The following is a 59,411-nucleotide window of genomic DNA, read 5'->3' as shown; positions in this document are numbered from 1 at the left end:
TCAACGGTATCAGAATCTAAAAAAAAGAGGCTTAAAAGGAATCTAAAAGATAACTGCTTCGAACAATGAATACCACTAAAGTACTTCGTCCGGTCTTTATCTGTGGTGATTATTTAAAAATAATTAATTTAAAATTTTATAATATAATTAATTAGTAATCTATTAATTTTTCTTTTGATCTTAATAAATATGAATACAAATTAATATAATATTTTTTAAAAAGGTAGTATTAAATTAAAAACCAAAAATAATAAAATTTAATCAAATTCTTAATTTCAACAACCTGAGAGAAAAATATGATAAGTAGAATGAATTATGGCAAAGTATTCTCCCTCTTACTCTAACGAGTCTACGAATTTCAAAGTATTTAAATTTTAGTATGATTCAAATATTTATTTCTAATTTCTCATAGAAATAAAATGTACTACAATAAAAGTGTGGTAGGAGTAGGTTTTTAATACATTAGAAATAGCACTAAAGTGATAATTTCTATAAAACTAAAAACATTATGGAAATTACAGGTAAACAATTTAATTTTTTTATTTTTTCTTACTCAAACAATTGTTACTATGTCATAGTAAAGAGCAATAAGAATGTCAACTCCTTGAGGGCTTGAATACTGAACTTGCCCTTCTATAGAGAAAAAACAAAAATGTTGTACCTCCTTCGTCCGAAATTGTTTGTCATGTTGCGTTTATTGAAAGTCAATTTGACTAATTTTCAAAGGTAAATTAAATTACATTAATTTGATATTTTAAACAAAAAAAAAATTAAATATCCTAAAACTATATGAAAAGTACTATAACTTACAATTTTTTGAATATTAATATGATGAAACAATACATTTTAAAATGTTAGTTAAAGTTTTTATAGTTCGACTCTAAAAATAGAAACCATGACAAACAAAATCGGACGAAGAAAGTATATTGATACTTTCTGTACTTCGCATCGAACATCAATGACTGATACTAATTATGTGAAATTTCTTTTATCGTATTAAATAATAATTTTAAATCTTTCGTTTTGAATTTAGAAATTTTATCTTTTTTGTTAAACAGGTAACGTCAGTTATGTGGATCACATAGTAACAAATTATTTCTTGTTGCTCTTACTTTTAAAAGCCTTTTTAAAAAAATCATTTCTTGAGATAAGTAGGCATGGGTATTACATAATAATAGTATATACATACAAAAAGTAATACAATCTTAACTGTATTTGGTCCCACTTCTCCATTCTCAAAAGTCATAATAATCTAGTCACTAAAAAGTTCATTACCAATAATTATACTTTCTAAATCAACCAATGTCATTTTTCCTTTAAACTTTGAAACCTAATTTTATTTTAACTCTATATAAACCACTAAGTACCCGTTTAGATGGACTTATTTTAGATATTTTAAAATCAAAATAATTTATAAAAAAATGCTCATAAATATTTATTTTAAAATTAAAATAATAAAAATAAGTCAAAAATAAATCCAAACAAGCCCTAAATCAACCTAATCTTATAAGCTGAAGATTTAAAAATTATATATACACATAAAATATATTGGCCAAAAATTTAAAAATTACTAAATTTATTTATCAAAGAGATTTAGATAAACATCTCACGACCTCTAAAATTGATCTTTACAAGTCCAATATAGACAGAGTAAAAAAGGAAAGGAGAGAGTATTATTAAAATATGGGGATTAGTTAACCAACAATTTCTAATGAAGTAACTGAACTTCACTAGAAATATTCTTCGTAAGAAAAAGCAATAAAGTATACTACAATTCGGTATTCGTCACCCTTAGTACTAAGGTAATCTACGAATGGACAAAGAAAATAGCTTGCTTACGACTTCCTATTTTCAAACTTATAAAAAATTAAAATTTTTCGATATTTTTAATTAAAAATAAAATAATCACATGCGAAATTTTCATTGAAAATTTACTCTTTTCACTAATTAATTACTATATATATATATAGTCGAAGCCAGCTAATTCTCTTCTCCTTTAAGACATCGACTTCGCACCAACCACTGAAATTCTTTTTCTTAATTAGCAATACTCACCGCCCAATATATACTCACATAATTTCTCCATTCTTCATCACACTCTTTAACTCACTAACTTCCATTTTTGTTCACATTTTTTGTATTTATAAAAATGGGCTATGGCCGTTTAGGAAAACCGGACCCCGGAGAAACCTCCGGCAGGGTGATAATTCCCAATCCCCGGAGTAATAAGATTAAGATCATGTTGATTTCAGCCACTGTACTTTTAATTGCTTCGGCAATTTCTGTTGCGGTTTTGATCGGAGTTCGGCATAAGGCCGGAAATAGAATTGATAAACCAAGTCAAGCAATGGCGCGTACCTGTAGTCGTACTCTGTATCCATCTCTCTGTCTCAGTTCGCTGATTAATTATCCTGGAGCTAACTCTGCTTCTGACAGTGACCTCGTTCACATTTCAGTCAATTTAACTCTGCAGCGATTTGGTAAAGGACTTTACAAAGCTTCCGATATCAACAACCTACAAATGAATACGCAAGTTAGATCGGCGTACGACGATTGCCTTGAATTGTTGGAAGAATCAGTTGATCTTCTCTCACACTCGTTAGACTCTGTTTTCTCCGGCGATGGAGATTCGCCGACGGGATCTACACAGGACGTCATGACGTGGCTAAGCGCAGCTCTCACGAATCAGGACACGTGTACCGACGGATTCGCCGACGTCACCGGGAATGTGAAGGATCATATGTCGGAGAACCTAAAGGACTTATCTGAATTGGTGAGTAATGCTCTCGCTATTTACACCGCCGCGAATGGCGACGATGACTTCTCCGGGATTCCGATACAGAATCGCCGGCGTAGATTGATGGAATTCGAAACACATCATGATGAATTTCCGAAATGGATGTCACGGAGGGATAGAAAATTGATGAATAAATCAGTGTCGGAAATTCAAGCAGATATAATAGTGGCGAAGGACGGTAGCGGGACGGTGAAGACGATAGCTGAAGCGATAAAAAAGGTGCCGGAAAAGAGTAATCACCGGACCATAATTTACGTGAAGGCGGGAAGGTAAAATGCAAATTATCTTTTTTGGGAAAAAGTAGGTTGGAAAAGTGAAAAACTTTTTGATTCACTTTTTGGTAACGTATCTGATCCCCTTTTCAATCATTTTTTTTTAAAATTTTATTTTCACTTACGTGGCAGAGTAAACTTTTTCTTCATTTTTTTTTGTCGTAGTCATTAAGGAATTTGACTTCATATTGTTTTTAATCATTTTATTATTATTATTATAAAAAATAAATGATAGGTATGAAGAAAATAATTTGAAAGTAGGGAGGAAAAAAATGAACGTGATGTTCATAGGAGATGGAAAGGGGAAGACGGTAATTACGGGAGGAAAAAGTGTATCTCAACACCTAACAACATTCCATACTGCCTCCTTTGGTAAAATTCTCACTCCTCGATGTTTCGTTTAGTTTATTTGTCATGTTTTTTATGTGCAAATTATTTTTTTAGATATTTTTGTGTCTTTTTCGTTAATTTTTAGATATGTACTCCCTTCCAGTAGTTCTTGGGTTAAAATTTTTGACTTCGCTATGGACTTACAGCGGCGGCTAAAAAATCCTAATAAACTCGCATGTTCCATCTAATTTATTGCATTTAACCTTTCAAAGCCTATTAAGGATAGCGATATGACCTAACTAAATTTGGTGGCCACAATTTAAAGAGGGAATATTGCTATTGTAGTAGGAGCAAGTGGAGTCATCACTATTTTCCATGTCCTTTGATTTATCTCTTATGCTCACCTTTGTGTTTAACTTTAAGTTATTTTGTACACTTCTAACATCTCCCATAGAGATAGAATATATGTTTGGTGTCTAACATGAGGTCGAAAAAAGAAAAGAGAGGGATGGAGTTTCTCTTGATTTTGGTATAGTGGGCCCATGGTTAGAGGGCTCTCGCACAATGGCATATTAGCTCAGTGATACAACACGCCCTTGATAATTGTGTTGTTCTGCTTGGGTTGTGAGGGCCCCTTGGGTTTATCCTGTACCGGAAAAAGAATAGAAAATGGAACAAATATGAGTTGTTTATATTGTATTTTGATTATTGCACTATTTTGTTGGTTCATCGTGGTAGTTGCTATGTTTTCTATATTGTTTTCTTTCTTCTTTTTTTTTTGTACTTGGATTTGTTGCACTTGAACTGTGGGTGTTTCGAAAACAGTCTTTCTATCTTCACTAGGTAGTGGTAAAACCTGCACACTTTATCTTCTCTAGACCCACGTGTCGGATTTTACTGGTATGTTGTTGTAGTAATTTCTTAATGAACATGCAGCTGCAACTGGAGCTGGTTTTATTGCAAGGGATGTGACATTTGAGAACTATGCTGGACCAAACAATCATCAAGCAGTAGCCCTCCGTATCGGAGGTGATCACGCCGTGGTCTTCCGGTGCAATGTTATTGGATACCAAGACACCCTCTACGTGCATTCACAGCGTCAATTCTATCGTGAGTGTGATATCTATGGTACAGTAGATTTCATTTTTGGAAATGCAGCAGTGGTCCTCCAAAACTGTAACATCTATGCTCGAAAGCCGATGGCTAATCAAAAGAACACCATCACAGCCCAAAACAGGAAAGACCCTAACCAAAACACTGGGATTTCAATCCATGCTTGCAAAATCATGGCAACACCTGATCTTCAGGCGTCTAAAGGAAGCTTCTCTACATATCTAGGTCGACCATGGAAGATGTATTCGCGAACAGTATACATGTTATCTAACATGGGTGATCATATACACCCACATGGTTGGCTTGAGTGGAATGGTGATTTCGCGCTGAACACATTGTATTATGGTGAATACATGAACTTTGGGCCAGGAGCAGCAGTAGGGCAACGCGTCACTTGGCCAGGGTATCGGGTGATTAAGTCTGTCGAAGAGGCCAGCAAGTTCACTGTATCAAAGTTTATTTATGGATCATCTTGGTTGCCTTCAACTGGGGTGTCTTTCTTGGCAGGGCTAAGTACTTAAAAGAAAGGTATAAATATCAGATTTATGTTTTTTTGCAGTCGGTATATATAAATAATAAGTATGTACCATTGTTATTTAATTCTTAAGTGTAATAATTTATAAGCTGTAAGTTGCAATTTTGCTTTATTGGTGAACTGACTAAAGAGCAAGTTTGCAACATTCTAGAGATACCTCTTCATTAAATGATAAATGTTGTAATTTCTTTTTTGTTGTAATTAGAACATACCAGCAAAAAGTTATTGGTTTAATGGAAAAGTGCCAGTTTCACATTACATTCAATTGATTGAGTTTCAAATTGATAGTGACTTTTGTGGATGTGTATCCCCTTTAATAACCAGGTACGGAATCGTCTTTGATATGGAGTGTTTTACTCAAAGTGAGACTTTTGGATAGTCAGGCCCAAAGCAAGCACAGGAAAAAGGGTGGAAAAACAGAAAAATCATATGCACTTGGACTTGTGCAGAAGTCAGAAGCTTAGCAAAATGGTTTCCTATTAATATAACTTTGATCAAATCCTTTCTTTTCCATTGAAATTGTACTAGATAAGGAATGTGATGCTGACAGAAGAACAAAACCAACTTACATGGTGGTTAGCTTTACTGAAATTTAAAGTAAACACGTAAGAATGTCAAGGGTCCCCCCCAAGGCATAGAATAAAGGTAGAGTTATGGAGATTGATTCGTTTGGTAACTTAGGCAACTAAGGATCAGAAATGGATAATTTGAATCCAGACAACAAAAACATTCCTATAAGTGAAATCTGGAGAGATTTAAGATATACGCATACCTTATCCCTGAAGAAATTGTTCTAATGACTCTCTCAAGTAACTGATCAATACTAGTTGAAGCCCTTCTCTAGTTTCCTGGTCCTTAAATTAGCTTCAAAGCTGAAGTGGACCAGTCATCTGGCTCGGCAATTAGGAGCGTTGGTGCGTTACAATAACTTCCAAACCATGATGTCAAATGAGTGGTGGAGGGGCCTCCAAGTTCAATTCCCTATGTGGATAGTCATGAGGCCAACAAAGCTATTAACAGGTAGGATATATTTATCAAGTCATATTTTTTCCACAATAACAAAAAGCTAAATATTTCAAGTTAAAAGAGCCCCTACAAACACCACATTAACATCCCACCCTTTCCCAGAATTTAGTTTCAACCAGGTAACTATTAATATATGCACAAAATTTACATCTTCATACATACATATTTACTTAATCAGGTCACCAAGGCGTCGATCCATGATAACCGAAACAGACTGCATGAATGCTGCCTCACTTGTTCCTGGGAGCACACTCTCTTCAGCTTCTTCAACAATCTGCTCAATGATAGACTCCTTCTTCAGTGCTTCCCTGCACATGATTCCTCCAATTGCACAAGGGGGGAGACCTCTCTCTGCACCTTTCTTCAGAAGCATAGTAGAGATACGAAATACACGTGCACAAGCAAGGGACATGGTCCAACCATGAAACTTCAGAAGCTCAATGTCTTTCTCAGCATCAAGAGAGTGTATGTATGCAATTGTCTCAGCAGAGTAAGGTTGTTGTGCTTGAGGCCAGTAGAGCCAATCAAAAGTACAATCTTCAAACTGTATTAGAAAAAAGGGAAATTAGAGGATGGGATGGGGTAAAAAATGAGTGGAGAACCATATCTGGAAAAGAAAAATCAGGGCATGGAGAAGTTGCCTTGATTAATGCAATCACATTCCACAAATTAGCAGGTAAGACAAGATCAACACCTAGTGTACTATGATCTAGAGTGAATGAGCAAAAAATGATGCATACCAGGGAATACTCTCTTAACCTATATCATACTCCTCATAAAACATATATTCTTCTAAAACCGATCATAGAAAATATATACATCACCATAGAAGTCATAAAAAGGCCTGAAATAGACCCAGTAAAGGGAATCAGAAGAGAAGTTAATTAATACCCATATCATCTTAGGATATGCCATCTAAGATTACTACATGCTTCTATAGTTCTATTTGGTAAATATTGGATGCTGAGTTGAGACACTTACATTTTCAGGGAAGCAGTAGCCATGATCAATTGGTATAAGCACAACCTGACCATTCATATCATCCTTCTGAACCAAAATGTTTCCAGCATGCCTATCTGCATTAGCCAACCTTATGTCCAGCACAGAAATCCTGTGTACAGCATCAACAGGAAAAGCACGAGGACCAAAATCCTCGCAACTTCCACTGTTCTTCCTGAACATCTGCAGCGACCCAATCTTAATACTCTTGGATGAATATTCAGAGCCTTCAGCATGATTGAAACCAGTATGGAAACACTTGACCATAACTGTTGGAGGAACCCCAGCAAATCCCTTCTCATCACAACAAGCTGAGCGAGGTCCCGACTTGGGATGATCCAAAATATACGCAGCAACCTCCCTAAATGCCCCCTCTCCTACACGTGTGCCCTTCTTCAACCCCTCACCATCTACAGACAATGGAAGCCCCCGGGGATTATTCACAGCCATAGGCTCCTCATCTGTTGGTTTAAAAACAGAGACATAATTCTGAGCATATGAATCTAGCATGAAATAAGCACCCCCTGATCCCTCCGAGGACCTAATTGGTTGGTGACCCCTTGCCATACCATCGAAAGTTCTGCCAATCAGCTGCTTAACAACTGGCGATGGTGTGATCTTAGGATTGACAATCAATGGTTCCAAAATAAAACTTCTTGGCACAGTATTGAGTCCAACAGCCTGAAACCTCTCTTGGAGCTTCTCTACTGCATCAGACCCTTTCTCATTTGATGCCGATGCTACAACTGAAACTTCAAAATCTGTTTTCACGGCTTGAGCCTGTACTTTAGCTGATTTACGCACCAACAAGTGAATTACTGCATCGTTGCTTTTACAAATATCATTTATCAGCCTCTTATCTTCTAGTTCCACACCATCATGTACTAGTTCCTGTTCCCTAAGATCACGAAAGTCTCTTCCCTTCTTTGCAATCTGCTCTTTAACATAACCAACATTTCTATTTCTATCGACATGGAACTCAAACTCCTGACCACACACTGTCCTAACAGTAATTGCTTGTATATCAGACAGACGAAGAACCAAATGCAAAATGTTACCATCAGCAACCCCATAGTCCCCCACACGGGAATTGTTCCGAGCCAACTCCTTTCCATCAAAGACAAGCTTCTGCTTCTTCACAAAGAAACCTTTGAATGTTTGGATTTTAGATTTCACATAGGCAATAGAATCGGACTCCTTAACACGCAAGGGAATTACAGACCCACCCACGGTCAAAAAAATCAAGATTGAATCATTGGACCGGAACCGGTATTGGCCTGCCAAACAGCTTGCTAAGTTCAAATGATCTTCATAGACTGGACTAAGCGCAACAGTAGCAATAGACATTGTTCTCTAAAGGTAAGGACTTCTTTCCCTACAAATCAAATTTACTCATTAGAGTTAGTATATGATAGATAATAATTGTGATGTGTCATACTTGTTTAACCCATCAACAATTACAAAAGCCACAAATTGATATAGCTTAAAATGCTAAGACCTTGGAAACTCACAAGTTGTGGCTAAAATCAACACTACACTCATTTATATTTTCTGTTTTCTGATATGGATGCTGTATTCTATGGTTTTCAGTTCCCCAGTTATGAGTTGTGCTTATGAGAAACTCATTTGGATCAATCAGAAGTATTTCCTTTTCTTCTTCCTTTTTAAAAAATTTATTACAAAGGGTTTAGGGTTTCAATTTTAGGCGTAAACTTGAAGGTTAAAATGGTGAAAGAAGGTCTAGTTGGTACCCTAGAACCATGAAGTTTCTATCAGTTCATCTATCAGATTGCTGCAATTTCAACTTATTTATTGAGAAATGTCATTCTCTAACAATTCAACCGTTTGGTATAGAGTTCACTTTGTAGTCAAACAAATCAAATCTAAAGCTCTGCATTCCCGTATAGGATGGATGTCGAGATACTGATTTTATTCGCCTATGGTTCTTTTCATGATCCCCTTGGCTACTATTTGGCTTCCATTACTCATTGTTACTGGACATTTGCTACATTTCTTTTATATTCAGAAGAACTAGTTAGTATGTTACCACAAATCAAATTTTACTCATCAGATTAAGCACAGGATTAAATATCTCAAACAATCATGTTGATAATCAGTCAACAAAACCACAATAATACATCATTTTGGATAACCAAAACTTTAGTATAAAAATTGTTCCTAAAATTAATAGCAGCAACTATAGATTTCAAACAAATACCATGAATAGCCAAGAATTAGTCACAGCAGTGCAGAGACATGGAACTACAGGTAAATTTTTGGCAAAACCCCAAGTGTAAAGTAGTAAACCAGCAAAATAATTAAGGTTTAATCGAGACAGAATTCGGTCACCATCAGCTCACAAACTCTTAAAGAGATTTCAGAAACCCCACCAAGATAACATCAACTACTCAATTATTACATTTGGTAGCAAAAATCAATTCACTAGATATACCAATATAGACATCAACAAACGTTCTCAACAAACCTATTAATCAAATCAACAACAATAATTCAATCTTATCATTTCAAATATTCAAACATAGAGATGCTTGTATAAACAAATACTTAACATAGAACAATCATTACATATAAGCCAGTAATACCGTATAACCGTATAATCACAAGAAATAATAATGCACACTTACACTCAAAAGGAAAAAACTCAGTATCTTGGAAAGATTTTAATGATAATTCATACATACATCAAATTCAATAACTTGGAAATTTTTCTGAATGAATATTTTTGTGTCATTGTTCAATTAATATATTTTCTATTAATTTTAATCATTACTTCAAAACATTAATAACCAATCATATTAAGCCACTAAAAGAATTGAAATCTAGGCTTAAAGTTGTCCAGGAATCTTCAAAAGGAAAAAAGAAAGAAGCATAAAGTCACTATAAAGTAGCATTGAATAATTACTGAAGATAAGCATAATCTTAATTTCCTCATAAATGACAAAATACAAAAGTAGGAAACACAAGCATGGATATAAAATAGGTACTTCCATGGGTTGGATTTGGGCACTTTCATGGGTTGAAATGGGCTATGTCCAATTAGCCCATCAGAAAATTGTATCGTTGCCCAAACCGTAAGTTAATGGGCGGGTTAGATGGGCTTGGGACATTTTTGACACCCCTAGTTCCAGCAAAGAGGACCAAAGAAAATAAGAGTTTCAGGGGTTTAAGCAAGAAACAAAGATACACTAACTATGGGAACATGAAAGCGAAAAATTTAAATTTCTTGTCAGAAAGAAATAATTAACTCTTTAATCAACAAAATGTTAAGAATCTATAAAAACATTGGGCCTTATGGTTGTTCATTTATATATGTTGTTTTCTGATAAGTAAGGGGGTGCACGTTCCTAAGTGGTGTCATCCAACACGGCTTTGCTAGAAAGTTAAACTAAATGTGTATGATCGATAGAGTGAGAAAACAAATATCACAAGATATAAGAGAAAGTAACACCGCTTAACACATTCCAACTCTTAGTTCACTGGTCCAGCGTTGAGTTTTCTTAATGAATGGCGCGGATCGATTCCCCCAAAATTCACGAATTAGTCTTTGTTTTTTAGCATTTTTATGTTTCTTTAAAAAGAGTTCCTCAAAGGATTCGATACACCGACCTCCCCTTCAATAAACATCAAACAAACCAACAGACCACTGGCTCTTTGAAACTAATGTTTGTTATTGTTTTCCTTTTGAAGTGATAGTGTATGGACAGTGGAACAACATACTCCCTCCAATCATTTTTACTAGTCCAGTTTGGACTTTCACACCCTTTAAAAAAACAATGACTAATATGACCTTGATCCCTTAATTGATGTTAAGTCTTAGGTCTTGAGAAGATTTGGGAATAAGTAACTAATGCTAAGGATTAAATATGAAAAAGCAAAAACTCTCTCTATACACTAAAAGTAACAAGTAAAAGTGAAAATGTATTTTTAGTACATAGGACAAGTAAAAGCAAAAGGAGGGAGTAGATCAACCGTGAAACTTCTTTGAAACGTTTACTTCCCTCAATTAGTACCACGACGATTAACATTTATGCTAGTGTCTATTTTTGAGAACATTTACGATAGAGTGTTTATTTTGACAAAATCTTACGTACGGGCTACGCCACTGCTTATAAGGATGTGATTATTATGCATTATTCATTTCCCCAGCTATAAGTTGTGCTTATAAGAAACTCACTTGGATCCATGATAAGGATTTCCTCTTTCTTTTTCTTTTTAACTTAAGAAATAGAGTTTAGGGTCTCAGTTTTAGGTCTACAATTAGAAGTTCAAATGGTGAAAGTACAATCATGAACTTTGTATCAGTTTGTCAATGACATTGCTGCTATTTCAACTTTTACGTTGAAAAAGCATCATTTTCTAATCAAATCAACTGTTTGTATAGAGTTCACTTTGTAGTCAACAAAAGCAGGTATCAGTTTCAATTCTTCACATTTCATTAACGTATACTTCTAACAATTTACTTCCCATTACTCTTTATTACACTATACATTGGCTACATTTCTTCTATTTTCAGGAAAACTAGCTACCAGATAGCCACAAATCAAAAATTGCTCACAGATCAAGCTCATGACTAATCATCCCAAACAATTATGTTGTTAATCAGTCAACAAAACCAGAATTATACATAATTTTGCAAAACCATCACTCTGTACTACTAAAACTAACAGCAGCAACTACAGATTTCAAACAAATATTCCCTGAATAGACACATCGGCGTAAACCTACACCACGAGCTTAGGTTCAATTAAGACCCGATTCAGTCACCATGAGCTCACCAAACCTAACAATTTTTGCAGAAAAAAGGGGATTTGGGGTTTTAAGCAACAAACACTAACAATACCAAACAAAAAATAGCGAAAAATGTGAATTTCTTACCAGAAAGCGAAGAGAAATCAAAGCAGAACTTGAATCTTTTCGCATACAACAATAATCACTGTGAATTTGCCCTCATTAGGTTTGCTTCAGCCTACAACAGTGATGATCCCTTTCTCCTTTTCACTTAGTAGAGAGGATTTTAGCTTAAACAAAGGAGTAATGATAATTAGCAAACCCTCCATGCATATATAGAAATGGAACTTTTTACACTTTTTCACCGCAAACAACGCCCTTTTTTTTTTTTTTTTTTTTTACGATATTTGAATGTTCTAGAACTTAATTAGTGTTTCTTTCTTTTTTCGTAATCGATAAATATGTTTTTTAACTTGATCTCAGCTAAATTTATGCTTTCGTTGTTGACATTATAAATAAATATTTGCATAATGTAAATAAAAACTAAAAAAATATAAATACAAATTGATACGACGAGTGTATTTGTGTTTTATTTATTTATTTTTGCACCTTTTTATTGAGTTGCTTGTATACTCCATAGTTAGAAATAGATCACATTTCAAAAAGTTGTAATGCAAACAAAAACTAAGATTCATTAACATTTACTAATATACCAAAAAATAGATGAATGCAAAATATCTATAATTTTTATAATAAATTATAACGAAATGATTCTGTATATTACTACTTTAATGTGATATATATACACTTAATGTGGATAATTACTTGAGCAAAACTTACTACATGTCATTAATTTTTTTTGAAAAGAAACAAAAAATATTTATGAGCAAGGACAGGAGATTTGTATCTTTTTTTTTTTTTACTTTGGATATACATCGAAATTTATATTTTCTCGTGGTATACTCTCATTTTAACTTCTTGTTTTTGTTTATAAAATTTAACCTTAAATAATTGTTACTTTTAGAATTATAATTAAAGTACAATATTCTTAGACTAATATCCTTGACACTAAAGAAGGATAATTTAAAATACTATTATTTGTATTTATTATTATTTTAATTGACATAAAAAAGATTGTAACTTTATTTTACCCTTTTAACTTGGGTAACAAGGACTGTTAATAAAAGGAAGGTAAAAACAACAGAACTTGGCCACCAAGATATATCTGACATGGCAAGTACGAATGATAGCCAATTGTATTTAGCCAAGTCAGCAAACTTTACCTGTCTCTTTTGCCAAGTGAGCAAACTTTACATGTCTCTTTCTATTAAGATTGATTATAGTCAACAACATCAATGATCTAATGGACTTATGTATCACATTTGGTTCGATTTATCGATTTTCAATTTGTAAGTATGTTAAATTAATAATGAAATTAAAAAGATATTTATCACAAGTTTCGATTAAATATTTTATGATTCTTAACAATTCAATTTTCAATTTAACACAAAATTGTTTTCCTTCTGGCTAAATAGCAAACTTGAATACAATAATAATGGCAGGGTAATGTCACGACCCAACTCATCGGGTCGTGCAGGCACCCACTCTACAATCTAAGTAGGAAAATTCTCGTAAACCCAAAGGTTTAAACATGCGAAAATTAAAGAAATATAGATATAATAGGAATAAAATCTTTACAAACAAAACTCTTTTTCACGAACTAATTAAGATTTGTAAAGTAATTAACAACCCTAAGGATCTAGTCTAACATGTAGAAGAGCTAGCAAGAGTAAGAGTTCGACAAATTAATAAAAAAAAACACAGCTCCTACCATGTAGGAAGAAGAATGAAGCTGCTGGGGAATTTCTTCGTCTTCACCTTATGAAACATCACCAATCATGCATTTAGACTATCTCAAAAAGACATATATAGCTAGAGTAGTATTAGTACAACCACACGTACGGGTAGGCATCATCGATCAACCCGACGCTCACCTTATAATATAAGGAATCAATAATAAGATCATGAATTAAACAACTCGTTTCTCCACCTTTGCACTTTCTTAGGACACCTATGATTTACCCAATACTCCAAATACTAATCACCTTCTCAACAACTAACACTCCTGATTTTATTAGATCATAGCCTAAACATGCTAACCTCATTGAATATTCTCAAGTACCACCACCTTCCTTTCCTACTAATCGCTCGTATCATACCCTTAATTTCTCGTCACCATGCCTAACCAAGGCCATATAATTTTGTTGCCTCAAGCTCCAACCCTAACCCGCTCTCTTTTGCAACTTACTCAATGAGCAACCCTCGCTATTCACTACTCGCCCCTTGAACACCTTGACCTTTCACTATGCCAAACAAGTACCACATCATAGAAAAATCAATTCCACCACATATTCTCATGCATACGCATAGATCAACATACACCCTATCATCAAGCTTACACACGCGCACAATATTGAATATCATATGCTTCACAATACATATTAATCGCAAATAGTTGGTCCTCTCACGGAACCCAAATTCAAACAATTAGATTGTCGGAACGTGGCAATTCGATCCCAAAGTTATGTCAGGACGTGATAATTTGATACAATATTGTGCCGGAACGTGGCAATTCAATCCAAAGTTATGCCAAAATGTGACAATCTATCCCAGTTAGCTTGTCACAACGTGTCAATCCCATCCTCATTCACACACCACAATCACAATTACAAATATATCATTTAGATTATACATATTCATCTAACTCATTTGCAACAAGCGATCAATATTGCAACATTTATACATATACAAGTATCACAATGAAGTAAGTACATGCATACATAACACAATCATAGAATCACAACCATCACCTATCACCGGTTATTCCTTGCACCTCGTGCAACCCTAATTTGACCATACTCATTCTAATTTAACGTCTAAGGCTTCTCTCTAAGGTGTAAAACATAAATCAGTCGGTGTATGGTCTATACATGCATCCTACCATCAATTTGCATGTATCACGCAATAGGCAAAAAATTTAAACTACTCAATTAATAGAACTTAACTTACCTGAGCGTCAAACGGTTGCACGGAGTTATTGACTTCAATTCCTATTTTTTGGGTCCATGACGATAGATTTGTCAAAGAATTTGCAAGATTTCGTCATTCCTATGCTAAAAATCTCTTTATCCTTCCTTCCCGAGCTTAAAGAAACTTTTTTGAGGTTTTTAGGGTGTTTTACAACTTAATTGAGTATTTAAGGAAGATGGAGAAAATAGAATTTCTCATGATTTCTGTGCTGCCTCGCCTATCCCGCTCTGGCGCTAACTTGTCCCGCCCTAGCGCCACCCATCCGCTCTGGCGGGACAAGGCCCAAAATTTTTCTCGGATTTTTGTCTATCTTAACTAACGATTGTCTGGGTCGTTACATTTAAAAATTAAAGTTTAATATTTAGGGAAAATGTATAAGTACCCCCAATCTATGCCCAAAATTCAAAGACATACTTATACTATACTAAGATCCTATTACCCATGAACTTATTTTATAAATAATTTTCTATCCATTTTCAGCCTACGTGTTCTCAGCACGCATTAGGCCCAAAAGATAGTGTCACATAGACCAAAAAGGGGTAAAAAATTATTTATAAAATAAGTTTAGGGGGTAATAAGACCTTAGTCAGGGATATGTTGGGGGAGGGTACTTATGCATTTTTCTCGATATTTATATAAGTAGGATAAAAATATAATTTGAATATTTTCTCTGCTTATCTTTACTTGTTCACTAAATTATATTGATTAATCAAATAATACTTGTCTAGTTAATAAGGGGGATTTGGGAAAATTATCATTATCATTTGTTGTTTTTTAATTCTTATAACAAATCAATAGTGGACAACTATTGTTACAGAGAGAGGTAGGGATGAACATGGTATGGTATATGTCGAAATACTAAACAACACCAAAATTTTGTTCAATGGTTTTGATATTATGGTATATGGTATATATTTTAATTTTTTTGGTATTTCAATACGGTATCCGGTATTTAGATATAACATACCAAAATATACTGAATGCCGTATCGATTATATAGTTACATAAACAACATATTCATTATTACAATACTAACAAATATGCAACCTAATATTAGTATAATCTAAACGCTTAGAAGCTAAAACTTTGACCACATATTTTGATTTAAATGCATTCGAATTGTAATTGATAAACAAAAGGGTTTTTTGTACTTTATTTTATACGTACATGCGTGCATGTGTGTATATATATGAAAAAATTACCTAACTACACAATCTTTATATATATATAATAAAATTTCTTTAAATTAATATAGGTGGGACCATTAAAATATTATTATTTTATAGAGGTATTATTTATAAATTAATATTTATTAATTTAAAGTGTGTTTTGTGAAAACGTCATTCATGAACTTGAAGTCATGATTAATGGTATTGATTACCACAAAAAGTTGACGTCAATATCCTTTTAGATTATCCGAATGAAAATGCTACATGTTCAGAGGTTCATTTTTTAGAATAAATTGTGGATATCATAAGAAAAAACAATGTTGATGATGAAGTTGAAGATGATGCAATATTTTTACAACTAGTTACACTTAAGAAAACATTTATCGCATCTAGAACTCTTCACAATTTTATGGTACAATTCAAAAATACAACACCAAGACTTTTCGATGCTATTAGAAAAGCTAGAGATGAATTTCAACTAGATTCAATTTTTAACCAAAAAAAACACAATAGAATCATATTTCACTTGTCTTAGATATATTTGTATTTTTAAGAAATTATTAATTTATAATATTAATGGGACCATATATTTATATACGGATCTTCTAAAAACATATTATCTTATTATTTTATTGAAGTTGGTGATTTTTCCCACTAACCCAAGTTGAAACTGAAAGAAAGTATTATCTTAGAGAGATTATTAATTTAGTGAGATTTTACTCTATGTGTGTGTGCGCGCGCGTGAGTGCGTGAGTGAGTGTGTGCATGCGTGTGTGTATGTGAGATACAATTGGGACCTTTTTTAATTGTCGAAATCATAATACTCTATTATATGAGTATATATTAGTCGAAATTGAACAAATTATGACTATCAATTTACCATACTATAAAATATCAAAATCGAACTTCAAAATACCGAACCATACAAAATTAAAAATCGAATATCAAAATTACGGTATCGAAACTTTCAAATATTGTATTCCACGGTACTATGCCCACCCCTACCAATGAAGAATATAAGTTGGATTTGTGCAACATACGTATGTTTTGGTACTTGTTTTTCCTCAGCTATAGGCTGGATAATATGACTTTAATTAGTTAAGGCGTGTCTTTTTAGAATTTTTGTCATAATTTTGAGATATTTAAATCGTTATCCCTTAAAATTATTAAGATTGTTGTTCCACCAATAACTAATACTGCTCTGATGTTTGTCCTCACTAGTATTATAAAATATATCTATGAAATTAACTAGATATATGTTGATTTATCTTGAAGTTTGCAAGTTGCAAGATTTTGTAATTGAAATAGAAAATATTGAAAAAAATAGGCAAGATTAATTTAAATTCAATAATTTCCTAATAGTTTTGTATATTTGTATGTGAGTTAAAAAAGATATTGAGGTTTACGAAAATGATTCATAGTTCTTATCCTAATTCAAAAGTAATTCAAGAAATTCTTATTTTTACAGCTAATACACCCATTCCTTTCTCTCATTTATTCTTTTTGTCCTATCATTAATTTTTTTTCTTTCTTATTTTATTATTTTTATATTATCTTTTATTCTTTTCTCATTTATTATTTTTATTTTCTCATTTATTTTTTATTCTTTTTTATTATATCTTTTATTAGAAATACCATATACCAATGTTATTGTTTCTACCATTTTTGTTAGTTAATCTTAGGTTGATTTTCTCTCTCTCAATCTATATTTTCACTTTTCTATGGAAACTAAAATAAACAGGTTTTGTTCTTTCTCATTAATTATTTTTATTTTCTCTTTTATTCCTATTTTAATTGATTTTTTTCTTCGTATTATTATTTATTAGAGATGCCATTTGGTAATATATTTTTTTCCTTCTATTTTAATTAGTTCATCTTTTTTATTTTTGTCTCTCCTTCTATATTTTTACCTTTTTGAGAAAAATAAATAAATTACTTTTCTTCTTTTTCTTATTTTTTATTTTTCTTTTTTCTCATTTTATTATTATTATTATTATTATTTTTATTATTTTTATTATTATTATTATTATTATTTTCATATTATCCTTTGATAGAGATACCATTTGGTGATATATACTCTTACAATATACGAGTATATATTAGTCGAAGTATAACAAATTATGGTTATGATTTACCATACAGTAAAATATCAAAATTGAACTTCAAGATATCGAACAATATCGAATTAACTTGGTGTGGTTATGGTATAACGTTTTAAAAATCGAATAAAAAATTATAGTATCGAAACATTCAAATATCGTATTGTATCATACCATGCTCACCCTTACAAATGAAGAATATCGGTTGGATTTGTGCAACACACGTAGGTTTTGGCACTGGCTCTTCCTCAACTATAGGTTGGATAATAGGACTTTAATTTAGTTAAGGTGTGTTTTTAGGATTTTTGGCATAGTCTGGGGATACTTGTGTCTTATCCCTTAAAATTATTAAGTTTGAAGTTGTCACGACCCAAACCATCGTGATTGGCACCCATACTAACCATCCGGTGGGAGAACCATTACTACAACCCAAAATAAGCAACTAAAGCAATAAAGTTACAAAAACAAGTTTAATTAACTAAACAAATACGAAATTAAATACCTAGAATTGAAAGTCAATGTACCAAAACTCTACAAAAGACAAATCTAAGAACAAGGGGTACAACCCCAAAAATAACAACTTAATCAATAGTCTGAGTTCGAAAAGAGTGAACCTAAACAAAGAGAACTCAAGGCAGCCGAAAGAACTAGCTCACCCTTGAATTCAAAGGGCCACTGATCTTCTAAAGTAGGTCTGTCAATAGCCACGGGAAGATACCCTACACTCAACAAAAATAAGAGCAAGTTCAGTATCTAACACAACCACATTCTACTGGTAGGATCACACGGCTATCCCACTAAGTGAAAACATGTAAATAACCATAATTTTATAATTTAAACATGTACCAAACATATACAATATCATCATCCTTCAAATCAACGAACAATTTCACAATTTTTAACAACATACAATTAAATCATTTAGAGCAACAAATAGTCTTTCAATATCAATCATCATTAGACATTTATATACACATCACAATTCAATGACCATTTTCACGGAACTCAATTCAATGAACATCTCATGGAACCAAAATTCAAACTGTTAGCTTGCCGGAACGTGGCAATTCAATCTCCTAATTATATCGAAACGTGACAATCGGTCCCATAATTATGCTGGAATGTGACAATCCGATCTAATAGTTGTGCCGGACGTGGCAACCCGATCCAAGTTAGCTTGCCGAAATATTGCAATTTGATCCCCATCACACATCACAATCACAATCACAAGTACATCATCAAGATCATACAATAAAAAGTGATTCATGACATACAATTATTCAATTAACCTCAATTATGATTACGGTGATCAATAATGCAACATTCATATATATACATTATAATGAAGCAATTACAAATATATATTACACCAACATGAAATTACAACCATCACCTACCTCAAATCCAAGCTTGAATCCCCTACGACACTTGAATCTTTCCTTTTCGAATTCTTTTCGCTTGTTATAGGTCTACAACAACTAATACACACAAGGAACAATCAAAGGTCTAATTATTCAGATTATAACAAACCAACAATTCTAGACCAAACTCACAATCCTATTACCCAAACTAGGGCTTTTTCCACCATAATTCTAAAATAAAAACCTTTCTTCATAGATTATAAACCAAGAAATTAGGTTCTACAAATCAAAAAACAGATTCTGATGTTAAAGTCTTAACTTTAGCCTCAGGAATGATGAAAAATTGGCAAGAACTCGTCTAGGATCACCTTTTTAGCCCCAAAAGTCGAAAAATATCAAATATGATCGTTTATGGGTATATTAGCAACTTGAAAATCCAAAACAACATAGGACAACACGATATGCATGGGTGACTATGACTGACTCTTCAACTAGGGTAGAATCATGGATGGAGGCATCAAGTATATCACAAATCACATTAAATCCCTAGTCAATTGAACTGACATGTACAATAAGTAGAATCTGGATCAAACAACTTATTAGCCATTCAGTCTTTATAATTATAGTACTTGTGATCACTCTATCCAACACCTCAGCCTCAGTCTTGCCCGAGAAAACATAAAAATGAGCCTTGTCAGCTTAACAGGCAACCTCTTCATATGCCCAAGTTGCAATTTCTGAACACTTAGATCGCGGAGATTAGTTCCTGTATGATTCGAGTCCAAAATTATGACTAGAAAACGGGAGAGACAGGGCTATGATTCTGTCGCACCCTATCCTGATCTGGCAGGATAAATCCCATCTTAACGGCACCGCTTTGGCGGGATAAATTCTGCCTAGCAGCTCCAACGGGACTAGAACCCATGCCAAAATTTCTGGGTTCTTTTTCACTCTTTTATGATTTTCCAGGGCTCCATTTACCATTCAATTGAATTTTTACATTTTTCCAAGGTAGAATATACGATACTCAATTCATATTGTTGTAAACAACTCAGCATCACAACAACACATCCCCTATCCTAGATATCTCACGATCAATAGCTATAATTTGTCCCAACAGATTTCACAATATTGAGGGAATTACTCTTGCATAACTTTAACGACCACACCAACAAATTGTACATTCAAAGTCAAGGCACACATTTTATCGTGCACATAATCACCTCATTACTTTCAAGCAATTATAATTTCACATTAGCCGTTAATTTAGACAACTGCAGTACACATTCGAAGTTTCCATGATACAATTCGCAGATAATTCAAATTCTTAAATAGTTATTTCGCTCCATAGATGATTGTTACTGAGGATTCATGCCTTATACATTCCATAAGGACAGATACAGATTGGAACCTTTCCAGTTCCAATTATCTTGCTTGTGTTCCACCTAGTTCACTTCGTTGATATACCAATTGGACTCAACTCATACCACAAGCGACAATAGTAGCTAGCGAGCCCTATAAAACTGCTTATTTCAATCACAAAACTTGGTCGAACTCTATTCTTAAGCGCCTTGTTCTTTAAATAATGGTAATTAGACCTTAAATAAATCCTAGAGAAAATCGATGCACCTTGTCATTGGTAAAAAATGTCATCTATCCGAGGCAATGACAATTTGTTTCAAATGGTAACTCTATTCAACTGTCGGTAATCTATACACATCTTCGCTTGCTAGTGATGGTGCTACAACTTTTGTTGCTCTAGTTCGGACAATAGAGAGAAGGAGGAAAGATATCAATTTGTATCACCAAGATACTTATTGGATTTAAGTCATAGCACTAAGGAGTAGAAAGAAGTGAGTTTTTCCTATAGTCATATAGCCTCTCAAAGAAAAGTATGGACATCATTGTATCGTTTCACAAGACTTAAGTAGACTCGATTCGGTACAATGAAATCAACAAATCTAGATTCTGATACCAATTTGTCACGACCCAAACGGTCATAATTGACACCAACACTAACTATCCAGTGGGACAACCATTGCTATAACTCAAACTAAGCAATTAAACTAACTAAGGCAATAAAGTTACAGAAATAAGTTTTAATTAACTAAATAAATATAGAATTAAATACCTATAATGTAACGACCCGAACCATCTTTATTTGAGAAGAGCAAAATTCACAAAATTTTTGGACTCTGTCCCGCTACAACGGGATAGCGGGCGCGGTGGCGCTCCAGTGATAACTTACTCTGCTACAGCGTGATAGCGAGGCAGAATCCGAGTTTACGAGAAATTCTTATTTTTCCTTCTTTCTAAAATATCCTAATAGGTCATAAATTACCCTATAAACGCCAGAAAAGTTATTTCAAGTTGTGAAAAGAAGAAGAGAGAACTTTCTAGCATGGAGATGGTAGAATCTAGCAAAATCATGGCCAGATTTACCTAGCGAATTTGAAAAAGCTTGAAACAAAATCAAAATTCTGTACAAGTTGCTTGGCGCCAAGGTATGTTAGGTTTTTATGTTTAGTAGTTATGAATTTATGCTTACCATGTAGTATATGAATTTAGCAGTATGAGATATGTTTATACCTTCGTGCATCGAGTAAATTTCATGCAAAATTGCTATAATTCAATGCCTACGGGGTTAGTGTTGTGTTGAGACGGTAATTAGTCGAGGTTCTTATTTTGTGATGAATGTGTTTCTTGTTAGGTTATGGTATAATGGTGACAAGGAGTTGTAGTCAGGTAAAGAAAACTAGTAATGAAATTATGTAATGAAGAATTAGCATTTGGACTTGTGTAATTTCGTAAGGATGAATCGAGGGAACACATATATATTTAAGTACGTGATTAGGTGATGTATGTGATTCTGTGATGATGTGATATACACGTGTTTTTCTTTGTTGTGATACTTGTATATGTATGCATGTTGCAACAATGGTCTTAGATATTGAAAATAGATTTGTGACTACTGATATAATGAAATCATGACTTGAATGTGTGATATTGATGTGTGATTGGGATAGACTGCCACATTTCGGCACGCTAGCTTGGATCAAATTGATGCGTTCTGGCATACTAACTAGGATCGACTACCACGTTTCGGCACTCTAATTAGGATCGATTGCCACATTCTGACATAAAACTTGGATCGGATTGTCACGTTCTGACATGCTAACAGTTTGACTTTGGGTTTCATGAGAGGGGCAACTACTTGTGATAAAATGTGTACGGTGAAATATGATATGCTTAATTTTATGAGGTGTGTATATGTATCTATGTGTTGAGTTTTTTAAGCTATGATCGATTGAAATCTTAAGTGTGGTAGTATTACTCATAGTATACAATGCGGTTAGTATGTTTAAGTTATGATCTATTGGAATCTTAAGTGTGGTAGTGTTACTGTTGTATACAATGTGGTTAATACGTTTAAGCTATAATCTGTTGGAATCTTAAGTGTAGTAATGTCAGTTTAGTATATAATGTGGTTAGTATATTTAAGCTATGATCGATTGGAACCTTAAGTGTGGTAGCGGTACTTGTAGTATACAAGGTGGTTAGCGTATTTAGGTTGTAACCTCGTAAAAAAAGATAGGTGGTAACTGGAAGGTGTTCTAAGCAAAGGCTAAGGGTGGAGAAGCGAGGGGTCCATACATGATCTTTTATTATTCTATTCATATCTTATGAGGTGGGCGTTGGGTTGACCGATGATACCTATCATTACGTGTGGTTGTACTGATACTACTCTTGCTATGTCTTTTTCTTTACATAGTTTTAATGCACGATTGGTGCCGCTTCATTAGGTGAAGATGAAGAAATCCTCCAGCAGCTTCGACTCTTTCTTCCGCATGGTGGAGCTGTGTCCTTTTATTAAATTGTTATCCTGTTGTAATTCTTAGTAGCTCTTGTACCTGTTATACTAGATTCTTGGGGTTGTCGAGTTACTGAAATTTTTTTTTGACTAGTGCATGAATAAGAGGTTGTAATGAAGAGTTACCCTGCAATATGTCTATTTTCTTAAATTTCATTGACTTGCCTTCATTTTCTTAAAATTCTGCATGTTTTCTAGTTGTTGGGTTATGAGGGTTCTCTTACTTAGGTGTTAGAGTGGGTGCCCGCATGGTCTGGTGGGTTTGGTTGGGTCATGACATAGATTCTGAAAGTCAATGTACCAAAACTCTGCTAAAGACAAATCTAAGAACAAGGGTTTAACCCCAAAACTAACAACTTAACCAATAGTCTGAGTCCGAAAAGAGTGAACTCAAACAAAGAAAACTCAAGTCAGCCCGAAAGAACTATCTCACCCTTGAATTCAAACGATCATTGATCTTCTAAAAGAGGTATGTCAATAGCCGCCAAAATATGCCTTATACTCAACAAAAATAAGAGCAAATGCAATATTAGTACACAACCACAGTGTACTGATAAGATCATGTGGTTATCCCATTAAGTGAAACATATGTAAGTAACCACAACATAATAAAACAGGCATATACTAAATATATACAATATCTTCATCCTTCACATTAACGAATAGTTCCACAATTCTCAACAATATACAATTAAATCATTTTAGAGCAACAAATAGTTTTTCAATATCAATCATCATTAGATATGAATGTTATCATTATATGTACATCATAATTCAATGGTCCTCTCAAGAAACACAATTCGATAATCTTCTCATGGAACCCAAACTCAAACGGTTAGCATGCCGGAATGTGGCAATTCGATCCCATAATTATGCCGAAACGTGGCAATCGATTTCATGATTGTACCGAAATGTGGCAATTCAATCCAATAATTTTCTTGGAACGTGACAACCCGGTTGTGCCGAAACGTGGAAATTCGATCCAAGTTAGCTTGCCAGAACGTGGCAATCGGATCCCTAATGACACACCACAATTACAACCACAAGTACATCATCAAGATAAAACAACAGAAGATGATTCATGACATACAATTATTCAACTATCCTCAATTACGATTAGGGTGATCAATAAGCAACATTCACATACATACATGAATTGTAACGAAGCAAATACAAACATATATTACACCAACATGAAATCACAACCATCACTTACCTCGAACCCAAGTTTGAATCCCTTGAGGCACTTGAATCTTCCCTTTCCGGCCTCTTTTCGCTTGTTCTAGGTCTACAATAATTAATATACACAAGGATCAACAATCAAAGGTCTAATTATTCAGATTACAACAAACCTAATAACCCTAGACCAAACTCACAATCCTAATACTCAAATTAGGAATTTTTCCACCATAATTCTCATATCAAAACCCTTCTCCATAGAATATAAACCAAGAAAATAAATTCTACAGATCGAAAAATAAATTCGGAGAGTTAAAATCTTACCTTTAGCCTCAAGAATGGTGAAAATTTTCAAGAACTCGTATGAGATCGCCTCCTTAACCCTAATAGTTGAAAAATATGAAATATGATCGTTTAGGGTTTTATTAGCAATTTTATGTCGCGTTTGTCATGCTACAACGGACTTATCCCGCTAGAGCGGCACTGCTCTAACGACCTCGATGGAGATAGAATGTATCCATTCACGAAAAGATCATTTTTGGGAGTTTAACTCACCCGAATTCGATTCCCTAGAGTGGTATGGTTCCTTATCGTCTTAGCTATGCACTCATGTAATAAAATTCACAATTAGATCTCTCATTCATTACTAGATTTCCCTACACCTTTATGCCTCTGATTTCATCCAAATTGGACTACGTTGGAAAATTCTAAGTTACTACCAAAAAGTATTGATGTCCCCAATTCTTTCTTCATTGACTTTTCCATAACGACGAAATCAGGTTGTTACAGAAATTCCACCAATAACTAATACTGCTCTGATTCTTTTCCTTAGTAGTATTAGAAAATATATCTATAAAATTAATTAGATATATGTTGTGATTTAACAGTAACATATGAAGTTCGCAAGTTATAAGAATTTGTAATTGAAAAAGAACAACATAGAGAAAAAAATTGGCAAAATTAATTTAAATATTCAATAATTTTCTAATAGTACTACATATTTGTAAGTGAGAAAAAAAAGATGTTAGAGATCTACGTAAATCAGTCACAATTCATACCCCAATCTCAAAATCTTTTTTATCCCGTACCCCATTCCTTTCTCTCATTTATTATTTTTGTCCTATCACTAATTTTTTCTTCTTGTTGTAAATAACAATTAGTGAATGTCCATTATACCCCTCTTATGCCTATAAAAGGCATTGTAATCTCTATGGAAAATACAACAAAGTAAGGAAGATTCAAGTTTTCTATTTTATCTCTTTACTACATTCTTCTCTTTTTAATTGTCATTAGTTTACTTTTAATACTTAGTCCTTATTCTATAACACGTTATTAGCACGAGACTCTGTCATCTCAAAGTTTGAAGACTAAATTTGAAGGCTAAGGTATTATTATTTTTCTTCTTTTTATTATGGCTAATCTTACTAAACTTGAGTTCAATGCCCTTCAAAGTTCGGGCAAGAACTATCTTTCAGGAGTATTGTATGTTGAAATCCATTTGAATGCTATGGGTCTTGGAGGCACCATTAAAATTGAAAATAAAGCATCAAAACAAGACTGTGCTAAAGCAATGATATTCTTACGTGATCATATTGACGAAATTTCAAAATTGAATATCTCACAGTCAAAGATCCATTTGTTCTATGGAATAATCTTAAAGAAAGGTATGACCATTTGAAGATGGTCATTCATCCAAAGGCACGATATGATTGGATGAATTTAAGACTACAAGAATTTAAGTTTATTCATGAGTAGCATTCTGCCATGTTCAGAATTACTTCTCAATTGAAACTATGTGGATATACAGTTAATGATATTGATATATGGAGAAAACGTTCTCCACATTTCATGCCTCGAATGTGCTTTTACAGCAACAATATCGAGAAAAGGGTTTCAAGAAGTATTCTGAACTGATTTCTCATCTTCTCGTGGCTGAACAAAATAATAATTTGTTAATGAAAGATCACGAGAATCGTCCCACTGGATCTACACCACTTTCTGAAGTGAATGAGGTATACGCCCACCATGCTAGGCTTGGAAGAGGTCGTGATCGTGGCCGTGGACGTGGTCGTATTTTGATCAAGAGCGAAATCCTTTTCCTGGTGATAATCATTCACCAAAGAAAAATAGTCATCAAAGGGGAAAAGCAAAAGATGAAAAACGTGCAACAATTAAAATAAATTGTTTCCGATGTGCTGGAAGGGGTAATTATGCACGTGATTGTCGTACTCCTAAACACTTGGTTGAGCTTTATCAAGCATCACTAAAAAGGAAGGATAAAAATCATTAAACTAATTTTATCACTGATCATATTGACATCACACACTTGGATGTGGCAGATTTCTTCACACACCCTGAAGAAAAAATAGATCACTTAATTGGTGACGGTTCTGTGGATATGGAAGAATAATCATGGTTGATATTTACTAATGTTATTAATATTTGTTGCTTTGTATTGATCATAATGTGGAAAATACATAGCTAAAGTGCTCATATTTGTCCATGCATATTCGTTAAGTCCCTTCTTTTAGAACACCAACGGAAAGTGAGTTGGAATATTATGATTTGAAAAGAATTGAAAAATATTAAAATTATACTTTCTTCTTAACTTTGTGGCCATAAATTGAAAAATGTATACGTAAGACTATTACCTAAATTGGTAAGTGGAAAACATATTTTCCTTATTATTATAATAATATTTATATTATACATGCTAAACCAAATCAAATTTAGTGTTAAATATTTTAGTGATAAAATCTTATGCATTATTAATGATTCAAATATCATTTTAACGTTTACATTATTTCTTAAATATTTAACAAAAGATAATTAATCATTTAATATAAATTTATTTCATTACTTTTGAAGATATGGATGATTCTCCAAGCAAATTATCAAATTATGAAGACATTTGCTTGATCGATTCTGATAGTACTAATTTGATTAAAGGCTCCGAAAGAGCCATTATAATTTTGCCCAAGGAAACTAAACTCATAATAAATAATGTCATGTTTTCTCCTCAGTCTTGGAGAAACTTATTGAGTTTTGAAAATATTCATGAAAATAGTTATCATATCAAGACAAGTGATTAAATGAATCTTAAATATCTTGGTATAACCAAAAATGTCTCCGGGAAGACATATGTTGTAGAAAAATTCACGGCCTTATCTTCTGGATTGTATTGGACAAAAATTAGTGCAATTGAGGCACATTCTATAGTAAACCGGGGGTTTACTAATTCCAATACTTTCGTACTTTGGCATGATCGTCTGGGACATCCTGGGTTTATAATGATGAGACGAATTATAGAAAATTAAAATGGGCATTGATTAAAGAAGTTGAAAATTCTTTTAAATGGTGAATTTTCTTGTGATGCATGTTATCAAGGCAAGTTGATTGTGAGACCATCAGTAACAAAGGTCAAAATTGAGTCCCCTGCGTTTTTGAAACGTATACATGGGGACATTTGTGGGCCAATTCAACCACCGAGTGGGCCATTTAGATATTTTATGGTCCTGATAGATGCTTCCTCTAAATGGTCTCAGTATGCCTACTGTCATCTCGCAATATGACATTTACAAAATTATTGGCACAAATAATACGATTACAAGCACAGTTCCCTGATAATTAGATTAAGTCTATTTGCCTTGATAACGCTGCAGAGTTTTCATCCGAAACATTCAATGATTATTTTATGTCGATTGGGATAAGAGTTGAACATCCTGTAGCTTATGTTCACGCTCAAAATGATATGGCTGAGTCATTACTTAAACGACTGCAGTTGATTGCAAGACCATTACTTATGAAAACTAAGTTGCCCACTTCTGTGTGGGGTCATGCAATTTTGCATGCTGCAACACTTATTCGTCTCAGGCCGACAAATTATCATAATTTTTCTCCATTACAATTGGCTTTGGGTCAACAATACAATACATCTCATCTGAGAATTTTTGAATGCGTTGTTTATGTGCCGGTAGCACCACCACAGCGCACTAAGATAGGTCCCCAAAGAAGGTTAGAAACATATATTGGGTTCGAATCGCCCTCTATTATTCGCTATCTTGAGTCATTAACTGGAGATATGTTCACAGCCCGATTCGCAGATTGTCGATTTGATGAGACACTTTTTTCAAAATTAGGGGAGAAAATAGTGACATTAAAGGAGAAATTTTGTGAAAAAAATTCATCGTTGTCTCATCTTGATCCTCGTACTTCCATTTGTGAACTAGAAGTACAAAAGATCATTCATTTGCGGAAAATCGCAAATCAAATGCCAGATGCATTTACAGGTTTGAAAAGGGTTACTAAATCACACGTTCCTGCAAAGAACGTCCCGATTCGAATTGATATTCCCGTAGGACCATCAACTGGTGTCATAGTTAATGAGTCAAAAGCACGCTTGAAGCGTGGTAGACCATTAGGATCAAAGGATCAAAATTCTAGAAAAAGAAAATTAAAAGATCAAAATGACACTATGAAAAACCTCACATAGAAAGTCAAGATGTGAGTAATTCTGATATCCTTGGAGGATTCAATGAGCTTGAGACTCAAGAAAATAATGAACTATCTATAAAATCAAGTGATCATGAAACAAATCTGAATCGCTCAGAAATAGCGGTGAATTATGTTTTTGCATACAATGTTGCATAAAAAATTATGCAAAATTGTGAGGATCTTGAACCTCAATCTGTTGAAGAATGTCGACAGAGAAATGATTGACAAAAATGGCAAGAAGCAATTCAATCAGAATTGAATTCACTTGTCAAGCGCGAAGTTTTTGGGCCTATAGTACAAACACCTGATGGTGTTAAACCTATTGGCTATAAATGAATTTTTATGCGAAAAAGAAATGAGAAAAATGAAATACAAAGGTACAAAGCACGTCTTGTTGCATAAGGATTTTCTCAAAGGCCCGGCGTCGATTATGAATAGACATACTCACCGGTTATGGATGCAATGACATTGCGTTATCTCATTAGTTTGACGATTCATGAGAAACTTGAAATGCATTTGATGGATGTTGTTACAACCTACCTTTATGGATCACTCGATAATGAGATATACATGAATATTTCCAAAGGATTCAAAATGCCCAAAATATACAGTTCAAAGCCTCGGAAAATATACTCAATTAGATTGCAAAGATCATTGTATGATTTGAAGCAATCTGGATGCACGTGGTATAACCATCTTATTGAGTATTTATCGAAGGAAGGTTATATAAATGATGTGATTTGCCCATGTGTGTTTAGAAAGAAAACAATATCAGAGTTTGTTATACTTGCTATTTATGTCGATGATATAAACCTTATTGGAACTCCAATGGAACTTCACAGGGCAATCGATTATTTAAAGAATGAATTTGAGATGAAAGATCTCAGAAAGACAAAATTATGTCTTGATATGCAAATAGAGCATTTGACAAACGGTATTTTCGTTCATCAATCTGCATACACAGAAAAGGTGTTGAAAAGATTTTATATGGATGAAGCACCCATTAAGTACTCTAATAGTTGTCCGATCACTAAATGTAAATAAAGATCCATTTCGACCTCAAGAAAAGGATGAGAAAATTCTCGGTCATGAAGTACCATATCTCAGTGCAATTGGTGCACTAATGCACCTTGCTAACACTACAAGGCCTGATATAACCTTTTCGGTTAATTTGTTAGCAAGATATAGTTCTGCTCCTACTAAGAGACATTGGAATGTAATCAAACACATATTGCTGTATCTAAAAGGGACTATTGATATGGGTTTATTCTATTCTAACGATTGTGTACAGATCTTGTTGGCTATGTCGATGCAGGATATTTGTCTGACCCACATAAAGCTAGATCTCAAACAGGTTATGTATTCACATGTGGGGAAACTGTTATATCTTGGAGATCTACGAAACAGTCCATCGTGGCCACTTCATCAAATCATGCTGAGATAATAGCTATTCATGAGGCAAGCCGAGAATGTGTGTGGTTAAGGTCCATTATACACCTTATTCGAGAAAAATGTGATTTGAAATGCGACATAGTACCCACAATCTTATATGAAGATAATGCAGCATGCATAGCACAACTCAGGGGAGGATTCATAAAAGGCGATAGAACGAAACACATTTCACCAAAATTTTTCTACACAGAGGAGCTCCAGAAGAATGGTGAATCAATGTACATCAGATTCGTTCGTGTGATAATGTGGCTGATTTATTCACCAAGTCTTTGACAACCACAATTTTTGAGAAGATGATATACAAGATTGGAATGAGAAAACTTGGGCAGATAAATCATGATTTTCATCAGGGGGAGTAAAATACGCGTTGTACTCTTTTTTCCTTAATCAAGGTTTTATCCCACTGAGTTTTTTTTATAAGGTTTTTAATGAGACAACAAGTAATGCATATTAGGATCAACTATTTACATTTGTTACTTTACTAAGAATTTATTTTAAATGGATATCCAAGGGGGAGTGTTGTAAATAACAATTAGTGAATGTCCATTATACCCTCTTATACCTATAAAAAACATTGTAATCTCTATGAAAAATACACCCAAATAAGGAAGATTCAAGTTTCTTATTTTATCTCTCTACTACATTCTTCTCTTTCTTAATTGTCATAAGTTTACTTTTAGTACTTAATCCGTATTTTATAACACTTCTCATTTTATTATTTTTATTTTCTCTTTTATTATTTTCTCATTTATTATTTTTATTTTCTTATTTATTTTTTTACTCTATTTTTATTATTTCATTTATTAGATATACCATATAACAATTTTATTTTTTCTACCTTTTTTGTTAGTTTATTTTGTGTTAGATTTTTTTTCTCTCAATCTATATTTTCACCTTTTTAAGAAAATAAAATAAATTAGTTTTGTTCTTTTCATTTATTATTTTTATTTTCTCTTTTATACTTTTTTCTCAATTATTAATTTCCATATTATCATTAATTAGTGTTATTATTTGTTTTTTTTTTGGTTAGCATCTTCTTTTTATTTTTTTCTCCCCTTCTATAGTTTTACATTTTTATGAAAATAAAACACATTACTTTTGTTTTTTTTTCTTATTTATTATTTATTATTTTTCTCATTAATTATTATAATTATTATTTTTCATATTATCCTCTAATAGATATATCATTTGGTAATATATACTATTACACCATCATTTATTACAACAATATATACACATACTCTAATAGTATCACTTACTAAATTTCTGAATAAATTTTTTTAATGATACCACAAATATATATTCACATCCTTATAGTATTATTCATTAATGAGTAATTAAACAAAAGACTTTAACGATACTACAAAAATATACACATAACACACACACACACACACATAGAGAGAGACACCTAATTGTATTATTGATTAATGATAAAAAAAAAACTTTAATGATACCACAAAAATATACACATACTCTTATAATATCATTGACAATGACTAATTTCTGAACAAAAAATATTAGTTATATATATATATATATACACACACACATTAGTTGGGGAGAAGGGGTATATAGTGTAATTTAGTGGGGTATAAATATAAAGGGGTTTGTAAGTATTTTGAGTTTATGGAGTATATTTTAGTTTTCCTATATTCTTTAATGTATAAATTACAACAAAATTATGAAGGTTATGTCTGATATATATAATAAAAATTTTGTACCTTGAAAATCAAAGTTTAGTCATGAGTCAATGTGGATGATATGATAAAGGAGATAATATTTTATGAAGCTTTATTGTATGATGGTTGATAATAATATATGAGTTTGATTATAACGATTGAGATAAAGTAAGAGCCCTACTATTATACCTTTTAATGAAAATGATTATCCACAGATATGAATGACATAAGTCAAGTCTTACTATATTGGAAAGTGTATTTTTTTTAAATGAAATTTGAGTTTCTTTTTTTAAAAAAAGGAAAATATTGCCCTCTATATTAAATTCATAGAAGGAAAAAAAAAAGAGTCAAAAGTATATCTTTGTCTTGACTAAAGAAAGAAGAAAAAAACATTAAATAGATTAAATAAAATTATATATTTGGTCAACGCTAAACGTATCTATTTGTTATTAAAGGTACTATATAAGCACCTATTAAAAGAGTCAAGGTGTTCCTACAACTTTTTTTCTTTTAAATAAAATATTATTTTCTTGTATCTCCTTCTTATTAAGGTTGAAATACTTTAAAATTATCAAAACAATAGATAGTTCGATGGCATCTCCCTATCATGGTATGAACGGAGAGATTTCGGTGATGTTGATTGATAATGACAAAGAGTTTGTCAATGAGATGACGAGTTTGCTAAATGCTCACGGCTATAGAGGTACCATCTAAGTTTATTTTTATACATATATATATAACCTTTAATGTTTGATATAGCTAAATTTGATATGATGCATGTTATCTCGTTTGGGATTTTAATTTTGATTTCTTTTTTAGATTTATTAATGTTATCTTATAAATGCATTTCTCCTTTTGTTGTTATAACACTATTTATATGCTTGTATATCTTATAAACTGACTATCATTATTATTGAAATTGAAATAATTAATTTTTAATCATACCTAAACACACACAAAAAAAAAAAAGAGATTTGATTATAAAAAAATAAATATACTTCTCTTTCATTTTTTTGTTTATTTGAAAAATGCTTTCTTCAAGGAATTTTTTTCTTTTGTAATTCTACGAAAAGAAATGGTATCTTTTATTCTTATATACTAATATTTTTTATATACACATTTTAAAATTTTAATAATATTTTAATTCATTAATTTTCTTCTTAATGGTTATTTAATTACTTCCTTTTTTTTAACTTGTTAAAGATAATAGACAATTTTGCATTATATTCTAAAATAATAAATCATTCTATAATTATTATACTCGTAAATTAATATAAACGATGACTCTCTAGATTTATTTCTCATTGCAAAAAAGATACTTCAGATAACTAAAAATTTAAATGTAGTTTAATCTATTTTATGACTTTACCCTTCTTTTTTTGATTTCTCATTTACTCTATTAGAATTCACTAGTTGTTCCTTATCATATATGTGTTAAATAAAAAATAAAATAGAAAAAATTATATGTTAAATCATTCCTACTTGAAATTTTTTGCTAATCAATTAAAATTGATTTTTGAATAATATATTCCTACATGATCTTCTCTATTCTATTATTCAATTGTTTATCCTGAATAAAACTATATAAAGCTTTATTGTGTGATCATGTCTAATATTTGCTCACATTAATTATAATATAAGTTCATCATAATTGCATAAAATAAATTGTTGCACTACAAGCTAAAATTTAATAAATGAAGTTGCTTATGAGAACCTTCATGATAATTTTGTGTACAATTTTATTTTCTAACTTTCAAAGAAAATTTGAAACAGTTATAACGGTTGATACTACTTCATCAGCGATGTCAATGCTCTCCAAAGGAAAACAAAAAATTGATGTGATCATCCTCAATGTCCGTTTATCCAATTCGTCTTTTGTTGACCTCTTAGCTCAAGCTGAAGCTCTGAATATAATTTCACTCGGTAAATCTTTATCTTATTCTTCTACTTATGACCTCTACTATAAGTAAAGTCAGTAATTTTAATTAACCAAAAGAATAAATTATAAATTTCACTGTTAATTTATTGTTTTGAAGTTTGTAGCTAAATAAATGTGCAAAAATACATGATTTAATAGGATCATCAATGAATTTTTTTTATAGTTAAGCATCATAATTATAAGTTGATAATTCTTATTTTATTTTTTTTATATATATATGAAAATCGATTGTCTTGTAATATTAGCTTTAATTAGGGATGCCATTGGGAGAAAGCGGATGCGGGGTGGATTTAAGGCTATGTCAAACCAGATGATTTTAAAGTTGTATGGGGAGGGGAGGGATACCGGGGTCGATTGAAGTGGATTTTTAAAAAATCAATGTGGGACGGAGCCGATTAAAAATAATAAAAAATTATTATACGGAGCAGGTTAAAATTTTGTGTTAAAGCTCAACCGCCCAAACCTCATTTCCATCATTAGTGTTAAAAAATTTTTAATAAATTAGTGTTGAATTAATTATACATATAATGCATATTGAACAAATTTAATTCAATTCTAATTGATATTTTCTTGAAATAATTATGCAGCTGTATGTGATGAATTCAATGAATTCGTCGCAAAGAAGACTTTGGATGATGGAGCTTATCTTTACCTTAAAAAGCCATTTAACAAGGAAATTTTGATCTACCTATGGCAATTTGTGCTTGCTGAAAGAAAACGAAAAGAGAAAGCTAGAGAAGGATCAAGAAAACATAAAGATCAAATGAAGGTTAATATGATTAATATCGTTGAAGAAAATAAAGAATCTGAAGAGAATATTGGAAAATACACATTAAAGAGGAAGAAAGGTACAAAAAGCATGCAAAACAATGCTATTGATAAGGTTGTTAGGCGAAAGGACTGTAAAGAATGGACTGAGGATCTTCACGCAGCATTTATGCGAGCTGTAAGCCAACTCGGGGAAGGACGTAAGTTTACTTTACTAATTATAATTTTTTCTTTTTGATAATTCAAATAACGTAAAACTAACGTCCACTTATTTAAAATTAAAGCATAGTGATTTTCTTGTTTAGATATATCCTGGATTGATATGAGAATATTATAGTTATTAAATTAAACTTCCATTCTTACGAATTATGTAGGATGTTACCCTAAGGAGATCCTACAAGCAATGAACTTGCCTGATCTTACTAGGATGCAAGTTGCGAGTCACCTGCAGGTATATTTTTTTTTAAATAAATAAAAAAAAACTAAGTAGTATATTAAGTATCGTTAATTATCAAATGCCAAAAATATTTTTGTTTATAAATGACTACAAACATTTTAAATAATACTTAAATATATTCATGACTTAATTTTTTTTATTTTTTCCTTATAACCTTTCAGAAATGTCGTCGCAATAATTGGAGATCTCCAGAGGAGAGAAAAAATATTCGTCACCGATCAACCAAGCGACGCACGGTCACTTTTCAGGAACCAAAAAGCAACTTTCGAAAATTTGGGGTAATGCCTTCTCCTCAAGCAAATGTACCAAATCAACAATGGAACCCAAATCAAATTCAACGAGGCACATTTCCTACTCATAATACCACCAACAATATTTTTACTCAACGAGAGAGCTCAATTCAACGACAACAACTGTATCGTCCACAATTTCAGGTTCAACCCCATTACCTTAGCATTGACAATTCATTTTTGTCTCCCCAAACTAACAATGGAGATAATCATAGTGGAAAAAATTACTAACTTTAATCTCAATGTGGCCCAGGGAGCAACATCAATAATGTCTGGTACATACATTCAAAATGCAATAATTAATAACTACAACTTGAATGTCAACAATGTGACAACTTATTCAAGTAGGGCAATGATGCCTAATGCTTATGTTGGAAATGTTACTATTAATGGTATGGGAGCAACAAATGCAAATGCAAGCTCTCAACAATATGTGGGAGAACCAATCATGAATGGTCCAAGAAATATTGATGTGGCACCATATGAGAATTATGTTGAAGGGAGTAATTCAAATAAGAAGGAAAGTCGTGACGTATATTTAAATTTTAATAACATGGATAGTCACTTTCAGAATCTTGGACCTTCAAGTGCTAACCTGCCTAATGAACTAGACAGAGAGTTTGATCAAGTTTACTCTGATGATCAGGTTAGCGTTTTTATCTAATTACATATATTATGTGTTTGATTATTGATTCTAGATATAATTAGTATAAATTTGTGGTGCATGTTTAAATCTCGATAACATGGATAATATCTTCCAGGATCTTGGACCTCCAAATGCTAACCTGCCTAATGCACAAGGCAACGAGCTTGATCAAGTTTACTCTAATATTCAGGTTAGTACTTCTAGCAAATTTGGTATTTACGTACATTTATTCTGTGTTTGATTATTTATTTTAGCTAAAATCAGTATACAATTGTGATGCATTTCAATAACATGGATAATCTCTTTCAGAATCTTGAAACTCCGAGTGCTAACCTACCTAATGAACAAGGTAGTCAGTTTGGTCAAGTTTACTCTGATGAGCAGGTTAGTGCTTCAATCTAATTTGGTATTACATATACTTTCTGTTTTTATCATTGAAACTAGCTAAAACATGCATATTTGAATTTAAATGACGTGGATTATTTCTTCCAGAATCTTGGATCTCTAAGTGCTAACTTACCTAATGAACAAGACAATGAGTTCGATGAAGTTTACTCTGATCATTAGGTTAGTACTTCTATCTAATTTGGTGTTAAAAGAAGATTGATATATATACTTGAAGTAGTCATTTTCCTCCTTTGGTAAAAAAAAAAAAAGTTTTCAATGGTGATATTTTTTAAAAACTTAATAATTACTTATTTTTTAAGAAAATATTTTTCGTCACACCCATAATATCCTCTAAAATTTATCTTAACCCTACATATGCAGGTGTCAAGAGCATCGAGCGCCCAGTTCTCAACTATTGATGATAACTCTCATTAGGCTCTTTGCAATGGAAAAGTTGTTTTTCTCAAATGGAAATTGCAGTTTCATGTTTTTGGAGATTATTTTATTTGATATGACTTGGGCTGTTGATTTGTTTTTGTTTTCTTATTTGGAACTAATGAATCGTATTACATTATAAGCTTTTGTTAAGTTCTTGACTTGAAATTAAAGTTTTGTTTGGTATCAAACCCATTTATCCTGTCATTACATAACCTTTTGTTTGACTGGAGATATATCGATTATTTTGAGAAAGATTATGTTGCATCTTAATTTAGCAGAATATTTTGTGTATCCTTATCATTTATGTGATACACTTATTATTGTGCTCATGTTGGCTTTCAGGTAAATTCTTTTAGGATTTTTTTTTATTTCATATTTTTATTGTACATTTTAGTCTAGTCATGGCAATGAGTAAGGTCAAATTTATTTTAATTATCCAGTTTATGCTTCTATATAACTTTGTTGTAGCAACACTAGCTACCCTTTATCTATTCGATATGTCTGTTTGATATGATGGAAGTTATTTTTTTTTAAAAAAAAGAATTTTTTGAAAACTTATCTTATGGCTTGCACGTCGAAATATATTGATTAGATTTGATAAGTATGATGACTTTGAAGCGTGAATAATCACTTTCCTTGAAGAGATATGACTTGAGTACATATTGAGGAAAATGCAACTTATTCCTTTTATGATACAACAATCCCTTGTATATACACACAGATTTTTCTTAGGCTACTTCAAGTGAGTTCTTATATTTATAAGACTTAAGAGATGACGTTTCATAAGAATCATGTTCTTCAGGGGCGTAGCTACCCTTTGGCTAGGGTGTCCAATTGGACATCCTTCGTCAGAAAATTACATTGTAGTTATAAGAAAAATAATAATTTAAATGGTTAAATAACGCATTTTGGACACCCTGAAAAACAATAAAAATTTTCTAGCTTAGTGATTTCAGTCATTCAACTCTTAGTAAGTTCTTTACAACTTGCCGGATTCGATTCTCGTTATTTGACTTTGATATTTTTCCTTTCATTAAAAATTTAAATAAAATTTAAAAGAATTATTTAATTTAAAGTTAATAAGAAAATACTATTTATTTATTTCATTAAGCTACTAAAAGTGAAAATACTTTATATAAATTCTCTTTTAATATAACTCGTTCGATTCTATTATTTATTTTTCATTTCTCATTTTTAGTCATCAAAGGTTTGTGAAATGTTGCAGCATAAAAGTGATTTCACTATAAACTGAAATATCTCTCTTTTTCTTTGTTTGTTTACTTCCTATCAGATAAATGTGAACACTAAAGATAAATATTATAAAGTTTGATTTAAAAAAATTTTGGTACAGTTTAATTAAAAAAATTAATCATTAATGTTATGTAGTTTGATTTACAAAATTTAAATTCACCCATTCTTTAAATTATTTTTACGAGCTGTGAAATTTTTAAACATCCTTCGTACGATTTCTGGCTACGCACTGATGTTCTTTCATGAACAAATGACTTTTCATAATAGTTATTTTCTTTCATGAACAGATAACTTTTTTTATAATAGACATATTATTTCATGAACAAATATGCTTGCTTCATTTAAAACATTTTTACATCACAAAATATCCAACATCAACATGGTCTTAGGGCGATTGAGCTTCCGGCTGTTGCTCAAACAACGAGTGTTCCAATGAAAAATGGTGGGCATGGTATGTATATATCAAAATATTATACCGTATTGAAATTTTTAATACCGTTATTTTGATATTATGATATTTAGTGTGGTATATGGTATATATTTTAAATTTTTTTGTACTCGTACCGTATTTGGTAATTAGATATAACATACCGAAAAATCGAATACCATACCGAAGTATATAACTACATAAATAACATAATACATTATTTAAATACTAACAAATATGCGACTTAGTATTAGTATAAACTAAGTGTTTAGAAGCTAAAATTATGACTACTCTATGTTGATCGAAATGTATTTGAATTGTATTGATTAACAAAAGGAGTTGTTTGTACTTTATTTTGCATATGTATTGCTATATATGTAATGTGTTAGTATGATACAATAAAGACCTTTTTGTAATTGTCGAAGTCATAGTACTCTATTATACGAGTATATATTAGTCGAAGTTGAAACAAATTATGCTTACCAATTACCATACCATGAAATACCGAAATCGAACTTCATTATATCGAACCATACCGAATTAAATTTATATGATAATGATATAACGTTTTAAAAAACGAATACAGAAAATATGGTATCAAAACTTTCAAATACCATATCGTACCATACCATGCCCATCCTTAACAGAGAGAGTAAAATTTTATTGGGTTATCGGTTTAAACATTAACTAAAACCTTAAAATCAAAAATCGATAGCTCAAAAAAAAGTTTATAAAACCGTTTTTCGGTTAACACATAACCCAATACCGATATATTAATAACATTATTTATCAGTTGAGCCGATTTTTGCACACCCCTAATTTCAGATGAATTCAATTACAAAAATATTGAGTTTAAATGAACTCGATATCAATACATTAGATATATCATTAATCAAAGGTAGTGATGGTCAAAAACAAATTAATTTCTTCCCAGGAAATGGAGTGTTGCATTATTTTTATACATCTGGTACTAATGGTACATGGCAGCTATAACACAGATTTAAGTTAACACAAACAACTTTTATTAGCCTGAGAATAGTACAAATTTTTCTTCTATAATCAAGTGAACCATGCTGTGTTGACCTGGAAATGAGCCCCAAAATTTTCTCTACCCGAGAGCCGAGGGCATAAGCGATTGCTAGAACAACGAGTAGGCCATTCACAAGTTTCTCTCGATGAATTCCCAAATTCTCTCCTCCATGTATATACGATCTCTCAGTCTCCGAGGCATGTGACGTTCATCTGGGAATATTAACAACTCGTAAGGCTTTCTGGCTGCCACAAGTGCGTTAATAAGCCTAGCAGTGTGCCTAAAATGCACATTTTCATCAATCATGCCATGCACGAGTAAAAGCTTCCCTTTGATCTTGTCAACGTGGTGCATTACGGAGCCCTCTTGATAGACTGATGGATTTTCAGATGGTAGGCCCATATACTTTTCTGTGTAAAATGTATCATATCCGTCCCATGATGTAACAGGAGCACCAGAAACAGCACATTTAAATACCTCAGGGTACCTTGCCAACGCCATAGCTGAGAGATACCCACCGTAGCTCCATCCATATAATCCAATGTGGCCCTGTTTAGCAAGCCCTTGTTTCTGGAGCCACTCAGCACCTGTCAATTGATCATCAACGTCAACGAGGCCAAAGTTATGTTTGAGTGCACCCTCAAACATGAGTCCTCGTCGAGCAGTGCCTCTATTGTCCATCTGTAAAAAGTTGAGCAGTTAAAGTTCGGAATGTCTTTTCTTTACTTTATTTATTCTGTATTGTCTATAATAGTCCTACATGAATCAATCTCCTTTGAGAAACTACAGAAAAATCAATTTAGAAAATACACAACAGACGAGGGACGAGATCGGCAATTTTAAGATAGAGAACAAGAGAGGTTTATAACAACAATCAGACATCAACCTATTGGACAAAACTGGTATGGCCAGGTACAACTGAATGAATTTTTAGATAAAAATGCATATGGACGGAAAAGAGAAGAGGAGCAAACCTTCCATACTAAGATGCCTTTGCTTCGTAGATACTGAGCTCTCATGTCAACCGTGTTTGTCCACGAGTCACAGACAAGCTGTACACTGGGACCACCATACACTTCAATCATAGTTCTGTATGGAGGAGGTCCAAACTTCATCGGATCTGGGTTGTATAATGCCCCATACAAAGTAGTTCCATCCTTGGCCTGTATCTGAATTATTTCTGGTAATTCAAGATGGAGTTTCCTGGATTGTGGAATACTGACAGGTTGATCAAATAAATGCATAATCAAGCTTCCGTCATGCAAGGAGCAGAGTGAAATTCTGGGAGGTGAGACCAAGGAATCATGGATATCTATGAATTTTTGCATTTGATGATCAAGCACAACGACATGTTTTCCATGTCCATTGGTCAATCTCAAAGGGGACTGCAATGGACCGTTAGCTTCGGGGAACAATTTAGCACAGTAAAGGTGAGATTCCATAGGCCCATCCAAAGTTCCTGTAAAATATACAAGGCCAGTAACTTCATTTACACCCGCAATTTGTTCAACCAACCAATCACCTTGAGTTATCGGTCCCAAACAGACTCCATTTGTGTCATGAAGATACAAATGTTTGAACCCTGTTTTCTCGCTTGCCCAAATAAATGCACCATTAGTTTTGTTGAGTCCTCTGTCCAAAGGTATAAAACAATCGTGAAGATTGACCCATGTATCATGTTCTTCAACCAATATTACACTCCTTTGCCCTGTCTTGATATCAAACTTAATGATTTTCAGTTTGGATTGTGATCGACTCAAGACTTGTGCAGTCAGAATATTTCCATGCATCCAATTCACTCTCGCCAAATATTCCTCGTCCTCATTTGCTTTGTCCTTTACACCACAAATAAGATCCATCCATGTTATTTGACCTCCGTTTGCTGAAACCACTCCCAGGCGAACTTTGACATTTGGCCCTCCAGCAAAAGGGTAAGCATGGTCTTCCTGTGCCTCAGGACCAACAGAACTTTTACCTTGATGCATAATTCTGAATAAAGGTATGCCAGATGAATCAACCTGTGTGAATGCTATATATTTGCTGTCCAATGACCACCAGTACCCATTTTTCCGTTCCATCTCCTCCTACAATCAGCAAAAATGAAAGGTTTTCTAGCTAAGACCAAGAAGGTGAAAATTGAAGCATCTTGCAATCAGCAAGCAACCCCATCATTAATAGTAGAACTCTACAAGATACATTTGCTATTAGCAAGTCAAAATTTCATAACGGACACTGAAAATGTTAAGAGAAGTAAATTATAAAGAATGATAGCAAAAAGTAGTTGAAAGATTTAGTAGGCGTTTGGCCATGCGATATCATATCACGATATGGAATCGTGAGATGGAATCAGCGTTTGGACATGCGATTTTATGTTGATACCATATCATGAGATGTGATTCCATATTTTCCAAAAAAAAAAAAAACAATAATCTGGGAATTCCATATCATGATTTCAGATATTTTTAATAAAATAATTGATCCACAAGTTTATATTTTGTTAAAACAACCCCACAATTATATCTACCTAACCATTTATTTCATAACTAAACTAAATAAATTTAGTCACATCATTACTTTTAAAAATTTACTATCCTAACCGACATAAAATTTGTTCTCTTCATTTACTCCAACACCTAATTTATTACTTCTACTGTTTTGTATTTATTACGACTCAAAGTAACCATTTTGGTTCGTCTTCTCGGTTACATGATCGAGAGATGCAAGTTCAACGTGAGGAAATCGTCCGTACTATGTGGGAGAATTATATTAAAGACTAGTACACTACAATTTATGTTCAAATTTTTTTTATTGAATTAAAGTTAGATGAAACAATTACTTAAGTGGAGAACAAATAGCTTTGTAATAATTAATTATGCGATTTTATAAATTTTGTGTTTATTTGGTAAGATTGAATAAACAATTGGGGCTATTTTAATAGTTTTACAACTTATGGGATTCTTATGTTTCTGAGAAAATATAGAACACAAAAATTTCATATCGCATGTCTAAACAAAACATAAATTTCATCCCATAATTATGGTATCATATCATGATACCATATCGCATGGCCAAACGGGCCCTTAGAGAAAATACATAAGCTGCACCTCAAACTTGTCTGGAGAACTACCAAGGATATGAAAAAACAAGAAAGAGTAAGAAAAGAAGACATAAGGGTAAAAACTTTTTAAAAAAAAGAAAAAAGAGAGAGAACAAAAAATAAAAATGAACCAAAATCCCCTATGAAATAGAAAAGATCATTCATACATAGCATAGTCCAAGAGAACCCACTTAAAATCTTTACTGAACTATGACCGGCCATCATATTAGCATATAAACGTATGATAATTATACACGTGTCAGGTGTGTCTATAACGCTCATGTACATTTTTTGAGATAACGCTCATGTACATAAATCTGGAATTGTGTTTGGAAGGAGGTATTAGTTTTACTTTAGATTATAATAAGGGGTAAATATATTTCCCATAAAGTTAAAGTGCACAGCTAATTCTCTTAAGAAGTAATCGGTGCGACTTATGTATTTTCTCAAAGATTTATTTTTAGTTGTCATACTTCTATGTCAAGATGTCAACCACGCCTGAACTTTGGAACAAAACTTCCAAATTTTAACAAATAAGTTCAAAAAACACTAGATTCGAACTAAAGGAAATAAGGATATCAACCATTTAAAATACTTTCTCCAATCACTTGACTATGTTTATATTCATTTCCATGCTCAGAGAAAATACTTTTGAACACACTTTATGGAGATATTCATAAACATAGGTCTTAATGGTAACAGTATTTACTAAAACAGGCAAATGATGAAATGTCAATATCAACCTCAAACAGGCAAATTTTCCCTAAACTAGTAACAATAAAATATTGATACCGATCTCACCTGAGCAATGTATTCAGCAAGACCATGTGTCTGCAGATGGGGAAAAAGGAAGGCAACAAGGATTAGTATCAAATTAATTTAAAGAAAGCAGCATAAAACTAAACAAACTAGCCAACACAATATGCATGGAGAGTTTTCATCTCTAGAAGATTACACAATAAAAAGAAGGATTCAGATACCAACTCCAGACAACACAACTGTTAAATGATAATTTCTGTTAAAACAAGAAATTCTATCAAATCATTACTAAACTAAAATAGCTTGCTCAATCTCGACTATTGCTTATTCATAGGCTATTATGAGTTCACGACAGGCCGTTATGTTAAAATTGGTAGACACGCTACTCTTAGGAAGCGGTAGTAATGCATCTTGGTTCGAGTCTTAATGACAGTATACCATCTTCTAAAAAGGATAAATAGATATTATAATGATTTCAATTCCCTATTTTCATTTTAGACTTATGTAATTAAGGGACTCTTCTTTTTAAAGATTTTTCAATGATATTTTCAACCTTAGAGCATATATTAACTCACGTTTCATTTTTTCTTGTTTCAATTGTAATTACATTTCATTTCATGATCTTTGTAGTTGATAAAAACATAAAATTATATGACCATGTATCGAAGTCAACAAGATGGACCAAATAAATTAATCACTGCACAAGGTTTCTACTTGAGCTGCCAAGTAATATGACAAAAGGAGAGGATGGCAAGGCATAAAATTAGCATTAAAACTATTGCATATGATGCACATCACATGTGGAGAGTAATATCCTTCATTAAGCACTTATAGCAATAGATAAGACAGATATATCAGCAATAAGTATCTTGAACAAGTCCTTACTATAACATTGTCATCGGCGCCTGTTGTTAACTTCTTTGATTCATGGTACAAAAGGTTTAACACATGCAACTCATTATCTCTCACATATGCAAGCCTGGTACCATCAGGTGAAATATGTGGATCCAAGACTGGCGAGGAGGATGTACTTGCTATCTTAAGTTCTGGTTCTGCATTCTGATCCTTCAAGTATACCTGTTTTACGTATAAAGTAAACTCTGATTAGATCTGATAATTGGAGAAACAAACTCAAAGAATCAGTTTGGACCCCCCCCCCCCAAAAAAAATGATATGGTAGAGATATATACATGATTTCAGGTAAAGAACCGAATTTAAAAATGAAAAGAAATTATTACTATTTTCTCCCAAGCAGTCCTGTGAAGGATTTCTTTTTGCAGATGGAACAGAGCGCAGAGAATAAGAATGTGTTAATCAAAACTCAAATATTTGAGGACTACAAAGGCCAAAAGAAGGACGATCTATCCAGCGGACTAATATAGATAGAAAAACTATCACTATCTCAGATAAGACTGTTCTAATTTTTCACAATTTAAATTCTTTTTTAACCCAAAAGAAGGCCTTTACCACTAAATGATTACTCCTTTAAAATACATGTTAGTAGTGAGGTTGAGCATGTATATTAGTTTTTTCCAGAAAAAAAAAAGAGAATCAGGGGGTCGGCCCGGTGCAGAATACACATTGTAAGGTTTCGGAATAGAAAAAATTGAGAGAATTTCACAACTGGAAGACAACAGCTATTTTTTATTCTTTAATTACCAATTGCATCAACAAGTAGTTCGGGAGATTATAGTTCAGTTGAACAATAGGGATAGCATTAAATAGAAATTGAGCACTAAAACTTACATGAGAAAAGATAACTTACTCCAGCAGGTAGTGGTACCATAATGACTTTCCGTCTGGCGCTTGCCTTAACCCACTCATATCGTGTTACCCCTAAACCACGTTCCCTTGACCTCTCCCTTCTAAGCTTCTCTTCAGCAGATAAATTATTCTCATCGAGTCCACCATCTGGTGGACTAAAGAACAATTCATGCCTTCCATTCTTGAGATCCAATACAAAAACCTTTCTACATAGATTTTGGTTTGGACTATATAAATATGTAACTAAACTATCATCTGGACTAAAACCTATAGACGTTGGTGAACCACAACCAGGTAGAGGATACTGCACTATATCTTCAACAGGAAACAGGATGCAATCCTCTAAAGGCTTTGCAACATTTGTATCAGTCCCTGGCATCTCACTTGAAAATGATCTCGAACGTTTCAAACACTTCTTTTCACCCGAATTTATTGATTGCATTACAGATTAAGTCATCCACAGTTCACACATTGATCCAATCAATCTCACAATTCTGCACAAAACAGGATACCAATTCAATCTAATGCTACCAACTCTTCGCCAAAGTACTTCTTATACGTTCTAACAACAAGAAAATAAACCAAAAGAACTAAAACAAGAACATAGAAAACACCCACTAGTAAAATAAACCAAACAATGAACTAAAACAAGAAAATAGAAAACACCCACAATTAAAATAAACCAAATACAGAAATAAAACAAGAAAACAAACCAAACAAAAAACTAAAACAAGAAAACAGAAAACACCCACTAGTCCAATTACCAAATAAACCAAGATTCTAAGACAAAACCAAATAAAGCTGCAATCTTTACACTACCATCAAACTCTTTACTTCAAGATTCTAAACAAAACCAAATAAAGTTCCAATTTTTACACTTCCACCAAACTCTTCACTCCAAATAGAGTAAACAAAGATTATAAAACAATCAAAAAGCAAAGAAAAAATGCAAAAAAAAAAAACTAAAGGGGATTGATAAATCCCAATCTGTAATAAGTGATTAAGAGATTGAATGAACATGCCTGAAAGTGGAAATCCTATCGGAACTTTTTTAGATTCAATGGGCAAGATTTGGATTCATAAATTTGGGTTTTAGTTTCTATTTAGAAATTTTTAATTTTTTCTGAAAAATAGAATCGGAGATTGTTGGGTCCAAAACAATATTGTTGGATTCTTCAGATTGCAAAGGAAACTTGAAATTGACTGCAAAAAAAATGTTTTATACAGAGGAGCGTGGGGAAAACGTGAGCGCGTCGGCAAATTTGTCTTGCGGTGCATGATTGGTTTTGTTGATTACAATACACTTGTCATTTATGAATCTTAAGGAGTTAACCATTTAGGTAAAAATCCATTATTCAAATCGAAAAATTGAATCGAATCGATTAAAGATAATTTGTATGCATTTATTGTTTTTTAAAAAAATAAAAGTAAGATAATAGATATAATAAAGCTTTATAATTGTAATTTCAATAATTGTGTTGTATAGCTATAGAAAGTATTATTTGGTATGAAGTCTGTATTTTTCATATTTCGCTTATAAAAATAAATATAAATAGATATTGTGATTCGTATATTTTGATTGTCCGTTTGTATCTTTCGTGAATATCAAAGCAGGTAATTATATACTAATTTTGTATTCTTACATTTAGGAATTTTTCAAAAACTCCATTCATATATTTCGTTTGTCAATATACTAATATGATAATTAATTATGATTTTTTCATAAATTGTATATAAATAGGAAGGATAAGCCTATGCAGATTTTGGATTTATATAATCAAAGACCGAATTATATATATTGTAAATTTATACAATTAGAAAATCAAATAGTAAAAATTTATGAAACTGTAACCACAAATTAAAAATAATTGAAACTATAGTTACATTATTTAATATACTCTAGATGTTTATCATTTCTCATAAATTTTCCATTTTAAATTCTCATTTGATAATATATGGATATATTTTAGAAATTATTTTTACCTTTGTAAATGTTTAAAATATTAAGAATTCTTTTTTAAAAAAATAAATGGCGAGAGCTCAACTATGTTATGAAATTAATTTTGGCTATAAAACTTATTTTTTTTTATATTTTACATCGTATTCGTTGAGATTAGTAGCAAACAAATTTAAATTGGTGATTTTAATCCTACCTAAATTAAAGCTTCCTGATTATACTAAAGAATTTATTGTAGAATTGGTGTTGTGTTGATGCATTGTTGACAGATCTATAGCTTATTTTAGCTCCTACACATTGGGGTAAATCCATCTATGAGGAGTACTTGGCTTTATTGAATGCCATTGACAAAAATGTTGTAAATGAGCAAGGACTCTATAAAGTAAGACTAATTTCTATAATTGCGCATTTTGTCTATTTCGCTTACGAATATACAAACAGGATAAAATTTATTTCATCTCACTGCAAAAGTTTAACCATCCTTCCGATACAAAGAGCTTCTAAGTAGATGAGAAGTGAGAAAAAGGTTTTGAAGAACTACAGAGTCCGTTTGATCATGCAATTTGGATGTCAAATTTGAAATTCATGTTTGTTTATTACATTTGAACAAAACTTCGACTTTCATTTGAAATATGAACAATACTACCTTGATATCTAACTCCAACAGACTAGCTAGATCCTTTAAAAGTAGTACATCTTGCTAATGCCAATTGGAGCTGGCAAAAGAACTGATTTTCTGCATCAATCTGGTGTAGCCAACTTCCAAAATTTCAATGCAAATTCTGATTAATCTCGACTCTTTTGCATTTCTGTTGCATTACTAGTTTGGAAGATACCTGATACGTTGGAGTTTCAACTACGCGTGTTATATGCTAAAAGCATGAGTCTAGACTTCCGAGTCTTCCACCTCAGAGTTCATCACAAAGCTAGGAAATGCTAAAGTTATATCCCTATAATGAAAGGTAACAAACAACACTCAAAAGTTGCTTTATAGCACACAAATTGATAGTAGATTTAAGGCCAATGAGCTTCATTTTTTAACATTTCCAGAGGAAGGGTGAAAAGATAAACGCAAACACACAAGCTGCCTTGATGCAGCTCGATGTTATAACTTACTTGAGATATGGAAGGGTCATATTCTTTAGAAGAGAGGGTTTCATTAAAACAAACTCCTTCCATTCTTCTTCATCTATCTTCCCGTCACTCTTTTTATCTGCTTCATCAAATGTCTGGTGCACAAGATAAAACTAGGTGGTCAATATGAATAACAAAAAGGCACACAATCAAACATATTAGCAGACGAATCATGGAGTCGAGGAGTCAACCTTATCTACAATCATTTCAACTATATCATCCGAAAGAATCAAGTCTGACTCATTCAGCAGCGCCAAAACCATCTCTTTCAGCTGTAATAAAAACCAAGCAAGCAGCGAATATGACTAATGTTCATGACAAGGGAGCATAGAGTAAATCAGTATAAGTACGGTTGCAACACCTACCTCTTCTCTCTCAATATAACCAGTCTGCCTTAGATCATATAATCGGAATGCAACTGCAGAAAGAATCCACCATATGTACACATTAATAATGTTGCAGAAGAGGTTAAAAAGATCATGTTTAGAATTCTAAAGCTGTAGATAGTGAATATAAGCCACCTACATGCAATTTTATCTGCTACTGGTGCATTTGGGTGGAACACACTCAATGATCTGACAAATTCTCCAAATCCAATCACTCCGTTGCGCTTGAAATCAAATAGATCAAAAATCTGCATGATTCCAGAAAGAGAGGGAAAGAAAAACTCAGCAAATATAAGTCAGATTAAAGCCAGACGAATGGTCGTTCTTCAAATGAAACAGAAACGATTGATCCAAAGCATAAGAGTTGTAATGCTTAATCAGTAATATGGAGAATCCATTTCAAAGAAAAAGTTAATCAACAAAACATACCCTGTCTGCAAAAAGATCTCTCCTGTTTTGGTTCTTGAAAATTGCCAGCTGAAATTCTTCCTAATGATGGAGTGGCAGAGAAGTTAATAGGTAACTCTATAACATATTCTACGTGTATTCAAAGAGTTCAATACTAGTAAATTATAAATGTGGAACTCCAAGAACACATAAACGATATATGGCTTAACGGTTATTCAAGTAGTAGAGAAATTATACCTTGTGAATTAGTCCATCATCAATTATAGAGCTGCTTATTTTCTTGAACAGCTCATATAATGCTTCAACTTCACTCACCGTAACTGCAATACATAAACCGTTGAACAGAATGCTCAATTTGCTATTTTGGACTGAATAAATGCAGACCATAACTTGCTGTCGATTAAATAACTTTATACATGTTTATAGCACTTGTTTACTTACATGCTGCAGTGGAGGCCAGAACACTGAACTACTAGTTCAGTCGTCACATTCATAATATAAAGGGAAAAGGGTTTGATATACCCCTCAACTTTGTCATTTAGAGCTGATATACCCCTCGTTATAAAAGTGGCTCATATACGCCCTTACCGTTATACAAACGGCTCACATATACCCCTGCCATTACAAAATGGCTCACATATACCCTTCATTTAACGGAAGTTAAAAAATTAGTTTTAAATTTATATTTGTTACTTCTAATTTTTTTTAAAAATTATTTAGGGGTATATATGATTCTTCTATCAAAGTTCAAGCTATATTTTAATTTTTTTCATACATAATTATTTTTTGACTTCTTTTATTATAATTATTTGAGTTTCTTATTCTTATTTTGTTTTTTTTCTTTCATTCCTTAGTTTAAAGAAAAAAAATTTAAACTATTTTTTTTGTGTGTATTGTAATTTAATTTCGTATTCGAAGAAAAAATTTGGTCATCTACAATAAGTTTTACAAGAATATTAGTGAAACATAAATAAATTTGATTATCAAAATAATAATTATAAATTAGTCATTGAAACAAAAAAAAGTCAAAAAAAAATATGTTTGACGAGGATTAAATTTACTCATATGGGATTATATTTTTTATAAAAAAATAATAAAAATTTAGATTAAAATTATTATTTTTTTCATTTCCGTTAGAGGAAAAGGGTATATATGAGCCATTTGTTTACATGTAGGGGTATATATGATCCACTTTTATAACGAGGGGTATATCAGCTCTAAATGACAAAGTTGAGGGGTATATCAGACCCTTTTCCCTAATATAAAATTTTGTCAGGAGACAATTTAAAGGCTTTTCGTTGAGTACTAAAACTACCCTCAACTATCTCATTGGTTCAGGATATGGAAAATTTTTGGTTGTTTGGTTACTCGTACTATGATCTAAGCTGGATCGAGGAGGAAATTTTCATTCTGAAGCTCAACCATATACTATTCCGTTGTTCCTTCATTTTCTTCTTTTATAAGTTATAACACATGTGTGAAAAATTCTATAACATCATCCATATGCACTAAAGGAGTTTGAGACCTTCTTGCTGTGTAGAAAAAAAATCATATAGGCCCTCTTGGTGTCTGAATGACTTTGAAGATCCAGAACTTGAGGATGGGGGAAAACAGAATAAAGACAACTGATCGAACCAAAAAAACAATTTGGTAAGGATATGCATATATACTCACAAGCTGTCTCAGCAGCAAGCAGTGTTGGATCCTCGTAACCAGGGGTACTGAATCGGCAGATTTTTGAGTGAAAGCAGCCCATCAAAAGACCAAATTCAATAAAATGTTGTTAACTAACGATATATTCTAGTGAAGCTTCGTCAAACAGCCACCTGACAATACAAATACAAGAGAACAACTTCAACCTCATCATCAGGGAATTGAGCAAACAAGTCATGCATAATATTATGTCAAAGTCAAAATGAAACAGTAGGAAGATAGCAGAAAGAAGAAATACTGATTTGTGCTACTTTATCAGGTTCAAGGTAATCACCAGGACATCGAATGTTATCGCTTACTCAAAATAAGCTAAAAACAAGAATAGAAGAACTAATGGATCAAAGCCTCTAGCTCTATATAGCAATTGCCCTTCACTTCAAAATCTGCATCTTATATCTTCAGCAGCACTATACCATTCTGTTTTCACAACTAATTTACTTATAGCCTTGACAATGCAAAGAGATCTAGTTATGACATAAACATTTTTTTTCCTCACAAATAAACTGAGTTACTAATATGTATGGAACTAAAATACCATAGCTCTGAAAGAAAACATATTACAACACATAAAAAAGAGAAAAGAGGATGGATCTAAACATAAAAAAGGGCAGTAATAACATACAGATAGAAAGCTTTTTGCAGTTAGAGACCAAGTTTAAGGGTCCAAATGTCATTACCATAGGACCATTTTTTAAGTCACAAATTCAGATGGGACATAGGTAGAAAAAGATTATTACGATTTCGAAATATACATCTATACCAATGGGAAAGCAATATACAACAACATAGCCAGTGAAATCCCACAAGTGGGGTTTGGAAAGGGTAGAGTGTACATGGACCACACCCCTACCTCGTGAAGGTAAGGAGACTGTTTTTGAAGGACCATCAACTCAAGTATAACATATCATAATAATAAAAAGAGGGAAAATGCACAAGTACCGCCTTAGACTATGATCAAAATCGCAGAGACACACCTTAACTAAACTAAGGTCCTATTATCCTGAATTTATTTTTTTGGTAATTTTGTGCACCTTTTTAGCTTACGTGACATCCAAATATCTCCCACGTGCCTTAATTGCGTGGAGCCACGTAAGACAAAAGATGCAAAAAAATACAAAAAAAAATAAGTTCAAGAGTAATACGACCTTAGTTTAGTTAAAGTATGTCTTTGATATTTCATTCACAATCTAGGGATAGTTGTGCATTTTCACTAAAAAGAGGGGAAATGACAGTGGAGAAATAAAACAACTAATAATTAAACAATAACAACCACAAAATAATGCTATGACCTAAACACAATCAAACAACAAGTGATGGTGGATTCAACAGCAAGACTCTGTAACAAAACAGCTTAAAACAACACTCCATACCTACTGGCCTTCTACCTGAATACGCGACCTCCACGCCCTCCTATCTAAGGTCATATCCTCGATAATCTAGAGTTGGGCCATATACTGTCTAATCACGTCTCCCAATACTTTTTCAGCCTACCTCTCTTTGTACACGCTATATCCAGCCAAATGTTAAAGCAAATCTAACCTCTTCTCAGTTCTCACAAGCTAACTCCTTGGAGTAATGTGAATAGTTAGAAAACTTGATCACTAAAAATGTGATCTTTAACTATAAATCAGTAAATAAAACTAGATTTTGTCTCCATTGATAGAGGGGCTGGGCTCTAATTCAAGATCAAGAAAATAGTTTGCTGAAATGGAAAAAATATATATAAACAGTATAATTGCTGGAAGATTAATTAATTACCTAATGCTGCATTGCTTTTAAACTTTGAAGACCAGAGTTCATAATTAAGCCAACAGATTTATAACTTTCTTAAAAGTTGAAATCAAATCATATATACATATTTATTTAGTACTTATATAATCTGTAAAAGGGTAAAGATGGGAACTTATATGAAGGAATGTATGTATTTTATATTTGTTTATATTTTGCTGGACAGGTTTGAATGTCGTATTTAAATTTGGTATTAACATTATTTTTTAATTTCTTATTCTTCAATTTCGATTATTATGAGTGTTTTTAAAATTAAATCATATATACATACTAATTTAATCTGTAAAAGTGTAAAGATGAAACTTCTAATGAAGGAATGTATATATTTTACATTTGTTTATATTTTGCGGGACAGATTTGATGATAGTATTTAAATTTTGGTATTAATATTATTTTTATTCTTCAATTTTGATTATTATAAGTATTTTTGGTGCTTCAACTATCACATTATTTGGTTGTAACAATGATTCTTTATTCTTATGTATATATTATGCAGCGTTCTCTATTTCATATTTTTTGGTGATTGCTATTATTTTTATTTACATATTTCTTTTTTCAAACTTTTTTGAAATGCTTTATTTTATGTTCGAAATTATTTAAAATAACCTAAATTTATGTACTTTCTGCTCTCTTCAGACTGACTTATCCGCATATAGACTATGAGACTTCTTTTTCTAATTTAAATGTAAAAATAAAAATAGACCAATATGGATATTTTTATGGGAAACTTTCACATATAGCAAACAAAAAATTCATATTTATATGCTATAGCAAACTTTGCATAATTGCGCTCCATAGCAAACATAAAAACTGTATAATTCGCTATACATATACAAGTGTATAATTCGCTGGCCTAAATTGTATAATTCGCTGGCCTATTTCGCTGCAATTGTATAATTAGTTTTGCATACAGTTGAATCGAATTAAAATGTATGTATATTGCATAATTATAAGTGTATAGCAAGAAGATATATGTTTTTCTCGCTTTATACAAAAACAGAAACACAATATATACACTTCTGTTGTATAAAGCTAGAAAAAATTGTACTTCACTGCAATTGTATAATTCACAATTGTATAATTCTTTGGCCTTTTTTTCTGCAATATTTGAAGTAAAATGTTTGTAAATTATATAATTAAGTGTATAACACGAAGATATACATTTTTGCATGTGTATATACAATTTTCTCTCGCTTTATACAAAACAGAAACAGAAATTATACACTTCTGTGTATAAAGCGAGAGAGGCGAGAATGGGAGAGTGGCGAGCGAGACTTCTGGGTGAGAGACGCCTGGCAAATTTTTGCCAACGTTTGCTATGGAGCACAATTAAATCAAACCCTAGCTATTCCATTTAATTTAGGTTATTAGTTTGCTATTATATATCATAATTGTTAAAATAAAAGTAATTTATGATGATCATATTAACTCAATGGCTTAGTATACAACTTTATTTATTATAATAGCATTCTAATAGTTATGATCAACTACATTTTTAGGTTACGATATATTTATTTTAAGCTATTAGAAAGGTATTTTTTTTTCTTATAAAAAAATCGAATTTCAACTACTCACATAAAATATTTAATACACTAGAAAAAAAATATAATTTAAAACAACAAATTTCAAAAATATTATAATGTCAACATGTACTTCACTATATTTACAATGTCGGTATTATATGTTTTTAATCCAATTAAAATATTTTTTTAAAAAAATCGCTTTCTGGTACCCCATTTGGTTGGCATTACCTACCCCCCTCCCTATCAAATAATATTTAAGTATAAAATTACTATATTCGATTTTAATTTTTTAGATTCTTTTGTAATAAACAAAATAAATAGGCCTTATAGCTCCAAAATCGAAGTATTTTATTTGATTAATACATCAACAAAACTTAGTAATATATATCAAGAATTGATTTTTAGCGATTAAAAGAAAACATTTTGATAGAGATTGGATAGAGTAATATTTATATTTATACTATTAAGAAATGAAACAAAGACTCGTGTCATAAAAAACTATTTTAATTATATTATTTCCACTTATCATGAAGGCAATTACAGAACCAGTCACCATTTAACTGATTTGATAAGTTAAAAAATATTAATTTATGAAAAATACAAAAATGTAGCATGTAAATCTAATAGCTAATTTTTTTTATATTATATTTTCTATATACACTAATTATATCTATGTGAAATTATTTATTACTATCTCCGTCCACTTTTAATTATTATATTATAGTTTTCAAAAATTAATTTGACTAATTTAAAAAGTTAAATTAGATAAAATTAATTCGATATTTTAGAAAATATTAGATATTCAAAAATTATACAATAAGTACTATCAATTGTAATTTTTTACATACCAATATGATGAAAAATACTTCGTAATGTTAGTTAAATTTTTTTATAACTTGACTCTAAAAAAATAAATCCAGACAATTAAAAATGAACAGAAGGAATATTTTCTTATATCAATTGGCATGAAGATATTTAACTGAATATAAAAGAATTTTAAAAAATAAAAAATATTTTTTGAAACTTCAAGTTCGAAAATTTGAAGCTACAACTTGAGATGAGTACTAGTATTAATCACACTATATATCTTGAATTGGTTATTTTAATTATGAAAAGAAAACACATATCCATATACACCAATAAATAATATATGTAAACATCTTTTGAGTTGCATACTTAAAATATTTTCAATTAAGAAATTATATATGCTATATTTCCTTTTTACTATATTATAATGGTTGGATTAATTTATACATATCTCAATTAATAATTTTACAAAACACTTATCACTTCCTACCAGTAACGAACATCGTAATTAACTCTATTCATCAGACATACATATACGAAATTAACTATTAAAACATGCACTAATATTATTATTAGTAGTAGAAAATCAAAGAGTGAGACTTGGAAGATAATGATATCCATATTAATATTGGGACCAATCATCGATCATCACTAATTGATAATGCTTGTAAAATGCACACCATATAAGACCTTAATTATCAACAAACTATTTTTCTTTTTTTTCTTTTCACTAGTCAACGTATAGCTCTTCAAAGTTTCAAGTGTCACTTGGAGTTGAAATATACAAGTTGGGTCACTAAATTACTAGTTGAAGATCAACTATATGTGTATAATACTATTTTCGTTTTCATATATAAGAAATCTGAAAAGGTCATTTTCTTCTATTCAATTTGTATAAATTGATCAAGAGATCTTGCTTTCTCGTAAGAAAAAATATGCAACACGTCTAGTTATTATTACATGTATACAAATAGTAAATTCAATAATTTCATTAAAGATATTAAACTTAATTTTTCAATGAATGATGTTCGTCTAACCATCACTTTACCGTGGCTATACTATATCATGTAGTAAGATGTGACCCAACTATAAAAATTAAATGAACGTCGTTGGTAGATTTGTTAACGATTATGTCTATATATTTTATTTCCTTCACCAAATTATTTTGTCCGTTCTCACAACAATTAGAAGTGAGTACTATTTCTACCTACTTTGGTCATATATATATATATATATATACTAGGCAAGATTTGCCCGTGCAAGCACGGGTCCAACGTTGCTAAATTTTTGTGAGTTGAATGTAACGGTGATGCAAACATGGAGACACAAGCACGTATATATATATATATATATATATATATATTACATTTTACAGTGTTTACATAATGCTGCCATTTTAACTGTTTTTCGGTGTTAATCAGCGTCAGACAGAAAGTATCTGTGAAATAAGAGGAAAAATAAATTTAGAATGTAGTTATGTGGAGGAGTAAATGTGGAGAATAGTATCGGATTATTTAAGAAATTATTAGTGATTACAAGATCAAAGTACCTGTCAATTTTTGAGAAGTAGGAGTAAAGTCCATACTATCAACAGTACAAGTGTACGCCATCAACAAATTGCAGTAGTTGAGCATCCAAAAGAGTGTTGCCAATCATATTGCAAAAAAAATACTACACTGATTAAAAAGGAAGAGAAATTATTAGGTTATGATATTAACATACAATTCATTGGATTTAAAATCAATAGAATATTAGACTATGGAGAAGCTTATTGAGATTCAAATCGAAGTATAAACTATTCAGTTGGTGAACTTCCGAGAGAACATGAGTTCAAAAACAAAAGAGAAAGCAAAGAGAAATCTATATATTGAACAAAACGTAGTAAATGAGTTTAAACTATGTGATACACTAACAAGGAAAAATGGAAGTATCAAGATTCTATTGGTTTCACACAAGATAACCAACTCTAAGCTATCGAGAAGTGGAGAAAGCAATCCTTCTGTACCAAAAACTCATTTCTGTAAGCATTTAAACTTAGCAAAAGACAAATGCAACTTGATTGTCGGGCATCTTAGCAATAACTTTACTTCTTCTGTGTGTAGCAACATTTTCCTATAGTTTTTACGACAATTGAAACTTTTTGATGCATCAAAAGATGTATTGTTGGATAACAATTGGAAGTTTTGTAGAGAGAATGCCTTTTAGTCTTCCTTTGTCCTGATTTCTGACGTTGTTAGTGCCGTGAGGGCAGTGGCAGGGGAAGGGTGCCCATAAGCCATAGCATATTTAGGAATACACAAGACTCCTTTAGGAAAGAACTCCTTGCCTAGTGATGCAGAAAGTTAATTGTGCTCAACTAATCTAAAAATCAGTTAGTTTTCATTAGAGGAGGGACATGAATAAACATCAAAAGCTAGGATATATTTCATTATTCGAGAAGAGAGTTTCAATACTTTCAGAATTCTAGAGAACTAAGATCTACGGTATAAGAAGAAGAAAGACCAAAAGTTGAATTAAGAGTATATTGGATTAAAACATTTCTGAATGTAAAGCAGTTGAGGTCCAAAGCGATGCAAAATTAGGTGAAATAACTATGGTTCCTTTGGAGAACAAATAACGAATTATATAACTCAGACATACGCGTGTGTACATTTGATAGGATGTAACTACTGATTTTGCAGACAACTATTTAGAGCTAATACTTTTCTCACAAAAAGCAACATAGAAACAACATTAAGCAACAAGCTTAATACAAAAACTAATTCTTAAAATTAGTAGATAGACTCATGAGTTTTTCCTGTGTGTTCACAAAATCAGTTGACAGACGATTTTGCTAAGCACCGATCCTCCCTCTTTATTTGTACAAGATTTCACTTATTCTATGATCTCTCAGCACTGGTCGTCCCTGAATATTTGCATGAGACTTCGCTTATCCTATGTCAACTTAAGACTTACAGAACAATAATTTTAAAGCAACAATTTGCATTTCTTAAATGGATTGGTATCCATACAGATTTCAATTCAACTTTCCCTAAGTTTTACAAAGAAAATCAACAATATCCAACCCAAACAGTAACTTTCCTATAACACAAATTATGCCTACAAACAAAATAAAGTAAAACGTAGATTTAGAGTAGTGCTCCACATCAAAACTCAAAAGCAACAATATAACGTTACCAAATGTAGCAAGTAAGGTTTAACCGAAAAGATTTACAGGAAATTTTACTTATCAATTTGAAAAGCTTTGGAGATTAGATTTTTCAGTTTAGCAGGCCTCAAAAAGTTGCTACGAAACAAAAGTAAATCAGAAAAATGAAACAATGAGTTTTTTTTTAGAAAAAGAAAATCATAACCACCCCCTGCTCAAATCACACCGAGATAAAGAGAACAAAACTCTAACTTGGAATCAAATTAATCAATAACCAAATTTAACTAAAAAAAAAACCTTAGAATTCAACTTCCCCTAAATTCCACAAAGAAAATCAATTACATTCAACCCAAACTGTAATTTTCATATAACACAAATTATGCCTATTAAACAAAGAGTAAAACATAGATTTAGAGTGACAATAAATGCTCCACATCAAAACTCAAAAGCAGCAGAACAAAACTTTAGCATGGTATCAAATCAATCAATAGACAAATTTAATTAAAAAGAAATCTCACAATTCAAGTTTCCCTAAATTCTACAAAAAAAAATCAACAACATTCAACACAATCAGTAACTTTCCTATAACACAAATTATGCTTATAAAACAAAGAAGAGTAAATGTAGATTTAGAATGACAACAAGTGTTCCACATCAAGAATCACAAGCAACAATACTCCAACTAAGTAAAAGAGCATGAAATTGAAAATAAATGAATGAAGACAGATTACATCCAGTAAAAAGCAAACTAAAAATGGTATGCAACACATCTATTTGACTACAAAATTATTTATGAAAGTAGATAGTTATTTGTTAGTTTAGTGGCAAATACCTCTTCATCTTGTAATATCTGTTGGGCTTTGTGGAGGCTTGTGAGCCGGCCCGACCCATTACTGAAACCCTAGGTTAACCATTTGGTTTTCTTATAAATATGATCCTTGTATTTGTAATTCCAAGTAGTAGCACAAGTGAAATAAAATCCTCCTGTTACAGTCGTGGAGTAGGGAAACCGAACCACGTTAAATTCTTGTGTGTCCCGTTTGTGTTCCGTTTCTCTTTTCTCTAGATTATTTGTG

General features: G+C 32.0%; 6 protein-coding genes across 8 annotated transcripts; 3 read left to right on the top strand and 3 right to left on the bottom strand.

The window, feature by feature from the left end:
• The first annotated feature begins 1,989 nt into the window (after window positions 1–1,989).
• On the top strand, window positions 1,990–5,312 carry LOC107014483 (probable pectinesterase/pectinesterase inhibitor 61). The gene is made up of 3 exons (XM_015214411.2): window positions 1,990–3,066; window positions 3,305–3,441; window positions 4,336–5,312. Exons 1-3 carry the CDS (start codon window positions 2,150–2,152, stop codon window positions 5,031–5,033), a joined length of 1,752 nt encoding a protein of 583 aa, XP_015069897.1. The 5' UTR covers window positions 1,990–2,149; the 3' UTR covers window positions 5,034–5,312.
• A 742-nt stretch (window positions 5,313–6,054) lies between these two features.
• On the bottom strand, window positions 6,055–12,205 carry LOC107014484 (phosphatidylinositol 4-kinase gamma 3). 2 transcript variants are annotated; one of them, XM_015214413.2, is made up of 3 exons: window positions 11,969–12,205; window positions 7,055–8,447; window positions 6,055–6,617 (listed from the first exon to the last, which is right to left on the bottom strand). In XM_015214413.2, exons 2-3 carry the CDS (start codon window positions 8,417–8,419, stop codon window positions 6,240–6,242), a joined length of 1,743 nt encoding a protein of 580 aa, XP_015069899.1. In that variant the 5' UTR covers window positions 8,420–8,447; window positions 11,969–12,205; the 3' UTR covers window positions 6,055–6,239. The 2 variants fall into 2 exon arrangements, with proteins under 2 accessions (XP_015069899.1, XP_027770947.1); XM_027915146.1 differs by lacking the exon at window positions 11,969–12,205 and having other exon boundaries at window positions 7,055–8,453.
• Window positions 12,206–32,809: 20,604 nt separating this feature from the next.
• LOC114076499 (putative two-component response regulator ARR21) lies at window positions 32,810–35,163 on the top strand. Its single transcript, XM_027915614.1, has 3 exons — window positions 32,810–32,921; window positions 33,992–34,141; window positions 34,745–35,163. The coding sequence occupies exons 1-3, from the start codon at window positions 32,810–32,812 to the stop codon at window positions 35,161–35,163; spliced, it is 681 nt and encodes a 226-aa protein (XP_027771415.1).
• Window positions 35,164–35,305: 142 nt separating this feature from the next.
• LOC107014247 lies at window positions 35,306–37,227 on the top strand. The gene is made up of 7 exons (XM_027915223.1): window positions 35,306–35,376; window positions 35,544–35,816; window positions 35,926–36,318; window positions 36,434–36,508; window positions 36,628–36,702; window positions 36,811–36,885; window positions 37,087–37,227. The coding sequence occupies exons 1-6, from the start codon at window positions 35,329–35,331 to the stop codon at window positions 36,883–36,885; spliced, it is 939 nt and encodes a 312-aa protein (XP_027771024.1). The 5' UTR covers window positions 35,306–35,328; the 3' UTR covers window positions 37,087–37,227.
• A 2,456-nt stretch (window positions 37,228–39,683) lies between these two features.
• On the bottom strand, window positions 39,684–46,693 carry LOC107015241 (dipeptidyl aminopeptidase 4). Its single transcript, XM_015215449.2, has 6 exons — window positions 46,494–46,693; window positions 45,473–45,965; window positions 44,593–44,784; window positions 43,750–43,779; window positions 40,826–41,935; window positions 39,684–40,532 (listed from the first exon to the last, which is right to left on the bottom strand). Exons 2-6 carry the CDS (start codon window positions 45,911–45,913, stop codon window positions 39,981–39,983), a joined length of 2,325 nt encoding a protein of 774 aa, XP_015070935.1. The 5' UTR covers window positions 45,914–45,965; window positions 46,494–46,693; the 3' UTR covers window positions 39,684–39,980.
• Window positions 46,694–47,973: 1,280 nt separating this feature from the next.
• Window positions 47,974–52,908, bottom strand: LOC107013790 (calcineurin B-like protein 7). 2 transcript variants are annotated; one of them, XM_027915459.1, is made up of 9 exons: window positions 52,828–52,908; window positions 51,031–51,182; window positions 49,594–49,676; window positions 49,378–49,437; window positions 49,088–49,196; window positions 48,928–48,980; window positions 48,754–48,834; window positions 48,545–48,657; window positions 47,974–48,378 (listed from the first exon to the last, which is right to left on the bottom strand). In XM_027915459.1, exons 2-9 carry the CDS (start codon window positions 51,110–51,112, stop codon window positions 48,315–48,317), a joined length of 645 nt encoding a protein of 214 aa, XP_027771260.1. In that variant the 5' UTR covers window positions 51,113–51,182; window positions 52,828–52,908; the 3' UTR covers window positions 47,974–48,314. The 2 variants fall into 2 exon arrangements, with proteins under 2 accessions (XP_027771260.1, XP_015069154.1); XM_015213668.2 differs by lacking the exon at window positions 52,828–52,908 and adding an exon at window positions 51,344–51,679.
• Window positions 52,909–59,411: the final 6,503 nt, after the last annotated feature.

The sequence above is a fragment of the Solanum pennellii genome, chromosome 3 (assembly GCF_001406875.1).
Source record: "Solanum pennellii chromosome 3, SPENNV200".
In the NCBI taxonomy this organism is placed as follows: Eukaryota; Viridiplantae; Streptophyta; class Magnoliopsida; order Solanales; family Solanaceae; genus Solanum; species Solanum pennellii.
The sequence above is the reverse complement of the archived record's forward strand: the minus strand, read 5'-3'. Positions and strand labels throughout refer to the sequence as shown.

Coding starts and splice junctions, on each gene's coding strand:
- LOC107014483 (XM_015214411.2), top strand. CDS start 2,150: ATGGGCTATGGCCGTTTAGGAAAACCGGACCCCGGAGAAACCTCCGGC. Junction 3,067..3,304: donor ATTTACGTGAAGGCGGGAAG/GTAAAATGCAAA, acceptor AATAAATGATAG/GTATGAAGAAAATAATTTGA. Junction 3,442..4,335: donor ATTCCATACTGCCTCCTTTG/GTAAAATTCTCA, acceptor ATGAACATGCAG/CTGCAACTGGAGCTGGTTTT.
- LOC107014484 (XM_015214413.2), bottom strand. CDS start 8,419: ATGTCTATTGCTACTGTTGCGCTTAGTCCAGTCTATGAAGATCATTTG. Junction 6,618..7,054: donor GCTACTGCTTCCCTGAAAAT/GTAAGTGTCTCA, acceptor TTTCTAATACAG/TTTGAAGATTGTACTTTTGA.
- LOC114076499 (XM_027915614.1), top strand. CDS start 32,810: ATGGCATCTCCCTATCATGGTATGAACGGAGAGATTTCGGTGATGTTG. Junction 32,922..33,991: donor AAATGCTCACGGCTATAGAG/GTACCATCTAAG, acceptor AATTTGAAACAG/TTATAACGGTTGATACTACT. Junction 34,142..34,744: donor TCTGAATATAATTTCACTCG/GTAAATCTTTAT, acceptor ATAATTATGCAG/CTGTATGTGATGAATTCAAT.
- LOC107014247 (XM_027915223.1), top strand. CDS start 35,329: ATGAACTTGCCTGATCTTACTAGGATGCAAGTTGCGAGTCACCTGCAG. Junction 35,377..35,543: donor AAGTTGCGAGTCACCTGCAG/GTATATTTTTTT, acceptor ATAACCTTTCAG/AAATGTCGTCGCAATAATTG. Junction 36,319..36,433: donor AAGTTTACTCTGATGATCAG/GTTAGCGTTTTT, acceptor AATATCTTCCAG/GATCTTGGACCTCCAAATGC.
- LOC107015241 (XM_015215449.2), bottom strand. CDS start 45,913: ATGCAATCAATAAATTCGGGTGAAAAGAAGTGTTTGAAACGTTCGAGA. Junction 44,785..45,472: donor TGGTACCACTACCTGCTGGA/GTAAGTTATCTT, acceptor TACGTAAAACAG/GTATACTTGAAGGATCAGAA. Junction 40,533..40,825: donor AAGGCATCTTAGTATGGAAG/GTTTGCTCCTCT, acceptor AACTTTTTACAG/ATGGACAATAGAGGCACTGC.
- LOC107013790 (XM_027915459.1), bottom strand. CDS start 51,112: ATGGGCTGCTTTCACTCAAAAATCTGCCGATTCAGTACCCCTGGTTAC. Junction 49,438..49,593: donor ATGATGGACTAATTCACAAG/GTATAATTTCTC, acceptor CTCCATCATTAG/GAAGAATTTCAGCTGGCAAT. Junction 48,658..48,753: donor TTGAAATGATTGTAGATAAG/GTTGACTCCTCG, acceptor CTTGTGCACCAG/ACATTTGATGAAGCAGATAA.